The sequence below is a fragment of the Rhinoraja longicauda genome, chromosome 35, assembly GCF_053455715.1.
Source record: "Rhinoraja longicauda isolate Sanriku21f chromosome 35, sRhiLon1.1, whole genome shotgun sequence".
Lineage (NCBI taxonomy): Eukaryota > Metazoa > Chordata > Chondrichthyes > Rajiformes > Arhynchobatidae > Rhinoraja > Rhinoraja longicauda.
The window spans coordinates 15,052,666-15,124,372 of record NC_135987.1 but is presented as its reverse complement, the minus strand read 5'-3'; the positions used below and the strand labels follow the sequence as shown (position 1 = coordinate 15,124,372).

The 71,707-nt window shown below is 42.6% G+C and overlaps 3 protein-coding genes across 5 annotated transcripts in view; all 3 read left to right on the top strand.

Annotated features, from left to right (window-relative positions):
* LOC144609947 (protein transport protein Sec24B-like) overlaps window positions 1-9,976 on the top strand; it is a 50,971-nt gene extending 40,995 nt beyond the window's left edge. The window contains 6 exon segments of the mRNA XM_078428352.1: window positions 1-30; window positions 33-97; window positions 1,252-1,401; window positions 4,157-4,249; window positions 6,359-6,462; window positions 9,080-9,976. The exon segment at window positions 1-30 is cut by the window's left edge and continues 46 nt beyond it. Coding sequence (XP_078284478.1) covers window positions 1-30; window positions 33-97; window positions 1,252-1,401; window positions 4,157-4,249; window positions 6,359-6,462; window positions 9,080-9,188 — 551 coding nt within the window. The 3' untranslated portion in view covers window positions 9,189-9,976.
* A 7,764-nt stretch (window positions 9,977-17,740) lies between these two features.
* On the top strand, window positions 17,741-48,790 carry LOC144610110 (heterogeneous nuclear ribonucleoprotein D-like). 3 transcript variants are annotated; one of them, XM_078428669.1, is made up of 8 exons: window positions 17,741-18,104; window positions 33,756-33,924; window positions 40,523-40,681; window positions 41,025-41,156; window positions 41,752-41,836; window positions 43,505-43,672; window positions 46,243-46,348; window positions 48,421-48,790. In XM_078428669.1, the coding sequence occupies exons 1-7, from the start codon at window positions 17,779-17,781 to the stop codon at window positions 46,311-46,313; spliced, it is 1,110 nt and encodes a 369-aa protein (XP_078284795.1). In that variant the 5' UTR covers window positions 17,741-17,778; the 3' UTR covers window positions 46,314-46,348; window positions 48,421-48,790. The 3 variants fall into 3 exon arrangements, with proteins under 3 accessions (XP_078284795.1, XP_078284793.1, XP_078284796.1); XM_078428667.1 differs by having other exon boundaries at window positions 41,752-41,845; XM_078428670.1 differs by lacking the exon at window positions 46,243-46,348 and having other exon boundaries at window positions 41,752-41,845.
* A 2,356-nt stretch (window positions 48,791-51,146) lies between these two features.
* Window positions 51,147-63,316, top strand: bloc1s2 (biogenesis of lysosomal organelles complex-1, subunit 2). Its single transcript, XM_078428379.1, has 5 exons — window positions 51,147-51,328; window positions 54,837-54,953; window positions 56,043-56,162; window positions 58,826-58,930; window positions 59,677-63,316. The coding sequence occupies exons 1-5, from the start codon at window positions 51,214-51,216 to the stop codon at window positions 59,706-59,708; spliced, it is 489 nt and encodes a 162-aa protein (XP_078284505.1). The 5' UTR covers window positions 51,147-51,213; the 3' UTR covers window positions 59,709-63,316.
* Window positions 63,317-71,707: the final 8,391 nt, after the last annotated feature.

The following is a 71,707-nucleotide window of genomic DNA, read 5'->3' as shown; positions in this document are numbered from 1 at the left end:
TCAGGATGTCTCAGTTGATGGAACAGCCGCTGAGTTTGTGTTGCAGATGGTTTACCCAGATCTGTATCGCATCGATGATTACCTCAATGGCGAGACTGTGACAATGTGAGTGTTGTGGTTACACTGTAAATGGGCTCTTGCTTTAATCAATCATGGTTAGTCCACAGAGACAGAGAGGGAGAGAGAGACAGAGACAAAGAAAGAGAGAGAGAGAGATGGACAGAGGGAGGCAGACAGAGAGACAGACTAAGTGACTGAGAGACAGAGAGAGGGCGCGAGAGAGAGAGAGAGAGAGAGAGAGAGAGAGAGAGAGGACAGAGAGAGAGACAGAGACAGACAGCATAAGAGAGAGATCAAGAGAGAGAGAGCGAGAGAGAGAGAGACAGACAGAGAGAGACAGACTGGGAGAGCGGGAGTCTGGGAGAGAGAAGGACAGTCTGGAGAGAGAGAGAGTCTGAGAGAGAGAGAGAATCTGAGAGAGAGAAAGAGAGAGAGAGAGAGTCTGAGAGAGAGAGAGAATCTGAGAGAGAGAGAGAGAGAGAGAGAGAGAGAGAGAGAGAGAGAGAATCTGAGAGAGAGAGAGAGTCTGAGAGAGAGAGAGAATCTGAGAGAGAGAGAATCTGAGAGATAGAGAGTCTGAGAGAGAGAGAGAATCTGAGAGAGAGAGAGAGAGAGAGAATCTGAGAAGAGAGAGAGAGAGAGAATCTGAGAGAGAGATAGTCTGAGAGAGAGAGAGAATCTGAGAGAGAGAGAGAGAGAGAATCTGAGAGAGAGAGAGAGTCTGAGAGAGAGAGAGAGAGAGAGAGAGAGAGAGAGAGTCCTGAGAGAGAGAGAGAGAGAGAGATCTCTCTCTCTCTCTCTCTCTCTCAGACTCTCTCTCTCTCTCAGATTCTCTCTCTCTCTCTCTCTCTCTCTCTCTCTCTCAGACTCTCTCTCAGATTCTCTCTCTCTCTCTCTCTCTCAGATTCTCTCTCTCTCTCTCAGACTCTCTCTCTCTCAGATTCTCTCTCTCTCTCTCTCTCTCTCTCAGATTCATTCTCTCTCTCTCTCTCTCTCTCTCTCTCTCTCTCTCTCTCTCTCTCTCTCTCTCTCTCAGATTCTCTCTCTCTCTCTCTCTCTCTCTCTCTCTCTCTCTCTCTCTCTCTCTCTCTCTCTCTCTCTCTCAGATTCTCTCTCTCTCTCTCTCTCTCTCTCTCTCTCTCTCTATCTCTATCTCTATCTCTATCTCTATATATTGGTCATGGTAGTGAGATTAACAAACAGGGATCAAACAGTTGTTATGCTTTTTCTTTCTGCCACCAGGATTCTGTGGAAACCAGGACAGTAAAGAGGCCAGCCTTGGTACCGCTGTCTGCAGAAGGTCTTACACTGGCAGGGGCGTTCCTAATGGACTGTGGTAATGTGAGTGTAAATGCTACATGGAAAAAGTTCACGAGCATGGGGCGAGAACCTACATACGTGTAGCCTCTTTACCCGTCCCAGCCACCTCCCATGTCAATAGACAATAGGTGCAGGAGTAGGCCATTCGGCCCTTCTAGCCAGCACCGCCATTCAATGTGATCATGGCTGATCATTCTCAATCTGTACCCCGTTCCTGCCTTCTCCCCATACCCCCTGACTCCGCTATCCCTAAGAGCTCTATCTAGCTCTCTCTTGAATGCATTCAGAGAATTGGCCTCCACTGCCTTCTGAGGCAGAGAATACCACAGAGTGTCACGGCCACCTATGAAAGTCAATGTTTTTATGGAGCAAACAAGCATGTGAGAAGAGAACAGGCAACAAACACTCATCATAGGTTAACACACTAATTCCTGGGATCATTCTGGTAAACCTCCTCTGGACCCTCTCCAGAGCCAGCACACCCTTCCTCAGATATGGTGCCGAAAATTGCTCACAATATTCCAAATGCAGCCTGACCGGTGCCTGATAGAGCTTCTGGTGTCTGGTTTCTCTGCACCTGGGAGATGAATGGCGTTTGGGAACCAGGTGGTTTCAGGTGGATCGATGGTTGGGGAGTGAGTGACTGAGCTCTGGGGTCTCGGTGACTGAGGACTGGATCTGTGTGATCAATCGTTGGGGTTTGAGTGATCGGGGATGATTGGGTCAGGGACAGAGTGGCTGATGGTTAGGGTCTGGGTGACTGAGGATTGGATCTGGGTGTACAGCGAATGGAAGCCCTGAGAGGTGAACAATAGTTGGGACGGACTGACTGGGTACCAGTTGGGTTGGGTACTGAGTGAGCAAGGGTTGGGTCTGGGTGTCTGAGAGGTGATACCACAAGTGTTGTCCACATATACCCCTTTCAACCCCCTTGTTCAGAAGGCAGCGTTTGTCACCTACCTAAAGGAATACAGTAACTGAAATCATGATTGGCGTACTACACACAAAAAAAAGCAAACTTGCATTTTTATAGCTGTTTTTATAATCAGGAGTATATTGATTTTATGGGCTTCCCAGTACACAGGGCTTCCATTCGCTGTACAGCCACACCACCCAGTGTTCAGACTGGGAAGAGTTGAGTCAAGAAAGTTTAATATTCATATGCTCCAGTAATGGAACAATGACATTTTTATTTGCTGCAGCTTTATAGGCACATTAATGCAAAGACACAATGAATAAATATACAATAATAAACATTTATTTTTATTTATAATAATAATAAACATTTATTTTATATAGCGATTTTCCAAGTGCACAAATACGCTTTACAAAAACAGTCATGACATAAAAACAAACAGACGAACTGTCCTGACGGAGAAGCGGCGAACAAATAGCGCCAGCGTCCTCTCACGTCAGGGTCCAGCAGTAGACAATAAAAACACAAGACACACAATTACAATTTTAACACAAACAGCCATCACAGTGACTGCTCCAGGCACACCCTCACTGTGACGGAAGGCAAAGAAAAGTCTTATCTCAACAACAATACAATAAATTATCAATTAGAATTGGTAACCAGACTATAAAAGTGCAAGCTGAAGCACATTGTACAACCGATTAGAAAGTCCATAGTCGTTAGTTGCTGAATCAGCAAATGCGCTGTGGTTCAAGAACCTGATAGTTGATGGGAAGAAGCTGTTCTTGAACCTGGAGGTCACGGTTCTCAGGCTCCTGTATCTTCTGCCCGATAGTAGCAGCGAGATGAGATTGTGGTCAGTGGGGTGTAGGGTCTTTGATGATATTTGCTGCCTTCTTGAGACAGTGGCTCCTGAAAATCTCTTCCATAGTGGGGAGGTCAATACTCATACAATACAATACAATACAATACAATATATCTTTATTGTCATTGTACAGGGGTACAACGAGATTGGGAATGCGCCTCCCATACGATGCAATAATTTAATTAATTTAAACAACAACAACCCAACTAAACAAATTGTAACAGTTTTAAGACAGAATAAAGTGCAAGTAGGTCTGTGCCGGATCACTGTGCGATGTGACCATCCGGCTCAGCAGGACCGGTTCATAGCAGCTATGGCCCTGGGGATGAAGCTGTTCCTTAGTCTGGAGGTGCGGGCGTAGAAGGCGTTGTATCGTCTGTCCGATGGAAGGAGTTCGAACAGACTGTTGCAGGGGTGTGAAGAGTCTTTGTGGATGCTGGTGGCTTTTCTGAGGCATCGTGTGTTGTAGATGCCCTCCAAGGCTGGTAGCTGTGTTCCGATGGTCCTCTGAGCTCTATGGACTACCCGCTGAAGAGCTTTCCTCTCTGCCTCCGTGCAGCTGAGGTACCACACAGGGATGCCATGTGTTAGGATGCTCTCTATGGTGCAGCGGTAGAAGGTCGTCAGCAGCTGTTGGGGTAGACCAGACTTCTTCAGTGTTTTCAGGTAGAACAGTCGTTGCTGTGCCTTCTTGACCAGCGCAGCAGTGTTAGTGGACCATGTTAGGTCCTCCGAAATGTGAGTGCCCAGAAACTTGAAGCTGGACACTCTCTCCACACTGTCATGATGGACCGCTTTATGCATCCTCCTTCCAGTTATTGAACCAGGTCATGATGCATCCAGTCAGTATGCTCTCCACCATATACCTGCAGTCTGATGGAGTCCAGCAGTTTTAGATAAAAGGTCATATATTGTGTATTCTAAAATGATTGTATTTTGTTGACTACTGGGACCGTACAATAATTGTGTGACCAGGATTATGCTGTGTTCCCCAGGCTCTGTATCTCTGGGTCGGCAGACATTGCAACACTAATTTCCTCATTGATGTACTGGGCGTGACCGGTTATTCCTCGCTACCAGCCACTGTGGTAAGTCCTGTGTCTGTATCACCACTCCCTTCTGAACAGGTTATTAAATAGTTCAAGTCTCATTATATAAAAAGGATAATAAAAACACGGGAGGAACTGCAAGAATAATGAGAGGAATAGATCGAGTAGATGCACAGAATCTCTTGCCCAGAGTAGGGAAATCTGATGATCAGAGGACTTAGGCTCAAGGTGAAGGGGAAAAGATTTAATAGGAATCTGAGGGGTAACATTTTCACGCAAAGGGTGGTGGGTGTATGGAACGAGCTGCCAGAGGAGGTAGTTGAGGCTGGGACTATCCCAACATTTAAGAAACAGTTACACAGGCACATGGATAGGACGGGTTTGGAGGGATATGGACCAAGCACAGGCAGGAGGGACTAGTGTAGCTGGGACATGTTGTCCTGTGTGGGCGAGCTGGGCTGAAGGGCCTGTTTCCACACTGAATCACTCTATGACTCTAATAATCTACTAGTCTAGCAGGGTAGACAAAATCTTTCAGGAAAGACTGAACAGACAGGGCCCTTTTCTTCAATGTAGGAAAAACTGATGTAGACTGATGGAGGACTTTAAAATTGTGAAAGGATTTGTTCGGTCGATGTAGGTGGTTGTTTCCACTTGTAGGGGAAACTAAAACCAAGAGCCTAACTTATAAAAAGGATTAGGGATAGGGGTTTTGGGATAGATTGTTTTAACTCACTCCCACTGGGAGTGGTTGAACTGAACAGCGCCAATATATTTAAGAGGAAATCGAATAAGCACTCTTCTACATATTACTAGAAACATGAGATTCTGGAAACACTCAGCTGGTCTGACAGCATTGATGGAAAGAGAAACAGAGTTAATATTTCAGGACAAAGATCTGATTTCCTGCACTTGCTGTTCCTCACTTTAAATTTTTAAGTACCTGCACTTTTTGATTTTCTTCAGCCCTTTAAAAAAAATTCTTTAGATGTTTGTCAAAATCTTTCTCAATTGTTGGGATTAGAAACATAGAAAATAGGTGCAGGAGTAGGCCATCTGATCATCCAGCTCAGTATCCCGTACCTGCCTTCTCTCCATACCCCCTGATCCCTTTAACCACAAGGGCCACATCTAACTCCCTCTTAAATATAGCCAATGAACTGGCCTCAACTACCTTCTGTGGCAGAGAATTCCACAGATTCACCACTCTCTGTGTGAAAAAACACGTTCTCATCTCGGTCCTAAAAGACTTCCCCCTTATCCTTAAGCTGTGACCCCTTGTTCTGGACTTCCCCAACATCGGGAACAATCTTCCTGCATCTAGCCTGTCCAACCCCTTAAGAATTTTGTAAGTTTCTATAAGATCCCCCCTCAATCTTCTAAATTCCAGCGAGTACAAGTCTTGCCTTCAACAGCCACTTGTGGAAATATATGGGGACAATGGGGACCGGACGTGGGGGGGACCGTGCGTGGGGATACTGGGCATGGGGGATACTGGGCATGGGGGGGACCGGGCCTGGGGGGACCCGGCATGGGGGGACCGGGCCTGGGGGGACCGGGCCTGGGGGGACCGGGCCTGGGGGGGCCTGGGGGGACCGGGCCTGGGGGACGGTTCAAGAACAAAGGGGCACCCGGTGTGGGGGAGGGGGGGGCACTCCAGTTTTAGAATCCTCTGCCCAGGGAATAAGCCTGCAATAGTTTGTTTGTTTGTTCGTTCATTCCGGTTAAGGCGCCGTGCGCACGGCAGCCAGCCAACAGTCGCTTGTCTTTTTTCTATTTGAAGTTAATTTTAATTTCAAATTTCCGTGTACCTTGTAGTGTGTTATGGCTGTTGGAAGACCAATTCCCCTCCGGGGATGTAAAGTTGTATTGTATCGTATCGTACATATACCATTTGCTGCAGAAAATAAAATCTTCAGACTTCATCTCCTGATGTAGTTTTCCGACTCTGTAGTACAGTCAACTGATTGTCTATGTCTGGAACTCCTGAGGAGTTGCCCTTTGCTTATTGTGCTGCAGCTTTGATCGAGAGAGAAAAATCTGCCAATGCAACAGAATTGCTTCCAATGAAATTCCAAGCCCATGTGTCTGGGAAAACATGAGGAAACGCCAATAAATGTCAACGACAATACCTTTGCTGTGTTTCAGACTTTGCTGCCCATTTTGGAAAGTCCAGCTTCTAAACAACTCCATGAACTGCTGGAATCTTTAAGGAAGGAGAGACTTTACTACGCACCTTGCTTTATTATTAAGTGAGTACAAGGTTTCTCATCATCTATATACTAAAACTCTTGTTTGTTTGTTTGTTTGTGATCGAACTTCAGCCATAACGGTACAAGATAGCGCACCAATTTTAGGCCCACCTTACTCACCTTCATCGCTTTAATGGGAAAAATGGTAGTTTTATTGAAATTGGTGTTATATTTTTTGTTATTCACATTTTAAAGTTTAAATCTATCTTCTAGGGAGGGAGGGGGTGGAGGGAGGGGAGGGAGGGAGGATAAGGGGTGTTGAGGGGGATGGGGAAGGGGAGGAGGGTGGAGGGAGGGGGAGAGGGGGGAGGGGAAGGGGAGGGGGGGTGGAGGGAGGGGGGGGAGGGGAAGGGGAGGGAGGAGGGAAGGGGAGGGAAGGGGTAGGAGGGAGGGAAGAGGGATGGGGGGAGGAGAGGAGAGGAGAGGAGAGGAGAGGAGAGGGTGCTGCACCAATGCAGGAGAGGTTTGGGCCCAATGGGTCCACTTGGTCTAGTCTCATTTAAACTCTTTGGACTTTATTTCGCTTTTGCCGCTGACATTTAAGCTAATTGATGTACAGTATTGGTGAATTGGCCAGAGCACCAAACCAGGCTTCCAACAGGGAAATGTGCACACATGTCCTCAGATTTGGCTCATATTAAAGGGCCTTTTGCATGATCAGATGTCTTTAGATTTGAGAAGTGGAGCTGAGAGTGTGCAGCAGGTGCCATCACAGCCACCCCACCATTCCAAACCCACAAAGAGGCAAAGCAACCGGCTTAGTTTACTTTAGAGATACAGCGTGGAAACATGCCCTCTGGCCCACTGAGTCCTCGCAGATCAATGATCATCCTGTTTCCCACACACTGGGGACAATTTACAGAAGCCAATTAACCTACAAACCTGCACCTCTTTGGAATGTGGGAAGAAACCGGAGTTCCCGGAGAAAACCCACGCGGTCACGTGCAAACTCCACAGAGACTGCACCCGTACTCAGGATCGAACTCAGGTCTGTGGCGCTGTAAGGCAGCAACTCTACTGCTGCGCCACTGTGCCACCCCAATGACACATGCCTTGCAATCGTCCAAATGATAGAGCTACAAAATATGGCATCGGATGACATATGAAGCTAATTTACAGGAATTCATCCTGCACTTAGGAAAAGCCTTTATTTGTTGGCATTCCAGTTGAATCTCTCTATGGGGAGATTAGAGTAAGAAAATAACTGCAGATGCTGGTACAAATCGAAGGTATTTATTCACAAAATGCTGGAGTAACTCAGCAGGTCAGGCAGCATCTCAGGAGAGAAGGAATGGGCGACGTTTCGACCCGAAACGTCGCCCATTCCTTCTCTCCTGAGATGCTGCCTGACCTGCTGAGTTACTCCAGCATTTTGTGAATAAATATAGAATACCTTCTATGGGGAGATTCATTGATTGAGTCTTTGTCCTGCAGACCATGGATTTTGGTCTAATGATCATGCAGCTGAATGCTTCTGCTCAGAATACACTTTAAATGCTTCTACTAAAAGACATCTGGGAGCAATTCCTGGCAAAGTTCACTCACTGTGGGTGAGGGTGAGCAACCTGTAGTAACTGGAGAAGTGCAAGAGACAGAGGACAAATAGTGTCTCTTTACATTGTACGTTGAAAGACTGGGAAGCATGCTTTGTTCCCTTGAAGTGGAAATTGATGGGAAGTGTTTAAAACTATGAAGTTGTTCACAGAGTAAATTAGGACAAACTACTTCTAATGGTTCTAATGGTTGGAGTATAGTGAAGCAAAGGTGACAGATTTGTGATAATTGGTAAAAGAAACAAAGAGGAGATGAGAATTTTCTTTTACTTGGTAAACGGTTGTGCACTCCCCACTTGTGCTGAAAGCAGATTTAATTGTAAAGTGTAAGAATAAGTTTAAAGGAATGTGGGAAAAGAGCATGAGAATGGGCATCCCGAACTCTGTCACGGAGTCCAGCAGAAGCACAAATGAGGCGAATTTCAACAGACCATGCATTTTTATTCATAAAATGCTGGAGTAACTCAGCAGGTCAGGCAGCATCTCAGGAGAGAGGGAATGGGTGACGTTTCGGGTCGAGACCCTTCTTCAGACTGATGTCAGGGGGGCGGGACAAAGGAAGGATATAGGTGGAATAAGAAAATAACTGCAGATGCTGGTACAAATCGAAGGTTTTTATTCACAAAATGCTGGAGTAACTCAGCAGGTCAGGCAGCATCTCGGGAGAGAAGGAATGGGTGACGTTTCCGGTCGAGACCCTTCTTCAGACTGGAAATCTGGGCTGCGTCCACAAGGAGTGAGACTGAAGAAGGGTCTCAACCCAAAACGTCACCTATTCCTTTTCTGTGGATACAGGTGGAGACAGGAAGATAGTGGGAGATCTGGGAAGGGGGAGGGGAAGAGAGGGACAGAGGAACTATCTAAAGTTTGAGAAGTCGATGTTCATACCACTGGACTGCATTTTTATGGTGATTTTAACATCAAAATATCTGGTGCCTCATGCAAGTGATAATAATACTGTCGGCTTCACTCTGTGATGTTAGTGACCAGGCATTGGAGTGTTTGACAATTCAGGAATAGTGAAGCCATGCCATGGATTAATTCTGCTGGCCTTTGTTCGACAGGGATGACAGTACTTCACGGTCCATTTTCATCCAGCATCTGATCAATGACCGCACTGAATCAGCAATGTCCTACTATGAATTCCTGCTTCACCTGAAGGAGCAGGTATGAAAGCAATCTCCTCAATGGCTCCTGAGATGACTGGTTCGCCTCTGGCTGGCCACTGAAGGCACAAAGACTCCTAAACTCTAATTTATTTTAATTTTTTTGTTTGAAGCTCTTGGATTGTATTTTAATCATGGAGCCTTTGAAATGCAATAGAAAACACTTTTAAGTATATATGCAAGAATTTTTTTCGGGTCTGTGTATAAAACCTATTTAATCTTCAACTAAATGGAGAGCTAAGTGGATGAAATAAGGATGGCAGAAGATGTCAAGTATGAAACCCTCACTCTTACACGTGGAATATTTGCTGCTCATGGAGTCTATCAGGTTTCTTCGAAGTTCACTGTGGTTTACTGAAGAAATAGTTTGACTAAAACTCAGAGACTCTGCACTGGATTCTGTTATAAGCTTCGATAAAATAATCTCTGCTGTGAAGTAGACACAACTTGTGGAATCTGTTTGCTGTTTGTACTAAACTAGATGATTTGTTGCTTACTGTAAATGAGATTGTTTCACATGTCTGGCATAAAGAGTCTCCCAATCAATGTTCTATCGCACAAAATACAATAAACCTGTCGACACTATGATATCAATAACCATTTAAAACCAGATGTTCCACTATTTTGATAGGCCGAGACCCATTTAGTTAACAATGTGTAGGAAGGAACTGCAGATGCTGGTTTACACCGAAGATAGTCACAAAATGCTGGAGTAACTCAGCTGGACAGGCAGCATCTCTGGACAGAAGGAATTGGGTCATTGGAATAAAACAGGAAGCTAGGAGAAACAGTTCCCAAAGACATAACTACACATTTCTCAGTGTTAAAACGTGCAGCACCCTTAACAAAGCACTGATTAAACCTAACGTGCAATATTAGAGAAACATAATTAGTTAAAAAGGTCTGTTTTGAGGTCAAAAGATGAAAGATGTATCTCTAAAGTCTAAAGTTAAAGTCTAAAGAAAGGGGTTTACACAATGTAGGACTCAGTGAAGGAATTAAAAAGCAGAGGCATAAAACAGGTAGGCAATATCAACACAAATACGTTGATGGGTCCATTAACTTGCTTCTGAATTGCCCATAAATGAGGAAGTGCTCCAAACCAGTTGTAGCCGCCAGCTTCTCGTCTATCTCAATTAGCTCCCAAGCTGCCACTTGCATAGACCGGGTCAGCGATAAGCGTAATAACTCGAACAACTAATAACAGACATCCTCCCAGACGTTTAATAGTTAGTCTTCTTTATTTGAAGGTGCAATAAACATATTGGCATATCTCTTGTCATCGACTGGTTATTAATTGCTAGGTAAAATTCCATATCTTACCACAGTCTATGCGATCGTTACGAATTGCCAGATATAACTTCGACACAGTTTGTATTAATCTTCTAGTTAATAAAACTTACAGGCGATTACATCATGGCTGATAAATGTTTTGGCGGAGCTTCTAGCTGACCCTCTGTCAGCACCTCCCAGCTCACCCACTATGCCAGCACGTACCCAACTGTCCGTACTCTGGCTCCGCCCAGCCCCTACGTAAGCATTACATTAACTCTGTAGTGTCCAAACTACAGCAGAATACAAGGTAATAATATTAATAAGCAAAAATAACTAATAACTGTAAAATGGCTCCACCAGTTGTAGAGGTTGGACCATCCTGAGGTTTATGGAGAGCTCTTTATCTTGCGCATCTTAAAGGTGCCCATTTGGGACCAGTGGCCTGTTTAGTGTGGTGTTGTGTTACAAGAAGGCAGTACTAGCCTTGAGCACACTGGCTGGCTGGCTGTGAGAGAATGCTGCATTTTAGGAGATAAAGCCCTTCAAGCATGTCATTGAATTGGGATAGTCCCCGTCTGGCTGGGTGGATAAGAATAAATTCCATGGCATTGTTCAATGCAAAATGAAGAGTTATCCCTGCCCAGGTTGGAATTTAGAGATCATAAGTGACAGCTCTGAAATTGGGCCATTCAGCCCATCAAGACTACCCTGCCTGTTTATTCATAGGAAGGAACTGCAGATGCTGGTTGACACCGAAGATAGACATAAAATGCTGGAGTAACTCAGCGGGACAGGCAGAGTAGGCCGAAGAAGGGTCTCGACCCGAAATATCATCCATTCCTTCTCTCCAGAGATGATGCCCATCATGCTGAGTTAGTCCAGCATTTTGTGTCTATCCTTGGTATTAATTCCTCAGCTACCTAAACCAAATGTAGTAACTACATTGGTGTTCATGGGACATGGTTCGGTGACATATCAGATTAATGTCCCATCAGGAAAACCGACCCTAGGGTGACTGAGCCCCCTTGCATTTAAACGTTCCTGGGCCTGCACTTGATAAACCTCAAGCTACAATGCACAAGACCAGGAGCTGCGAAGCAGAATATTGCTTGGCTGGCACAAACACAATGGGCCAAATGGGTTCCATCAGCACCATATGCTTCTGAAAGGGATGGCATACTTGCTGTGGCTTTAGATCAAAAACCCAATTAAACTAATTTGCAATATTTAGACTTTAAAGATACAGCGTGGAAACAGGCCCCTCAGCTCACTGAATCCACGCCGACCAGCGATCACCCCGAACCCTAGCACGATCCTACACACTAGGGACAATTTACAATTTCTACCAAAGCTAATTAACCTACAAACCTGTGTGCCTTTGGAATGTGGGAGCACCCAGAGAAATCCCACGCAGTCACAGGGAGAAGGTACAAACTCCACACAGACAGTATCCATCGTCAGGATCGAACCTGGGTCTCTGATCCTGTAAGGCAGCAACTCTACTGCTGTGTTGAGTATTACTTCATTAAGATGATAATTCTCATGAGTTCTAAGGCGAGATCTTAACCCAAAACATCAATCATCCCTCTGCCTCTGTAGATGCTGTCTGACCTGCTGAATACTTCCAGCAATTTGTTTTTGATCTTCCTGCAGATACTGTGATGATGCTGAACTGCTGCCTGTGTATGGCACTGTAGTCTACATCTGCAGTATGATTCTCCTGCTGTCATTGTAGAATTGGACAACACAGAAATGTGCCCTTTTCAGCTCACCTTAAGCATACACACTGTGATGTCCATTCATGTTAATCCCCTTTGCCCACATTAGGCGTGTGTGTCCCAAAGCCTTTCCTATGAAAGTATAGGTCGATCCAGCCTGTATTCACTGCAATTTAGAAGGATGAGAGGGGATCTCATGGAAACATATAAAATTATTAAGGGATTGGACAGGCTAGATGCAGGAAAAATGTTCCCGATGTTGGGGGAGTCCAGAACCAAGGGTCACAGTTTAAGAATAAGGGGTAAGTCATTTAGGACTGAGATGGGGAAAAACTTTTTCACCCAGAGAGTTGTGAATCTGTGGAATTCTCTACCACAGAAGGCAGTGGAGGCCAAATCACTGAATGTTTTCAAGAGAGAGTTAGATATAGCTCTTAGGGCTAATTGAATCAAGGGATATGGGGAGAAAGCCGGAACGGGGTACTAATTTTGGATGATCATCCAGGGTCATATTGAATGGCGGTGCTGGCTCGAAGGGCCAAATGGCCTACTCCTGCACCTATTTTCTATGTTTCCTATGCTATACAATCAACGGGTCTCAGACAAAACGTTTGGAGAATGGTCTTATCTGAAACGTCACTTATCCATGTTCTACGGAGATGCTGCCTGACCCGCTGAGGTACTCCAGCACTTTGGTCATGAGAATCTGAGTCATCTCCATGCACTGAGGAACTTCTGTTCTACTTGTGTTTAACCAGGTGATGTTTTGTGGTTGGTGATGGCAGTTTCAATGCAGTGCCACTGAGTGGCTGAAAGTATATATTACATACAAGAAGAAGCAGGAGTACGCTTTCTTAAAAGGTAAAAAAACATAAAACATAAGGAAGTGACAAGTTTGGAAAGAGAAGTTAAGTCTGAGTTGTAGCAGTTAGCCATTTTGTTCTGAATACGCTTTGATATAAAAAATGCCTTTATCAGAATCACAAGGATTGGACTGTGGTTCAACATTCATGGTATTGCATCTTGATTTGTCTTCGGCCTTTATTTGCCCACACCGTATGTAAAATCATATCATATCATATCATATCATATATATACAGCCGGAAACAGGCCTTTTCGGCCCACCAAGTCCGTGCCGCCCAGCGATCCCCGTACATTAACACTATCCTACACCCACTAGGGACAATTTTTACATTTACCCAGCCAATTAACCTACATACCTGTACGTCTTTGGAGTGTGGGAGGAAACCGAAGATCTCGGAGAAAACCCACGCAGGTCACGGGGAGAACGTACAAACTCCTTACAGTGCAGCACCCGTAGTCAGGATCGAACCTGAGTCTCCGGCGCTGCATTCGCTGTAAAGCAGCAACTCTACCGCTGCGCTACCGTGCCGCGCATGAGAGGAATAGATTGGGTAGATGCACAGAGTCTCTTGCCCAGAGTAGGGGAATCTGATGATCAGAGGACAAGGTGAAAGATTTAATAGGAATCTGAGAGGTAACCTTTTCACACAAAGGTTGGTGGGTATATGGAATGAGCTGCCAGAGGAGATAGTTGAGGCAGGGACTATCCCAACATTTAAGAAACAGTTAGATAGGTACATGGATAGGACAGATTTGGAGGCATATGAACCAAACGCAGGCATGTGGGACTAGTGTAGCTGGGACATGTTGGCCGGTGTGGGCAAGTTGGGCCAAAGGGCCCGTTTCCACACTGTATCACTGTATGACTCTATGATCGTTCTCCTTGAATGCTTTTCCATCATTGTCCAGATGTAATGTCTTTGCTTAGTTTCGTTCACCTTCCTCCAGCCGTAGCCACCACCCAAAGGCTTCTCATCCTTTGTTGTTGGAGGCCAGATCTCTCAGCTTCGGTTTTGTAAACTCCTCCCCAGTTTGATTAATCGTGCTGTTTTGCTGGCACCCGGTGGGAGGTGAACTAGACTTTCACCAATTAAATATTGTGAAGACCAAGTCATGTCACAAATTCCAATGACTCTTTTTGCCACCAAGGCAATTGTCTGAAATTGAACTGGGATTTGCCATCAGTTTGTTGTCATATTTGACTGAGAGCCGTGATTCTCGGCCAATATCCTCCTCAACAGACTGCCTAGTTCCATCTCCTTCATGTCTCCCATCTCTGCACCATCAAATTGTTACGAGCGCTTTTGCTTCCTTTAACCTTGACATAGAAACATAGAAAATAGATGCAGGAGTAGGCCATTCGGCCCTTCGAGCCTGCACCGCCATTCAATATGATCATGGCTGATCATCCAGCTCAGTAACCTGTACCTGCCTTCTCTCCATACCCCCTGATCCCTTTAGCCATAAGGGCCACATCTAACTCCCTCTTAAATATAGCCAATGAACTGGCCTCAACTACCTTCTGTGGCAGAGAATTCCACAGACTCACCACTCTCTGTGTGAAGAAATGTTTTCTCATCTCGGTCCTAAAAGACTTCCCCCTTATCCTTAAGCTGTGACCCCTGGTTCTGGACTTCCCCAACATCGGGAACAATCTTCCCGCATCTAGCCTCTCTAACCCCTTAAGAATTTTATATGTTTCAATAAGATCCCCCCTCAGTCTTCTAAATTCCAGCGAGTATAAGCCTAGTCTATCCAGTCTTTCTTCATATGAAAGTCCTGCCATCCCAGGGATCAATCTGGTGAACCTTCTCTGTACTCCCTCTAAGGCTAGAATTCTTTCCTCAGATTAGGAGACCAAAACTGTACACAATACTCCAGATGTGGTCTCACCAAGGCCCTGTACAACTGCAGCAGAACCTCCCTGCTCCTATACTCAAATCCTCTTGCTATGAATGCTAACATACCATTCGCTTTCTTCACTGCCTGCTGCACCTGCACGCTTGCTTTCAATGACTGGTGCACCATGACACCCAGGTCACGTTACATCTCCCCTTTTCCTAATTGGCCACCATTCAGGTAATAATATTCCAAAATGCTCCTGCCCCCTCCTACTCTCCACAAACTAGATCTTCTCAGAACTCTTGTATGTATCATTTTTTGCACAAAATCTCTTTCACCCATCATCTTTGTGTTTTCTGACTGACCTAGTCCAGCAAATTAAATCTCATTCTTTTCAGATTTCTCAATAGCCTTGTCCCCTTCTATCTTCCTGTCTACAATTCTCTGAGATCTCTGCCCCTCCTTCAACCTCTTTCACAAATCTTTTTTTTTTACGACTCCACTGTTAGCAGCCATGTTTTCAGGTATCTGGACCCTAAGCTCTAAAATCTCATGCTCTAAATCTCTCCACCACCCTTTCTCATTTGAAAGGTTCCTTGAAATATACCTTTTCATTACGCTTTTGTTCACCTACTCAACAATCTTGTTATGAGACTTGGTGCTTGATAAAACAGTGTATCACCAGATTCAAGAACAGCTTCTTCCTGCTGTTGTCGTACTCTTGAATGAGCTTTCATATGGTTAAGACGTGGTCCTGATCTTACAATCTACCTCGCTGCAGCTCTGATTTTTTTAAATCTGCACTTTCTCTGTAGCTGTCACACTATTCTACACTCTGTATATTTTCACTTTTGCAAAACCTGTTGTACTTTGTATATGGTATGATCTACCTGAACAGAATGCACAACAAAGTTTTTCACTGTATGTCAGTACATGTGACAATAATAAACTAATACAATACATAAAAAAATAAATGCAAGTTGATTGTGTGTACTGGAAAATCTTTCTTAATACAAGCATTCAAATTGTTCAGGAATGCTTTTAACCTTTATGAAATTGACTTGTGATGCAATTTATGGTATCAAACAATAGAGAACAGTGAGTTTATTGAAATCTGCTGCAAGCACTTTTTCTCGTTCAATGCAATGCAGAAAGCTGCATATTAAAAAATATGGAACAAAAGCTTTTTTTCTGAATTGCATGTATATCTTGAAGAAGGAATTAGAGATGCTGGTTTGCACCGAAGATAGACACAAAATGCTGGAGTAACTCAGTGGGACAGGCGGCATCTCTAGAGAGAAGGAATGGGAGAGGTTTCGGGTCAAGACCCTTCTTCAGACTGAGTCATGGGAGAGGGAGACACGGAAATAAGGAAGGGTAAGGTGTGAAAACTAGACATCAAAGAGGATATGATCAAGGAAACTGTAGAATAGATTGTTAGCGAGGAGAAGGTGACAACAAAGCCTATAGAGTTAGACAGGGACAGGTCAGACTGGTCAGAGAACTGGGAAGGGGGAGGGATGGAGAGTGAGGAGAAACAAGGGTTACTTGAAATTAGAAAAGTCAGTATTCATCTGAAGAAGTGCATAGGAAGGAACTGCAGATGCTGGTCTATCATCATCGGTATAAACCACCATTGCAGTTCCTTCCTACACAAATCATAATAAAGGTTACCTCTCAATTCTTAGGTCACTAAGGTACACCTTCATCGTCTACATCTCTCGTTTCCCTTTCCCGTGACTTTCAGTCTGTTTGCTTTGTTGTTACCTTCTCCCAGCTAACAATGATCTATTCTACATTTTCCTTGATCTCCATTCCCTTGGTCCTATTTTCACACATTTCTCCCTCTCCCCTGACATCACACCTCCCTTTCCTGTATTCCCCCCACCTATTCCACCTGCCCATCACCCACACACTGTTCCCATCTGCCCATTCCAATTCCAATATTTGATTCCATCAGACTCCATCATTCTCGGCCCCTCTTTTCCAGGGACGGGCAACATCTCTGGAGAGAAGGAATGGGTGATGTTTTGGGCCGAGACACTTCTTCAGACTCAAGAAGAAGACTTCAAGTCTGAAGAAGGGTCTGGACCCGAAACGTTGCCCTCTCCACCTTCTCTCCAGAGATGCTGCCCGTCCCGCTGAGTCGTCTGTCCTGAGATGCTGCCCGTCCAGCTGAAGCTTCTGTCCAGAAATGCTGCCCATCCAGCTGAGTCTTCTGTCCAGAGATGCTGCCCGTCCAGCTGAGTCTTCTGTCCAGAGATGCTGCCCGTCCCGCTGAGTCTTCTGTCCAGAGATGCTGCCCGTCCAACTGAGTCTTCTGTCCAGAGATGCTGCCTGACCAGCTGAGTCTTCTCTCCAGAGATGCTGCCCGACCAGCTGAGATGCTCCAGCACTTTGTATCAACCTTCAGTGCATTGTTGCAGAATCAGCGCTGCTCCCACCCCCCGCCGCCGGCGATAGGCTCAGACCTGCCATTGTTTGGGTTCCTTCTCTCCACCCATTGGTGGGCCGCGCTGTCACACAGCGATGGAGCCAGGCTCCGCTGCTGATTGGTTAATATGCCCGTCCATCAGGCGATGTCCCGCCCTCTCGATGACGATTTGCCAGGCGTGGGAGGGTTGAATGGGAGCTTCCGCTGCTGATTGGTGACAACGCCCGTCAATCAGACATTCCTCAATTACTATAGGTCAGGCCCGGCAGCAGCGGGGGTGGAGCCTCACTTGCTGATTGGCCGTCATCCCCGTCCATCACACGGAGATCCCGCCTCCTCCATCACTATTGGCCAGACGCGGCAGCTGAGTGGGGCGGAACCGGTGATAATTGGTGACAGCGCCCTTCCATTAGTCGGTGGTCCCGCCCCCCCGCGCTCGCTCTCGTGCTCCAGCTCTTGTCAAGATGGCGGACTCGGCTCAGTTCACAGAAAACGGCAGCGCCGGGGCGGGTCCCGACGGCTTCGACGCCGCCTTTTACAGCTTTGGAGGCCCGGTAGACAACGAGGCTTTCGGCGACGCGACGGACTCCAAAGCCGATGGTGTGGCCAAAGGCTGCGGCGGCGGCGGCGTCGGTGTCGGTGTTGGCGGCGACCCGGGCCACGAGGCCTCGGGCCGGACGGTCGACGGGAGCCAGGAGGCGCCGCCGCTGTCGCAGCAGCTACAGACGCCGACCGCCAAGGAGATGGAAGGCTCGAAGATCAACGCCAGCAAGAACGAGGAGGACGAGGGGTGAGTGCGGGAGGGAGCTGCCTGAGGCTGGGCTTGTGTTTGGGGCGCAGGGGCCTAATCCTGGGCTGACCCTCAGGTGGCCCCCTTCTTTGTGGAGCTCATTGAAGGTCTGGCGAACCGACTCGTAATCAGATTAAATGTTCCCCACCTTATAATGCCTCAGCGGCTTAATTACAGGGGAGTCCAACCACCAGGGCCCCGATCAAGCAAAGCAACAAAGCCAGGTAGTCTAGTTTGAATTAACTATGTGAAATTAAATATTCATCCTGACCCGTCCCTGTTATTGAAAATGCCCTGAAGATAGGCACAAAAAGCAGCATCTCTGGAGAAAAGGAATAGGTCGAGGTCCTTCTTCAAAATGCCCTTATTACTCACGTTCCCCTCACACTGGCCCTTTCATTGATCTTTGTCCAAAATATTCATTTTGAAATAAAACGCTGGAAATACTCAGCAGCTCAAATAGCATCGGTGGAGAGGTAAACCACACTGACGATCAAATTCAAGAGTCCAGAGTGTTTTGTTGTCATGTGTCTCAGATAGAACAATGAGATTCAAGTTCATGATCTTTCACGACTTAGCAATATTGTTGATTCAATTGAAATAATGCTGTGTTGACAAATTGATCAAATAATCAAATAATTGATCAAATAATGAATATTTAGAACAAAATGTCTTGAACTTCAATGGCCTTGATTTTTTAAAAACTGGTCTGCACAATATATGGGAGAGAGGCTTTTATTGTTTTCAAAATATTTTGCAGCTAAAGAAAAGTATTTTTAGTGTAGGATGACATAGACACATAATAGCGATTTGTTTGTCCATGGGCATTGCAAAATGTGAAAATCAGCAACTGGATTTAAGATTGCTGACAGTACCAATATTGGAGGAGTTGCAGACAGTGAGGAAGGCTGTCAGAAGATACAGTGGGGAAAAAGATAAGCTGCAGAAATGGGTGGAAAAATAGCAGATGAGGTTTAACCTGAGCAAGTGTGAGGTGTTGCATTTTGAGAGTTTGAATGTAAGGAGGGAGTATACGGTTAATGGCAAGCCCATAACAACATTAATGTGCCGAGGGATCTTGGAATCGAAGTTCATAGCTCACTAAAGGTGGCAGTGCAAGTAGATAGAGTGGTAAAGAAGATATATGGTATGCTTGCCTTCATTGTTAGGGGCATTGAATGCAAGAGTCGGAAAGTCTTGATACAGTTTTTTAAGACTGGTTTGACCACATTTGGAAAGTTGTGTGCAGATCTGGTTGCCCCGTGACAGGAACGATGTGAAAGATTTGAAGAGGGTGCAGAGGTGGTTTACCAGGATGCTATCTGGATTAGTGGATTTCAGCTACAGAGAGAGATGAGAAAGATTTGGGATTGTTTTCTCTGGAAGGTCAGAGGTTGAGGGGAGACTTGATAGAAGTAAACAAAATTATGAGAGACATAGATAGGATAGACGGTCAGAACCTTTTTCCCATGGCAGAAATACCCAACAGGACATAGCTATACGGTGAGGGAAAAATATAATGGAGATGTGTGGGGCATGTTTTTTTTTTACACTGGGTGGTGGCGGCCTGGAATGCAGTGGTGAAGGAGGCAGATGTGATGGTGGTGTTTAAGAAACGTTTAGATAGGCACATGGATTTGCAGGGAATGGAGGGCTATGGATCACTTGCAGGCAGATGAGATCAGTTCAGCTAAACATGTTCAGCACAAACATTGGGTCAATGGGCCAATTCCTGCGCTGTACCGTTCTATGTTTTGTGATCATGTTTTTGATGCTGGATGGGGGATAATATCATCCAGTATTCTCTAGAACTCCTCCCTTTCTTTTGAATATTGTCCCTTGCTAATTACCTTGAAATGAAGCGGCTATTAAAAGTTGACTATATTCGGGTGGATATAGAATCAGACATGGTCTGTCCCAGGCAAGGTTGGCAGATTTCCTTTGCAGATGGACATCTAGTGGGTTTATGTTTACAGGCAATTATACTAGATTTTTGAAAATTCAGATTCATTCCGTTGCAGAGTTGCCTGTGTGGAATTTTAAGATAATATTTCAGGTTATTGGCCCTGAATTCCTTTGTTGCTAGTTAGTTGTTAATCGCCCTACTGTTGTATCAGTGATATTGTGGCATTGGTCATTCAAGTAGAACTGCAACCAATGCCTTGGTTTAACAACTTTTAAATTGTCTCCGACCACACGGTACTTACTCCCTCAGTACCGAACTTAAATGTCACCCTAGATATTTGTGTTCGGACTTCTGGAGGAGAACTTTGACATGCAAGTTTCTTTAGTGAAAATGTTATGAGTTGATCCAAGGCCTTCAACGTTGAACTTAAAAGAGAAAATGCTCAAACGCCCAGCATGTCAGCCAGTATCTCTTTTCACAGGTTCTACCTGACATGCTGACATTTCCAGCATTTTCTGTTTATAAATCTGATTTATAAATCAGCTTGCTCCAGTGCTCACCACAATATTCAACCTCTCCTTGGCCAAGTCCGTGGTCCCTGCATGTTTCAAAAGATCCATCATTGTACCGGTGCCAAAGAATGCCTCTCCAGCGTGTTTAAATGTCTACCGACCGGTGGCCCTCACCTCGGTTGTCATGAAATGCTTCGAGAGGCTAATCAAGAAGCACATCTGCGCCCTCCTTCCTCGCAACATGGACCCACTACAGTTCACATACCGTCCGGACAGGTCCACGGATGATGCGGTCTCCCAGGTTCTGCACACCGCTCTCTCTCATCTGGACAGCCAGGGGGGCTATGTGAGGATGCTGTTCATTGACTTTAGTTCAGCTTTTAACACAATAGTCCCCAGCAGACTGGTTGAGAAGCTGCAGGAACTGGGGCTTAGCACCCCTCTGTGTGCCTGGGTCCTGGACTTTCTCACCGCCAGGCCCCAAGTGGTCAGGATGGGGGAACACACATCTAGCTCCCTCACCCTGAACAAAGGATCCCCCCAGGGTTGCGTCCTTAGCCCCCTACTGTACTCCCTGTACACACATGACTGTGGGGCCAGGTTTAGCTCAAACTCCATCATCAAGTTTGCTGATGACACTGTGGTGGTGGGCCGGATCTCCGACAACGATGAGAAGGCCTACCTAGAGGAGGTGGCTGATTTGGCACTCTGGTGTCAGGACAATAGCCTCCTCTTGAATGTCACTAAAACTAAGGAGCTGATTGTGGACTTTAGAAGGGCTAAACATCCAAGGACGTACACGCCACTGGAGATAAATGGGTCTACTGTGGATAGGGTGAGCAGTTTTAAATACCTGGGAGTCCACATCACAGAGGATCTGACATGGGCAATGCACATTGCCGCACTGGTGGGTAAGGCAAAGCAGTGCCTTTACCACCTTAGACAGCTGAGGAAATTCAGAGTGTCTCGAGGATCCTTCATTGCTTCTACTCTGGGGCTGTAGAGAGCATCCTGTCCGGCAACATTACAGTCTGGTTTGGGAACAGCTCTGCCCAGGACAGGATGGCCCTGCAGAGAGTAGTGCGTTCAGCAGAACGCACCATGGGAACTACACTCGTCCCCCTGCAGGACCTATACATCAGGAGGTGCAGATCCAGAGCAAGTAAGATTATGAGGGACCCCTGCCACCCCAGTAACGGACTATTCCTGATGCTACGGTCAGGCAAACGCCTCCGCTGTCACGCTGTGAAAACGGAGAGGATGAGACGGAGTTTCTTCCCACAGGCCATCAGGACTGTCAACTTTTATAACTCCAGAGACTAAATTTTGTCTACACTGTAGTAACTTTATTAACTTTATTTATATGCTGTAACTGTAATTCTTTTTTGTGCACAATCCGCAGGCATTGCCACTTTCATTTCACTGCACATCGTGTATGTGTATGTGACAAATAAACTTGACTTGACTTGGTTTAGACAATAGACAATAGGTGCAGGAGGAGGCCAGTCGGCCCTTCGAGCCTGCACCGCCATTCAATGTGATCATGGCTGATCATTCTCAATCAGTACCCAGCATCTTCAGCTTTCCATTTATTCTGATTTTTCAACAAGCTAGGTTTCATAGGTTCTTTCTATTGTTAGACACATGTGAATCCAAAATACTGATTGTTCAGTATTTATTCTAGTAAATATTGCCACATTTTATGTTCCACATAAGTGTGCATGGGTGATGAAAATTTGCAATAATGTAGAAAATGTAAATATATATTTTAATTCCTTGGAATTTACACTGCAAATAGTATTGTCCTGCTGCTCTGGTCTGAGGTTGGCAGTGAGATGAATGTGATGTTGAACCCTGATCGAAACCTGATTAAATTCTCTAGTAGCAGGGATATTGAAGTGGCTTTCAACAAAGGTCCACATTTTCTTTGGAACCAGGGTCTCGACCCGAAACGTCACCCATTCCTTCTCTCCCGAGATGCTGCCTGACCTGCTGAGTTACTCCAGCATTTTGTGAATAAATTCTTTGGAACCATGTTGGATGGCTGTTTTTAAAATGTAATCCCTGTAAGTTTTGTTGTTTTTTTTGTATGGTTATCTTATTCTCTGCACTTTTACGTTTACTTCATTTGGTAACTTGCCTCAGTGATGTCCAACAGAAAACGTGTTGCACTTCTGATATCCCAGGAGCCATCTCTCGTCAAAGGCAGGCATTCATGGTGATGAAATTCATTATCTTCAGTGTGTCAACATAGCCTAAGGGAAAATGTGTGTTTCTAGATCTTGACCTAGCTCTGGAGCCATGGCAAACCTGTAGCAGACATCCGGAGCACTGTAAGAAGTAGCACAGCCCTATATTTGCAAAATTCTCCAAATCTGCTTGCAGAGGAAGCAAATAAGCATCTCCTAAAATCTTTGAGGGTTTCTTTAAAATGGATGCTTACTTTTTAATCTGTAGGAGTTTTCTTTATATGCCATATCATAAAAATCTCTGAACAGAACTCAGCACACTAGATTTACTTCTAATTACTGTGCGCCATAATTGGAACCAAAAAACATAAATGCACTGTTAAGCTTTGTACAAAGAATTTGTACAAATGCTTCTTGATTCCTTAAGTATTAAGCAATATCCAGGGCATTAATTCCATCATAATTATGATTGAATCCCAGTTTAGTCTTTGGATATTCGGGCACACCCAACCCATGTGATGATTTTGACTATTTGATTGCTCTAGCTGTTGCCTGCATGTTTTTTTGTAGCTATCTGGCATGTTAGAGGCTGCGTTAGTTCCTTTGGATGGAAATCATTTGGGGAGAGGTTTGCAGTTTAACCGAACATCTTAATTTTGAACTTTGTTTCTTATTTCCATACTCGATGCTAATTAAGTTTTACATCCAGTGCTTGCCATCTCATACCTTTAAGGCAGTACTCCAAATGTGTGCCTTATTTCAGTCTTTTAAGGAAATACTCTAATTTTGTGCCTTATTTCGGTCTTACTGCCTCAGCTCAGGATGCCTAATTTGTAGGTTGAAAAATGTTGCTACTCTGACCAATGGTCCTTGGGAACTTGCTTTTTGTCTTTGAAAACTTGTTTTTGCTTCTGTTTCACTAGGACAGTTTAAGTTGCTAGATTTGATTATTTTTTTAGGAGGATAGAAATATTTTTTTTGGTATCATTGTGCATTAATTGACCGATTGACGTGTGAATGATTTAAAGCCATAAGATTTGTAACAATCCTGGTTTCTTTGCCGCCAGTATGAATGGTCTTTTAAAGATGTAATCAAGGACACAATTGTTGGTTTTGCTTTGTTTTTCAGCAAACCATTCCAAAATGGGCTGCCACATAATCAGGATTGTTGATTATTTGGGATCAGTGATTGAGTCCCAGCCACTCAATCATTATCAGTCTGGCTGAGGAGATCAGTTACATTTCCGGCTTTGATATAAAGTTTGAGGGCCAGAGCAATAGTTTGGATTTGTGTCTTGGAATAAGGGCTGAACCATTTAAAAGTGAGAAATTGCTTCATGCGAAGTGGTAAATCTTAAGAATTTTCTACCCTGGAAGAATGTGGAGGCTTAATATTCATTAAACAATCTTGACTAAGGAAATTATCTAAACCTTGACTAAATGACTAAGGGAATCGAGGTAATGGTTGGGGAAGAACTGAAGAAGGGTCTTCAGTTCAGTCTGAAGTTAAGAAGTTCAGTCTGAAGAAGGGACTCGACCCGAAACGTCACCCATTCCTTCTCTCCCGAGATGCTGCCTGACCTGCTGAGTTACTCCAGCATTTTGTGAAAAATCGATTTGTACCAGCATCTGCAGTTATTTTCTTATACTAATGGTTGGGGAAATTGGTGGACAGCCATAATCTTGATGAATGACAGAACACGCTCAAAAGGCCAACTGACCCTACTCATCCTATTTTTTTTTTTTATAGCAGTAATATGCTGGGCAATCATAATTTTCCATTGCTGTTTCCACCTTTGTTACTAGGTCTCTATTAACAGGTAGTATAAGAAAATAACTGCAGATGCTGGTAGAAATCGAAGGTATTTATTCACAAAATGCTGGGGTAACTCAGCAGGTCAGGCAGCATCTCGGGAGAGAAGGAATGGGTGACGTTTCGGGTCGAGACCCTTCTTCAGTCTGAAGAAGGGTCTCGACCCGAAACGTCACCCATTCCTTCTCTCCCGAGATGCTGCCTGACCTGCTGAGTTACTCCAGCATTTTGTGAATAAATACTCTCTATTAACAGTACACATTTGCTTCCTAATTCAATGCCTTGTTAAACACCTCGTTAAACTGCCTTAATTATTCGCTGAAAACAGCCTAGTTTTTTATTTCAGTGGACATGCTACTATTACTAGCGTCTGTTGGAGTAGGAGAGAGGTTCCTTGCAGCCATTTTTAATTTTGTCTGGACTGCTTCTGTGGGAGCCATAAGTTATTTGATGAGTTCACATAGAACAGTACAGCCCAGTAATGGGGCCTTTGTCCACAATGTTTGTGCCAAACATGATGCCAAGTTAATCTGACTTCATTCACAAAATGCTGGAGTAACTCAGCAGGTCAGGCAGCATCTCGGGAGAGAAGGAATGGGTGACGTTTCGGGTCGAGACCCTTCTTCAGACTGATGTCGGGGGTGGGACAAAGGAAGGATATAGGTGGAGACAGGAAGATAGAGGGAGATCTGGGAAGGAGGAGGGGAAGGGAGGGACAGAGGAGCTATCTGAAGTTGGAGAAGTCGACGTTCATACCACCGGGCCGCAAACTGCCCAGGCGAAATATGAGGTGCTGCTCCTCCAATTTCCGGCGGGCCTCACTATGGCACTGGAGGAGGCCCATGACAGAGAGGTCAGACTGGGAATGGGAGGGGGAGTTGAAGTGCTGGGCCACCGGGAGATCAGTGGCGTTAATGCGGACCGAGCGCAGGTGTTCAGCGAAGCGATCGCCGAGCCTGCGCTTGGTTTCGCCGATATAGATGAGTTGACATCTAGAGCAGCGGATGCAATAGATGAGGTTGGAGGAGGTGCAGGTGAACCTCTGTCTCACCTGGAAAGAATGTTTGGGTCCTTTGATGGAGTTGAGGGGGGAGGTAAAGGGACAGGTGTTGCATCTCGTGCGGTTGCAAGGGAAAGTGCCCGGGGTTAGGGTGGTTTGGGTAGGAAGGGACGAGTGGACCAGGGAGTTGCGGAGGGAACGGTCTCTGCGGAATGCAGAGAGGGGAGGGGATGGGAAGATATGGCCAGTGGTGGGGTCCTGTTGTAGGTGACGGAAATGTTGGTGGATGATATGTTGGATCCGCTGGCTGGTGGGGTGGAAGGTGAGAACGAGGGGGATCCTGTCCTTGTTGCGAGTGGGGGGATGGGGAGCAAGAGCGGAGCTGCGGGATGTAGAAGAGACCCTAGTGAGAGCCTCATCTATAATGGAGGAGGGGAAGCCCCGTTTTCTGAAAAACGAGGACATCTCGGAAGCCCTAGTCTGAAACACCTCATCCCGGGCACAGATGCGGCGTAGACGGAGGAATTGGGAGTAGGGGATAGACTTTTTGCAGGGGACCGGGTGGGAAGAAGTGTAGTCCAGATAGCTGTGCGAGTCGGTGGGCTTGTAATAAATGTCCGTCACTAATTTTTCTCCTGTGATGGAGATGGTGAGGTCCAGAAACGGGAGGGAGATGTCAGAGATAGTCCAGGTATATTTAAGGGCAGGATGGAAATTGGAGGTGAAGTGTATAAAGTCAGTGAGTTCTGCATGGGTGCAAGAGGTAGCACCAATGCAGTCGTCGATGTAGCGGAGGTAGAGTTCGGGGATGGGGCCAGTGTACGTCTGGAACAGGGATTGTTCGACGTAAATTTTGTGAATAAATCGATTTGTACCAGCATCTGCAGTTATTTTCTTATATTAATCTGACTTCATCTGCCTTCACATGATCCATATTCCTCTATTCCCCAGACTTCCACAAGCATATCTAAAAGCTCTTAAATGCCACTGTCGTATCTTCCTCCACCACTATGTTAAAAAAAAACCCTTGACCTGCACATCTCCATTATACTTTCCTCCTCTCACCGTGTAGCTTTATTTCCACCCTGGGAAAAAGCTCTGAATTTCTACCCTATCTATGCCACGCATAAATTTTATATGCAAAATAAATTATAAGAGGCACAGAGAGGGTAGAAAGTCAGAACCTTTTCCCCCAGGGTGGAATTGTCCACATGGGTCATTTCTACATTTGGCTGCAGATAAAGAATGGACTATTTGAGCTTGTAGTAGAGTCTACCCTTGTTATAAATGAACCTCTTTGTAATGGATTTTGGTTATAGTGGAAAGAGCGACTGCTAGGTGGTGGCAAAGATAACGCCATTAGTTTATAAAGAATTATGTGTGTTACTTTCACTGTCTGTATGAACCTCTTTCCCAATACAGTGAAATCCATGATGGTGTACATGAGGTATAGCAGGAATTGACTTTATTATTGTGCTTTCAGTATCTCGTTCAGATACTGAATCAGTATCTGCAGTTCCTTGTGTTTCAGTTTTATTATTGTACGCATCCTTGCGGGGCACCAGTGTTGCGGATTATTGTAGAAGATGATTTGTCACCTATCATCACTGACTTGGTCAGGAAGTTGACGATCCAGTTTAGAGTGGAACTTTTATTGTTGGAATCCTCAACTAATGCTGGGAAAACCAAGCCTTTTATCTTTGAATTCAAATTACCTGCAATAGCTAATATGGAGCATTCCTACAGGTGACTTTGCGAATAAATCTTGCTTGGTATCTGAGATCTCTCCACGGACTTGCTTATAATAATTTGCTAGGAATTGCTGTGTTTTATCTTTTGTCACACTACAAAGTTTGGTACAAGTATGATGCTGCAATAATAGGTTGATGGATACAGGGATTTTCTTTACCTTCATCTTTGCTGCAGCTTTTACATTGGGTGGAAAAATGCAAAAACTCCAGGTCTGGAAACCTATCACTCTGCTGATCTGACTGGTTCATGACTCCATCTCATAGGTTTTGAAATAAAATAGGAATCTATATTTTACAGGAGTATAGGCAGTACCTACAGTGTCACTCCTGACATCAATAAACAACATTCTTCTTTGGAAGAAGGGTCTCAACCCATTCCCTCTCTCCTAGATGCTGCCTGACCTGCTGAGTTATTCCAGCATTTTGTGATACCTACAATAAACAACAAAATCTATTGCTGAGGATGTGTAGGAAAGGACTGCAGATGCCGGTTTAAATTGAAGGCAGACACAAAATGCTGGAGTAACTCAGGTAGCATTTCTGGAGAGAAGGAATGCACGATGTTTCGTTCTAGACCCTTTGGACTGATGATGCCAGAGTTAGAATGTAGTTGAAGACAGTAAGACTGGTGGGAGAACTGGGAAGGGGAGGGGATGGAGAGAGAGAGAGAGGGAAAGCAAGGGCTATTTGAAGTTAGAGAAGTTAATATTCATACTGCTGGGGTGTAAACTACCCAAGTGAAATATGAGGTGCTGGGCCTCACTGACAATGGCAGAGGCTCAGGAAAGAAAGGTCAGATTGGAAATGGGAGGGGGAGTTAAAGTGCTGAGCAACAGGGAGATAAGGTAGGTTAAGGCGGACTGAGCAAGGTGTTCAGGGAAACAATCGCCGAGCCTGTGCATGGTCTCGCTGATGTACAGAAGTGGACACCTGGAATAGCGGATACAGTAGATGAGGTTGGAGGAGGTGGCAGTGAACCTCTACCTCACCTGAAAAGTCTGTTGGGGTCCATGGATGGAGTCGAAGGGGGAGGTAAAGGGACAGGTGTTACAACCTCTGTAGTTGCAGGGGAAAGTACCTGGGGAGGGGGTGGTTTGGGTGGGATGGGACGAGTTGACCAGGGAATTGCAGAGGGAACGGTCTCTGCAGCAGAAAGAGGTGGAGATGGGAAGATGTGGCCGGTAGTGGGATCCCGTTGGAGGTGGCGAAAGTGTTGCTGTATGCAAAGGCTGATGGGGTGGAAGGTGAGAACAAGGGAGAATCTACTGCCTGTTGGGTGGCCTGAGTGATTTCAAGTAGTCTAAAACAAAACATTGTGCATAATTTTATAACTTTTGCTCTGCATTCCTTATTTGACTGAAGAGAAATTTGGTTTGTTTTACTGCACTGCTCTTCACTACTATTCTGCAGGGTTTTTTTTTTAGAATGATGTGTTGGCAGGATGCTTAGTGCCTCCTGCCCAATCCCTTGCTGACTTCAAAAAGCCCTTTGCATACTTAAGGTTATGTATTAAGGTTGACAGGTATGCCTGGAAATGCACAAGGATTGGTTCTGTAAGTTCTCAGTTAAGTTGTCTTTATACCAGGAAAGTGAAGTCAGCCCAGACAAAAGGAGAGATTCTGGCCTATCCTCTATATTTCCTAAAGATTGACTATAGGGCTATGTCTACTTCCTGAAGATTGACTATAGGGATGATTCCAATCTCAATTAAATTATGCTGATCACTAAAGTAGATGCAGATTTCAAGAGTTTGTTGCTCCAGAGACCTAAATCATGTAGAATTCATACACAAGTCACTTCACTTATTTGGTTCATTAATGCCATTCAAGGGAGGAAATCTACCATTCTGGCCTATATGAAGGGTCTCGACCCGAAACATCACCCATTCCTCCAGCATTTTGTGTCTACCTTGATCTATCCTATCCACAAGAGTGGATTACTCTTGTATGGCCTAGAAAGCCATTCAGCTCAAGACTATAAGAAATGGCAGTAAATGCTGGCTTTGTGGAAGACACCCAGAACTTGAAAGATACATTTAAAAAAAGACCGTTCAATCTTGGTGTAATAGGAGAAAGCTGTGCTTCTGTATGTGTAATTACAGGGAAAGAGGGTGGAAACTTTGTGTCAAGGTGACAACCTAGCCCTTACTGTTAGCAAGACAATAAAGTTGATTGTGGACTTAAGGAAGCAGGGGGGTGACTACAGTCAACAGAGCTGATATGGAGCTTCCATTACTGAGGCATCCATATCACCAGCAACCTAATTTGATCACTGCACCAGTGTGAAGGGAACAAGCAAGCACTGTTTTTAAGTTCGTGGGTGTCCAGAGAAGATTCAGCATATTCACAAGGATTGTCTCAAATGCACGATAGAAAGTATTTTTATGATATGGCAACTATTCTGTTCTTTATTGCCTGAACTAGCAGAGAATGAACTCAGCCCAGTCCATCACAGGCTAGTCATACAATACAATACAATATATCTTTATTGTCATTTTACCCAGGGGTACAACGAGATTGGGAATGCGCCTCCCATACGATGCAATAATTTAAGTAATTAACAGCAACCCAACGAAACGAAACAATTGTAACAGTTTTTAGACAGGGTAAAGTGCAAGTTGATCTATGCGTTGTGGCCATCCGGCTCAGCAGGACCGGTTCATAGCAGCTATGGCCCTGGGGATGAAGCTGTTGCTGAGTCTGGAGGTGCGGCCGTAGAAGGCCTTGTATCGTCTGCCCGATGGAAGGAGTCGAACAGATTGTTGCAGGGGTGTGAAGAGTCTTTGTGGATGCTGGTGGCTTTTCTGAGGCATCATGTGTTGTAGATGCCCTCCAAGTCTGGTAGCTGTGTTCCGATGGCCCTCTGAGCTCTATGGACTACCCGCTGTAGAGCTTTCCTTTCTGCCTCCGTGCAGCTGAGGTACCACACAGGGATGCCATGCGTTAGGATGCTCTCTATGGTGCAGCGGTAGAAGGTCGTCAGCAGCTGTTGGGGTAGACCAGACTTTTTCAGTGTTCTTAAGTAGTTCCATTCAGTCCTTTTTCGTGGTGCTTTGCATCTGGAAGGATGAAGATATCGCCAAAATGCTTGCCGTGGCCATTCTATTTTCTCGTTTCTTCCTTCTGGGAGATGACACTGGAGCTTGAATGTTTGAACATCCAGACTTAAGAACAGCTTCTTCTCCAATGTCAGAGAAATAGCTGTCTGTGCCAGTGCATGGCATCTTTGTCAGTTGTTGTTTCTGGCCATCCTTGCAGCGTTAAATATGTTTATTATTTAACAATGCCTCAATGAACATTTGAATAACTTTATAACAAAACTATTTTGAAAGCTATTTGGAACATTGCACAGCTTTGTATAAGTTGCATTCCATTTCCTTTTTGAACTTCACTATTCATCTTGTTTAATGAAATATTGATTTCTCTAACTTAAAGTAACCCTTCCATCCCCTCTCTCTCTGTCCCTCCCCCACCCTAGTCTTTGTACTAGTTTCACCTTCATTCTGCTGAGTTTCACTGCTTATCACCTTCTCCACAAATACTTGGGAGTCCGCATCGCAGAGGATCTGACGTGGGCAACGCACATTGCCGCACTGGTGGGTAAGGCTAAGCAGCGCCTTTACCACCTTAGACAACTGAGGAAATTCAGAGTGTCGCTGAGGATCCTTCATTGCTTCTACTCTGGGGCTGTAGAGAGCATCCTGTCCGGCAACATTACAGTCTGGTTTGGGAACAGCTCTGCCCAGGACAGGATGGCCCTGCAGAGAGTAGTGCGTTCAGCAGAACGCACCATGGGAACTACACTCGTCCCCCTGCAGGACCTATACATCAGGAGGTGCAGATCCAGAGCAAGCAAGATCATGAGGGACCCCTGCCACCCCAGTAACGGACTGTTCCAGATGCTACGGTCAGGCAAACGCCTCCGCTGTCACGCTGTGAAAACGGAGAGGATGAGACGGAGCTTCTTCCCACAGGCCATCAGGACTGTCAACTTTGATAACCCCAGAGACTAAATTTTTGTCGACACTTTTTGTGCTATGTTTAGTAACTTATTAACTTTATTTATATGCTGTAACTGTAATTCTTTTTGTGCACAACCCGCAGGCATTGCCACTTTCATTTCACTGCACATCGAGTATGTGTATGTGACAAATAAATTTGACTTGACTTGACTTGACAGCTAACAATGGACCATTGTGGGCTCCCATCTTTCCTTGATCATCATTGATAGCTTTGATTGGTCCTTTTGCATACCTTTCATTCATTTATTTATTCCATGTTACTTTTCCTATGTCTCATTTCCCACTCCCCTGATTCTCAGTCTGAAGCAATTGTCAATTGGGAAATGGTGTATCGGGACCCTTTTTAAACTTGAGTCATGGTATATTTTTTAGTCTTCTTGTGTACATTTAGTTATTTGGAAGTTTACAAATTATTTTTAAAAAATCTGTGAATAAATGCAGTACAAACCTGATCATGGTTGAAGATGGGATAAACTATACCACTATTGATAGTGCTGTGGGACATGCAGTTGACCATTTTTGGATGGTGTTGACATGATAACGATTTAGAAATGAGTTGGAGAAGAAGCAGAGTGACATAATTATTTAATATGCAGCTGGGCACAGGGCCAGGACAGATTGGTCTGGGCAAGTTGATAAGAGCAGATTTTTGTGTGGTGAAGTTTGACAATTGATAATTCGTGCAATGGTGTTTGCAAGGTTGTACTGGAGCATTCTTAGCTCCTTTACTAAACCTCCAGCAAAAGATGGGTTTTCTTTCATGGTATACTTGTTCCAATTATGTTGTAATGTTGGCTTGCATCAATCCTATAAACTAAACAGTATTATTGGCATCTATGAAGGAAAATATTACCATTGAAAATTGGATGGGCATTGCATTGCATAAACATATCGTCAGAGTCGCTGTTGATTATCATTTTGGGCTAGGACATTGTTTAAATTGCCATGATGTCTGTTGCAAGCCAATGCATTGAATTTTTGTCAGTTGAGGTTTCTGGCTAACTTTGCACCATTAAATATGTTTGTTATTTTCTCATGTATGCTACAGGGAACATTTAAATAACTTATAACAAAACTATTTTGAAAGCTATTTGGGACCTTGCAGATTTGCATAAGTTGCATTCCATTTCCCTTTTTGAGCTACACTATTCGTCTTGTTTAATGAAATTGATATTAGCTTCATTCAAACCAAAACTCTTCCCATCTCTTCTGTGTCCAGATCAGGTAATACAATTTAATACAAGACAAAGGCTGAACTCTAATTTTAAGGAATTATTTTCAATTGAAAGCATTTACATTTGTGGTGCTTTATTGGCATATTCAAGCCAAGAAGCCTTTTCAGTTTCATGACCCAATAACCCCACCAGTTGCTGGTCAAATGGTGGTTTCCAGGGCTTTGTACTCTATTAAACCTGCTGTCTCAACCAAAATGGCATCTTGTAGGCCAATAATGCTGGATCCATTTCAATTTGATTATTTACTAATTGATGCTGTTTTGTAGATCTGGAAGTAGTGATCTCTTTAGTGTGTGAATTATCTCTTACCCAACTAAAATTGCAATCAAAAGATATTTCTGACTGTTTTCACTTGCTAGTAATTTTGGCTTTCATTGGCCATCTTGAAACCATTTTTTAAATTCATATTTTGCTTTAATCATAATGTGTTTGGTGATCCAAGTACCTTTAATTGGAACCAGTGTGATGAGTGAACTGGGTACACAGAGTCTGTCTTCCTTGGCCTTAAGAGCAAGGTACACTATGAAAGCACAATTAGAACTGAGTAAAATCCAGGACAATGAGAGGAAGATATTTCACAATGCTGTTCACAGACGTTGGGTAGAGTGTGCATGTATTATTTGGAATTGCTGGCATGACATAAGGATTTGCGTTCTTTTAAGTACATAAGTCTTTGGAATCTCTTTTTCAGCTCTTGCACGATTATGGTATGTTTTATTTTAATATGATGAAGAAATAATGTTAGGCTAACAACTACTGCTGTTGCTCATAATCACAACATACAAAGTTTCTACCATCCCAACCTCTACTTAAAAAAAAGAATTAGATCATGTAGTTTTCATTTGTCTACTTGGCCTGAATGTGCATGGGATTTGTCAAAGGTTATGGGTAGTTTGAGGGTTGGTGTCTAATGCAAAGTCCTTGGAGTTAGCATCCCTGATTTTTTTTTCTTTCTTTCTTGCCAAACGTATACCATTGGAGTATGACATTTAAATTTCTAGGTAATGTAACATGGATAATGCTAACTAATTCCCAGAGCTTTGGATGAAGAAACAAAATATTCACCTCTTTGCCATGATTGAGTTTGCACTAAAATGCCAGTAGAGGAGGTGACCAGTATTGGTAGTGCTGACCCCACCGCATCTGAACTAAGTTAACATTCTTGTACTAGCGCTGTTCTCAAAACTGATTTGCACTTCCTTTTTTTATATTGTCACTGTGCAGGAAGATGTTTGTTGGTGGACTCAGCTGGGAAACAAGCAAGAAAGATTTAAGGGACTACTTTTCTAAATATGGAGAAATTGTAGACTGCGTAATCAAAATGGATCCTGTGACTGGGCGTTCGCGAGGATTTGGGTTTATCCTCTTCAAGGATCCTGAAAGTGTAGAAAAGGTAGGATTTGGTATTCACCTGGTTTTAACCTGACTTCATTCAGGTTAAATGAGGAAACCTAACTTCTTAAAACAATTCAACTCTGATACTGCGTAAGGTTGAACAGCAGGGTATTTTGGTTTCCATTTTACTTGTGCTCCTTTCTTTAGATCTACCGATACGAACTCCATTCTTCTATCAGGATGACAAATGGGTGATCTGTTCCTGGGTGTTTCCCCAATCATTTGAGCATATCATTTTAATTTGCACCATCTGTTTACCACATCTTCCTGTAGGGTGAACTGCAAATTTTACAAGTATAAAATGAATTTACATTCGTATATTGCCATTATATGACTGAACATCCAAAGTATTTGTGTGTTTATTTTGTTTGGACAAATGTAGCTTCTGTATTGGTGTACGCAGAGTATAATGAATAACAAGATTAATGATTTTGACGTTTATTGTTCTTGAGAGAAGTAACTGCATGACGTAGAGAACTTGCTTCTGATGGCAATTACACCATTTTCTTATTCTACCTAAAGTCAGTTAAAAATGTATTATCTGGCAAATGACTCCTTCAACATGCTGCACTTTTTCAGTGGTCCAGTCATGTGCTCACGTCCCAGTAGAATCTGAATCCACAACCGTTTGACCACCAAAGTCAAACCATTGCATTTCCAAACACACATTCTGCTTCATTTATTAGAATACTGAATATTTGAGGGAGATATGGGCACATGTTCATGTCACAATCACCCAGGGGATTCCTCAGATCCCACTTGGTTTTTCTCATTAACCTCCGTCAGTTTGTTCAGCGATTGTTAAAAGCGCTCTCTTTTTATAATTCTCCTTGCATTCATTAAGCTTTGGCTAATTACCCAGAGACCACATTAAAAACTGAATAGAAACTGCAATTGTGTTTCTGTGCCCCTAGCAGAATTTGTTTTTGGAAATGCAATGGTTATAGATCACAGGTGTGGTAATTGAATATTGTAATTGTGAATAAATGTTAAAAATATTTCGTACTACTCTCTCCATAGCATGTGTTCTTTTTAAAGGGGGGAAACAAGTACCCTGAAGTTGTGACACAAAGAAAATTTAGGTGGTTCAGCTTGAAAATGCCATTTTTGGAAATTGAAAGGTTCTAGTCCCAGGGGCTCAGTAGATAGGATTTGGGTAGAAATAATACGGTAAAATATGCTCTTGCTTGACCAGACCTGACTAGTTTTTGCATGTCAAATTTGGGGAAACAAATAATCCAGGTTGCATTGGGTTGAGGTTTGTGTGGAATTTGTGTTGCAACATAGTGTGTTTAAATGTCATTATCCAACACTTAAAGTTTAAACATTTGCCGAATGGGAAGAGTGTATCCTGAAGTAGCTATTGTAATATGTTTAAAAGTACATAATTTTTTTAAAAAAAATCTTAAAATGGCGGGTTGACTTGGTATTCCACAATCTTGGGATGATTTCTATTAATCTTTGCATGTCAATTTTTTGTTTGTTTCTCTTTGGCTAATTTCTACTTTAGGCTTGCTTATAATCTAATTTCTCTCTATGGACAATGTTGATTTCCTTCATTGTGAATTCTTCAGTTGGGTTATCTCAACCATCTCTGCTTGAGAGTATAAAGATGTATATGTTATCTCTATCTGTAGTGCCCTTAGTCCTGATGCAATTCTGATTAATACACACTATATTTGTTTTAAACATAGAGACATAGAAAATGGGTGCAGGCCATTCAGCCCTTTGAGCCAGCACCACCATTCAATGTGATCATGGCAGATCATTCAAAATCAGTACTCAGTTCCTGCTTTCTCCCCATATCCCTTGATTCCACTAGCCCTATATCCAATTGTCTCTTAAACATCCAGTGAATTGGCCTCCACTGCCTTCTGTGGCAGAAAATTCCATAGATTCACAACTCTGGATGAAAATGTTTTTCTTCGTTTCAGTCCTAAAGGGCCTATCCCTTATTCTTACACTGTGATACTTGGTTCTGGACTCCCCCAACATGGGAACATTTTTTCCTGCATCTAGCCTGTCCAATCCCTTAAGAATTTTATGTTTCTATAAGATCCCCTCTCATCCGTCTAAATTCCAGTGAATACAAGCCCAGTTGACCCATTCTTTCATTATGCACCAGTCCCGCCATCATGGGAATTAATCTGGTGAACCTACACTGCACTCCCTCAATAGCAATAATGTCCTTCCTCAAATTAGGAGACAAAAACTGCACTCAATAATCCAGGTGTGGTCTTACCAGGGTCCTGTACAACTGCAGCGGGAACTACTGGCTCCTATACTCAAATCCTCTCGCTGTGAAAGCCAATATGCCATTTGCTTTCTTCACTGCCTGCTGTACGTGCATGCTTACTTTCAGTGACTGATGTACAAGGACACCCAGGTCTCATTGCACCTCAATGTGCTGGTATTACATATTTAATAATTGACTCGAGCATCTTCCCCACTACCGATGTCGGGCTAACTGGTCTATAATTCCCTGTTTTCTCTCTCCCTCCTTTCTTAAAAAGTGGGGTTACGTTAGCTACCCTCCAGTCCACAGGAAGTGATCCTCCGAACTTTGGACAATGATCACCGATGCGTCCACGATTTCTAGGGCCACCTCCTTGAGTACTCTGGGATGCAGACCATCAGGCCCTGGGGATTTATCTGCCTTCAGTCCCAAAAGTTTACCTAACACCATTTTCTGACTAATGTGGATTCCCTTCAGTTCCTCCCTCCCACTAGATCCTTGGTCCTGTAGTATTTCTGGGAGATTGTTTGTGTTTTCCTTAGTGAAGACAGAACCAAAGTACTTGTTTAACTGGTCTGCCATTTCCTTGTTTCCCATTATAAATTCACCTGTTTCTGACTGTAAGGGACCTACATTTGTCTTCACTAATCTTTTCCTCTTATATCTATAAAAGCTTTCACAGTCAGTTTTTATATTACCCACAAGCTTTCTTTCATGCTCTGTTTCCCCCCTTCTTAATTAACCCCTTTGTTCTCCTCTTGAATTCTAAATTTCTCCCAGTCCTCTGGTTTGCTGCTTCCTCTGGCCAATTTATATGCCTCTTCCTTGGATTTAACACTATCCCTAATTTCTCTCATTAGCCACGGTTGAGCTGTCTTTCCTGTTTTATTTTTATGCCAGACAGGGATGAACAATTGTAATTCATCCATGCAATCTTTAAATCTTTGCCATTGCATATCCACCGTCAACCTTTTAAGTATAATTTGCCAGTCTATCCTAGCCAATTCCCTTCTCATACCATCAAAGTTACCTTTCTTTAAGTTCAGGACTCTTGTCTCTGAATTAACTGTGTCACTCTCCATCTTAATGCAGAATTCTACCATATTATGGTCGCTGTTGTCCAAGGGGCTCTGCATAACAAGATTGCGAACATTACACAATACCCAGTCTAGGATGGTATGCCCTCTAGTTGGTTCTTCTTCATATTGGCTTAGAAAACCATCCCCTATACACTCCAGGAAATCCTCTGTCTTACCCAATTTGGTTAGTCCAATCTATATGTAGATTAAAGTCACCCATGATAACTGCTTTACTGTTGCTACACGCATCCCTAATTTCCTGTTGGATGCTCTCGCCAACTTCACTGCTGCTGTTTGGTGGTCTGTACACATCTCCGACTAGCGTTTTCTGCCCGTGGCTATTTCGCAGTTCTATCCATATAGATTCTACAGCATCCAAGCTAATGTTACGCCTTACCATTGCTTAATCTCTTTAACCAGCAATGCCACCCCACCTCCTCTTCCTTTCTGTCTATTCTTCTTGAATATTGAATTCCCCTGCACGTTGAGCTCCCAGCCTTGGTCACCCTGGAGCCATGTCTCCGTAATCCCAACTATATCATATCCATTAACAACTAACTGCGCATTTAATTCATCCACCTTGTTACGAATGCTCCTCGCATTAAGGCACAAAGCTTTCAGGTTTATTTTAACATTCCTAGCCCTTCCACTTCTACTTTTCTCCCTTCTACCTTTTGCTTCTGCCCTCATTTTACAGCCCTCTGTCTCTCTGCATTGGTTCCCATCCCCCTGCCATATTAGTTTAAACTCTTCCCAACAACACTAGCAAACACCCCCCCCGTGGACATCGGTTCCAGTTCAGCCGAGGTGTATTGGTCCCACCTCTCCCACAACCGGTTCCAATGCCCCAGGAATATGAATCCCTCCCCCTTGCACTCTCATGCCACATATTGATCTGAAATATCCTGTAATTTCTACTCTTACCAGCACGTGGCACTGGTAGTAATCCAGAGATTATTACCTTTGAGATCATACTTTTAAATTTACCTCCTAACTCCCTAAATTCGCTTTGTAGGACCTCATCCCGTTTTCTACCTATGCCGTTGGTACCTACATGCACCACTAAAACTGGCTGTTCGCCCTCCCCCTCCAGAATGCCTTGCAGCAGCTCTGAGACATCCTTGACATTTGTACCAGGGAGGCAACATACCATCTTGGAGTCTTTTGCGACTGCAGAAACGACTTTTGATTCCCGTTACAATGGAATTCCCTATCACTACAGCTCTCCCACTCTTTATCCTGCCCACCTGTGCTATATCACTGTTACACCATTCCTTTTGATGTTGTCACACATTGAAGCCAGTGTAAATAGTGAGGTGATAACTGGGTGATGCATTGAGCAGGGGGAATGTTACCAGGATTTTGCATATAAGCATGCTGGTATTGCAATTACTGCTTGAATTGATGCTGCTGCACAACATGTGCTGATCTAGATTGCATTTGTGTCGCCTGTTAGGGCTGGGAAAAATTGACATTGTAACTCCGTCTTAGGGTCTTATTACAACAAGTGTCACAATTTTATTTGGGAGGACAATGGAAGCGGTCTGGGATCAGGAGCTCCTCAGTGGAGCAATATATCAGTGATATGCAGAGGAAAATAATATTTTTAAAATGGCAGAAATCTGGAAGTGCTGTCTGAGAGCTATACATTTTAAGTGGTCTTGGCAGCTGAAATTATCAATGCTTTACTTGAATTGTGGAGGAGACCAGGAAGGTAAAGGAACTATTGCAATGCAGTTTTGTTCTGCAGACCTTTTCATCAGCCAACTTAAAGTATTTGCGTTTTGAAGTTTCTTCAATATACCATCAATATTTTGACATGTTGACAAACTGCAATAGCCAGTATTTGAAATGGATTCTGTTTGAACATGGCTGTTTCCCTGTGGTAGGGGTGTAAAACATGAAGAAAAATCAGTTGAATACAGTGAAGGAAGGCTTTGCTGAAACAACAGATTATAACCCAAGTATATGCTTTCATTTTGATAGCTAAATATTACACATTTTATCGCAAATATTTGGATGTGTTATGATGTGTGCAGATCACAGCAAGGTGTTAAATATATTGTTGAGGTCAAAATGGTTGAGGGGCTTCATGAAGTGCTCTTTCAGGTGACCCATTATTGCCATTGAATCATATGTGTGTTTAAACAAGGAAACATTCACTTATTCCAAGGTGTTGGACACCATAGTGCATTTTGCTTTGGGTTGTGAATTGTGCATTGAAACTATACTAGGATAGGTGTACTTCCTGTTAATTGGGAGGGTAGTAGTTCATTGTGGGAAAAAAAAGTTTTGGCTAAATGCTTATGTGCACCTAGTCTGCTTTCTGCATTTTATCCACTGCTGGGTAAATAGGATGACTTCAGAAGTAGCTGTTAAATTGTTTTCTACCATTTAATTTGGGTGTTTAGTGATATAACAGTTTAGAATTTGGTCTCTTTCACATTCGTCTTGTGAAGAGGTTCCTTTCGCATTTTAGACCTGGGTATATGCAACTTACAAGTTTTCTTGCATTTTATATTAAGTAACATGTGGAATAAACTACGTGCTAACAGAGGATGTAGTGTTTTATGAAAAATATATTGTGTTAACAAATTAGTTCTTTTGAAGATCTAACCAGAAGGATAGGTAAAGGGTAACCCAAGAATGTATCTGGATAAAATATTGGTTCTTTATCTACTCCATCCTCTGCAATAAAGGTCAATATTCCATTGTCATAATCATTTGCTGTACCTGCATAATTTTCTGTATGTATGATAAGTTGCCACAAGATACGGACTTTAGGATTGAATATTGCTGGAAGATTGGTTAACAAATAGAGTGGCAAATGGGTCATTCAAGTTGGCAAACTGTAAATCATTAATATTGGATGTGGAGTCAATGTTTCCTACAACTGTTCAGAATCAGGAGCTATGGTCTCCAAATGGGACATGAGAAATGTATTTACAGAGAGGGAAGTGAATCTTTGAAATTCTCTATTTGAGTGGGCTTCGAGGGCCCCCCGTTCATGATCGGCCATGATCTCTTGGAGGCCTGTTCCAACTGTGTCATGTATTTAAGCTTGTTGTTGGAACAGAGTAAGAGATTCGGGAGAGGGAGGATAAATCCTGAATTAAGCTATTATCACTTTTTCAGAAAGTACTTAACCAGGGATTTTAGAACCTACAGAATTTACATGCATATTAATTTAATTTTGCTTGTTTAAATAAAATAACTTGCACATGATAATTACATTAATGCAACAAAAGCATTATAAATCAGTATTTTGTTTTAATGTTCAGGTATTAAATAAAGAACACAAACTTGATGGAAGAGTTATTGACCCCAAGAGAGCGCAGGCGATGAAGGGCAAAGAACAAATCAAGAAAATCTTTGTGGGTGGGTTAGATCCTGACTGTCCGGAAGAAAAAGTGAGAGAATACTTCGGAACCTATGGAGAGGTAAGATCATGGTTTATCCTCAGCAAAACGGTACATAAATATGTTTTGAAATAAGTGTATCATCATTCACAAATTAACCCAGGATGGAAACCTGTATCTACCTAATTACTTTCAGGCCAATAATTTGTTTTATCATGGAGTGGCTGTATTTTCCATTTTCCAGCTGATCACTGTTGCCAGGTCTTTGGTATTCCTGGGGGTTTGGTAAGAAAGAGAAAATCATTTCCAAAGGTTTGCCTTGGACCAACATGCCCAATGATGTAAAGGCTGTCTGAAAGAACTGTTAAGTGAACAGTAAAGTTGATTTCCCCAATTTAGAAAAAAATGTTTTGTTGTTTCATAGATTGAATCAATTGAACTTCCCATGGATACCAAGACCAACAAAAGAAGAGGGTTCTGCTTCATCACATTCAAAGAAGATAATCCAGTAAAGACGATAATGGAGAAGAAGTTTCACGATGTGGGAACGAGCAAGGTATGATAATTTTCTAATGGTAATTAAGAGTCCTGGTTTTCACAGCACAAAATGGTCCTTTGGCCCACCATGTCAATGTAGACCATTAGTAAATTTACACTAATCTCATTTTCTGTGAATTGGTTAATTAATATGTGTATACTATATTAGTACCTTGTCAATTACAAGAATAAATAAATATCGCATCCATTTTTATAAGCACTCACAATTGCTCTAAGCTTTCATATAATGCACAAAATGCTGGAGTAACTCAGCAGGTCAGGCAGCATCTCAGGAGAGAAGGAATGGGTGACGTTTTGGGTCGAGACCCTTCTTCAGACTGATGTCAGGGGGGCGGGGCAAAGGAAGGATGTAGGTGGAGACAGGAAGACAGTGGGAGATCTGGGAAGGGGGAGGGGAAGAGAGGGACAGAGGAACTATCTAAAGTTGGAGAAGTCAATAATGGAGAAGACCTGGTGAGTTACTCCAGCATTTTGTGAATAAATACCTTTGATTTGTACCAGCATCTGCAGTTATTTTCTTACACTTTCATATAATGCATGTTGTTTCTGGAACACAAGCACAACTTTTAATTGCTACTATGTTTGTTTTAAAGGTGGAAATCAAATTGGCTCAGCCTAAGGAAGTGTACCAGCAACAGCAGTGGGGAGGCAGAGGTGGATTCACAGGAAGAGGAAGAGGTAGAGGAGGTATAATGTATGGAGAACAGTGATCTTTACAGCAGGGAACAATTATTACATGCTGTAAATGTACAACCCTTGCCAACCCATATATTCTTTTAGTAACACGTTTTATGGTGGCTGCAGGCCATTGAGGTTTTTCCATAGATGGGAAGAGCAGTGCAGCCAAAAACAGAAGGGAGTCACTGTAATTTCCTTGACATTTAACACTTAACAATTTTGGAGCACACGAGATCTGGACACCAGTCATCGAATCATGCGATGTGGAAACAGGTCCTTCGGCCCATCTTGCCCACAGTGACCAACTAGTCCCGCCCTCCTGCATTTGGCCCATATCCCTCGAAACCTATCCTATCCATGTACCTGTCTAAATGTTTCTTAAACGTTGCCCTCAACTACCTCTTCTGACAAGTTCGTTCCATACACCCTTTGTTTAAAACCAAAGGTCACCCCTCAGGTTTACGGTGGTTGGAAACGATTTAATAAGAACCCACGTCTTCTGGTTCTCAATTTCCTTACTCTGGGCGAGAGACATTGTGTGTTTACCTGATCTATTCCTCATGATTTTGTATACCTCTAATATCACCCCTCATCCTCTGCACTGCAAAGAATAGGGTCCTAGCCTGCTCTCCCTCTCCCTGCAGCTCAGGCCCTCGAGTCCTGGCAACAAACTGAAATCTTCTAAACCCTTTCCAGCTCGACATCTTCTGAGCAACACATCTTGGCAGCAAACGGTTAAGCTGCTTCCTCAATAGCAGCTTTTACAGGCAACCTCTTCAAACTGAGCTATGGGCAGTTCTTTGCTGTGGGAACATCAGCAGAGTAGGTTTCCAGCAAAGTGGTGTGTTGTGACAGGAAGGGTGGCAGTTTGTGCCTAGTGCAGTAATTCTGGGTGGGTGCGGGGGTGGGATGTCTAATTCAACACAGATTCCCAGCGCAGCTTCGGTCTCTTGTGTCCTTTTTTTAAAACTCTTAATTCAATTAATCCTCTTGTTCCTGCAAACATCCTAAGTGCTATGCAAGGTACCAGTCTATTATGATATGGAAATACAATGTTATTTTATCCCGTTGGCACGACTGCCACTATTGTAGACAATATATGATGCAATGTTCACATTTCAAAGGCTTGCATTTAAATTGCAAATCATTCCTTCAGAATGATTGTGCATGCAGTTAATGGGATGTGTAGTCATTCATACTGTCTTAATTTTTTTAAAGGATTCCTTAAGCAGCTGTTGGATGATTTAAATCGTTCATCTGATTTGGTTGAATGTGGATTGGCCAGGTGATCGGGGAATTTGCAATAATCTTGCAGCCATCCAAATTTTCAGTCTTTCGCTTGCAAGCTGTGGCCATGTTTCTGTCGGTCTGGACAGTAGAGCTCTACATAATATTGTGCTGGAATTAAAATTTTCTGAGGATCTGGATTATAGGATCAAATTCAGTCTTCTGCCGTGAAATGTACCAGCAACTCTGTCAATCTTATGCTTTCATTGCTTTGTCTATTTGCTTTGGTAGCTTTCTGTTATTCATCCATCTAATTCACAACTACTGTTGCGAATGAGGTGTGTGGATTGCTGCCATAAAGATGAAACATGGTCTGTACTACTACTGATACCTTTTCGTCCACTTTGAATTGCTAATAGTCGTTTGTTTTTCCCTTTCTAGGACAAAGTCAGACCTGGGGCCAAAGCTACAACAGTAACTATTGGAACCCAAGTTATGGAAATTATAACTATGGCTATAACCAGAATTATGGTGGATATAGTGGCTATGACTACCCAGCATACAACTATGGCTATTATGGTTATGGACAGGGATATGGTGATTATAACAGTAAGTTTCAGTGACCAGGAGTCAATTCTCAATAGTTTACTTGACAAAATCCAGTAAGTAGTCCCACATTCTGTCAGTCTTCTGGGTTGTTGATCTTGGTTAATCTGATGTAGAGAAATATTTGCAAAAGGAGTAGCAAAATGGAGAGTGGCGTGCTTTGTCTCTCTAGCAGTAGTTTGTTAGTCATTAATAGTGAGTCACACCTACTCAGTATTTGTCTCGCTTGGAGAAACCTAGAGAGAATGTAGTTTTACCCCAAACTGTTGCCTGGATGATTGCTTACTAGGGAGACAATTGGATTTTGCAGACTCTGGTGTTAGATCATCTGCACTTGGACAGTGGTAGGTATAAAATAAAGACTAGTATATCTTTTTTTTTGGATAATCCTAAAGCACGGCATCCAATGAAATGCTTTTTTTTGCAGTATAGTTAGTGCAATTTGTGTTCAGCAGTACCCGCATATAGCAATGCATTAAATAACTTGATCATCCCTTTTAGATGTGTTCAGAGGAATTATTTGGCTGGGCCACTGGGAAACTCTCTCAGCTTATGTCATTATATATCCACCTGAGGGCAGTTACGGCCACCAGTTAATATCTTATCCAAATGACCCAGCCTCTGACGGTAGCATAATTTCTTTTTACTCACAAAATGCTGGAGTAACTCAGCAGGTCAGGCAGCATCTCAGGAGAGAAGGAATGGGTGACGTTTCGGGTCGAGACCCTTCTTCAGACGAGATGCTGCCTGACCTGCTGAGTTACTCCAGCATTTTGTGAATAAATCGATTTGTACCAGCATCTGCAGTTATTTTCTTATAGCATAATTTCTTTATTGTGTTGGGAGTTCCATCTTAAATGTTGTGCTCAATCCCTTAGGCTTGACCGCGCACCTTTGATTCTGAGGTGAAATTAACCACCTGAGCCACGACCGATGCCTTCAAGTGGGACTGATCTCTGCATTTCCTTGGACAGAAAGAATTTATTGTTTAGGGTTGGAAACAAAAGTCTGAAGAAGGGCCACGACCCGAAACATCACCTCATTTCTTTTCTCCTGAGATGCTGCCTGACCCGCTTAGTTACTCTAGCATTTTGTGTCTACCTTATTGTTTAGGGTGTTCACCCTACGTTGGCAGTCTACCAGATCCTTTGATGGACATATACTTGCAGACAGCTGAGAATAAGATTAGGATTTGGTACATACATTAGAACAATGATAACTTTGGCAAGGCCTGAGTATTCGTCAAGCAACAAGAGAATTAAATGCCCTATTCTGTGCCATTAAAAGACCCAGTATGCTTTATTAAAATAGCATCTACTGTCCGGGAAAGTTTGTAATATTCCATAAATAGCTCCTATTTTGTTATAGTGCCTTTTCGTACCAAAAGGTTGTTTCAGAAAATCCTACTGTCCCAGATTGATCTGTGGTGAAATGCAGAGATCTTGTTAATAATTATGTTCCCATAAAAAAGGATGCTAAATTTCCAGCTATAAAGGGACAAATGAACACCTTTAGATTGATTAGATATCCCTCCAAATTTGATTGATGAATAGAACATATGATACCCATGCAAGGGTAAATTTGGACATTTCATTAACAGTTTGATTACTATTTAAATAGGATTTATCTCCAGCCTAAGAACAATGTTTGTACGATGCCTTGATAGAGCATGACCCGGTGCTATCTTTGTTCTCCTAAAAACAACCAGTGGATGTTGGTTGGATGAATATTTTAACGTGAAATTTGATTTGAATGAAAGTACCTGCTGCTGTTGGCACTACTCTGCTGTTTAAAGTATATTTGTATATTTATATTTGATTTCAACTTCCACGAAGAACTCGTACAGGCTAGAATGTATGCCAATTTAATCTGAAGGGAATTTGGCTTTGATCCATACTTCTGTGTGATCAGAAGAAGCTGATACTTCCATGCTGTGAAGTATATATGAAACCTCTGACATTGTAAAACTGCTACTGTATTTGATAAAGGAACAAAAACTGGATGCAAGTCTGTCTGTTTTTAAATTAGCTGCTTGGAAAGTTGCAACTTGCAGTGTGCATATTAATTAAAACTCTGTCAAAGAACTGACTTGTAATAGCAATATTTTAGCTAGCTCTCCTAAAACACTCCTCAACCAACTACTTCCGAAATGAAGTTACTTTGCGTAGATAAACTCATCCACTTTATGCACAGCATGCCATCAACAACATAAAATGAATGGTCGTGGTTTGTTTTTGTGCCAGTTGTGGAGTATCGTGAGGTGCTGGTTTCTTGGAATAGTACGAGAGAATCTTCTAGATTATACGCTGCCTCTGCTTAACATCTCATTTCAAGCATGGCACCTCTATCACTGCATAATTCAGCGCTGTACTGTAACAATCAACCTGGATTTTGCATTCCAATCTGATTAGGAGCTTGGAACCCACTGGTTCCTTACTGGAGATGAGGTTGCTACCAGCTGAGCCAAACTGACACTTCTGGCAAAGGTTTTGGCTGAACAACAGTTTAGTTCAAAAGGTAGTCAACAGCTGAAGAGTTGACAAATCCTTTTCTTCAACTAATTTTATTTTCAGGTCAACCAGGCACCTATGGTAAAGCTCCTAGGAGAGGAGGAAGTGGCCAAACTCAGTATAGGCCTTATTAGATGACTTGACTGTTCCGAAGCTCTCCAGGAACAAGGTAAAGCTATGTTTCTTGGGTACTTGAGGCCACATTGCACATATAGAATTAAAAAGCTGGTTCAATATTTTTTGAAATTGCCCTTATATTAAGCCTTTGCCGGTACCCTAAAATCATAAACTCCACAGTTCATCTGAAACCTTCACTGTCCACTAACTTGTGCATACATCACCGCGTCTGTAATGTAATTTTTTTTATGGCTATCAGTTGATGGTAAGCTACCTACATTTTGCAATATAAAATTCAACTTCGGAGTCTTAAACTGTTGCTGTGATGCCATGCCAAATGTGCTTGATTGTTATCCATGATCAATGAATTAGACACATAGGTTTAAAATTGTTGGGTGCATTAGAAGTGAGAAGCGGGTAGCATTAGTTCTGAGGTCACTACCTGAAAAAATAGAAGTACGGGTTTATAGGGTTATGTAAAGAACTGGAGATTAAATGGTTCTTTCACATTGCACAGGTATAATAAGACCAATGGGATTCATTCTGTGCCATAGATGTCTGATCTCTTGAGTGGAATAACAAGAAGAACCTTTTATGATAGATGTAAAAAGTCATCTTATTGAGGTTACATAGTACAATTAAACCTTGGATTTCATAGACCCAAATCCTCCTTTCTTAGTCATTGAATTATAGATGGATTTTTAAATGTATAGTATTAAAATGATACACGAGACTAATTTCAGAGTTTTTGTAGGACAACGTGTAGTTTATAAATTGGTTCGTGGATCTGGCTGTTTGCAAGAGCGGGTTGTGGAGTAATGAGAGGACAACATGCCATGCTCCAATTCATTGTAATTTTAAGGCTACCACTGATCATCTAATGGTTTCATATACTGCTCTATATTGAATTGCTCAGTATTAGTAGGGCAGAAATGCCAATTCAAATCATCATGTAAGTACTTATTTTGGGGGTGGAAGCATTTCACTGGACAACCTAGAAGTAAAACTAGTGTTCTGAAATGGGCAGTGCTTATCGGATTGTAAGATTATTTAATGTCATCAATTGCTTTGGTGTGTAGTATTAACTTGACAATTTGTCACCAGATTGAACTAGCTCTTTAATTTCTGTGCTTAATATAATCTAGATTCATGAATTGCCTATTTTTATGCTGCAGATATGTAATTATTCTAAGTATTAAATATGGGTATAACTTTTTTTACTCTTACTCCCATTTAGCTTTTTGAATTTTTGCATAACTAGTTACAGCAGTAAATTGTGTAAGGATAACCTAGAGATATTTGAACACTTAATGAGTAAAAGATCTCAGGTAATGTACCATAATGGGTTTTAAGAACATCAGAGCAACAGCTCTACCAGTCTAATTCTGACTTGTACCGTTATGTTTGTACCTGCCAGTGGGAACTTCATTGCAGGCCATGTCACCATGACCACACGATTCGTACAAGCCTGCACATTGTGGACAGAATTCGAGATGCCCTGTGGTATGGTCTCTTCCAACCTTCTGTCTCACCATAAAGATTAAAGACAGTTTAAAAAAAACCCTCTAATTATACACTTTCATTCACGCAGACATTGTTTTTCCTTTTTTTAGATAAAATTATTTAGTCATATTTTCTTTACAGGCTCAAGTTAAGTGGTAATATAGCCATGACCTCCTGTTTCTTCAATGGATAAAGCCGTTCTTACAAAAGTGCTTTCTTTTAGTAGTGTGTAATTTGGTAATGTACTACCAATTGCTAAATAATGCTTGCTTTTTTCTTTCTATAGCTCAGTAGTGATGCGTGACTGATGTCTGTAATGTTAATGGACTTGTATATTTTTACAGCATCTGCAGTGTGTGATTATAGTTAATATATTGTAAATGCAGTTGGCATAACAACTGAAGGCTGGGCCCAAGAGCATGGAGGACTTGGGTAATTCCTTTGAAGATAACTACCAATCAAACAAAAATATAGTTTTGCTCATCAAACTAATTCTTCTAATCCAATATTGATAAAACAGTAAACATGACTCGGCCAGCCCAGTACTTCACATGGTTACTGTCTGCTTCTACAAAGCGGAGGTAAAGGCTTAACATTGTGGTTGTCCCTTCTGTTTTTCAGGCGGCGGCAGATATAATATCAAGAGGGAATAGACATCTTTTGAAATCCTTCCAGTGAAGAAATCGGTCACAGATTTTTTTTGCATTATGGGCAGTGTTGAATTTGGACTTTTTACTTTTCCTTTGTATTTTTTCTTTTTAAATGCAAGTAATACTTGACTGTGACATTTTTTTGTAAAGGGGACAAAAGTTCTTGTGTAAAGTTTTTAAACTAATATAATGTACCACCATTTAGTTATACTGCTGGTGAGCACATCGTGGATCAGTGTGGCAGATGTAAGGGGAAAATGTGTTTTTTGTTGTATGAGCTCTGTGAAATATTTCCATTTGTAACTCCTCCTGCGTGATTAAATAAAACGTTTGTACATGTTCTTGGCATCTCTACTGCAGTCCTTTATATTTAGATATATATATGCATATTTAAAAAATCAAAGCTTTGCCAACTTTGTGGAAGTGATCAAAGTTAATAACACTTAAGTTTTTCTACAGCATTGCTGTTGGATTGTATTGTAAGAAACTTTTAACTGATTTTTTTTCTTGGAATCTCTTGAAGACCTCACTTGATCTAATTGAAATGGCATTAAATGCAGGAATGGTAATTTCATAAATTATTGGGGTGAAATTTGATGGGGGTGCAGAGATAGTGAATTCAGATTGTCAATAGAAGCAAAATTAGTGGTTGGCAACCGGGAGATCGTGCAAGTCTAGGCGGTCTGAGCAGAGGTGTTCAGTGAAACGATCGCAGTCTGTGCCCTGTCTCGCCAATATATAGGAGTCCATACCTGGAACAGCGGATACAATAGATGAAGTTGGAGGAGGTGCAGTGAATCTCTACTTCACCCTCACCGTCACCCCAATTCCTCTCCAGAGATGCTGACCGACTCGCTGCTACTTCAGTACTTTGTGTTGTCTATCTTCGGTGTAAACCATATCTGCAGTTCCTTCCTATGCATTACTCTTAAGAACTTTGTCTTTTCTGTGATATGTTAGCTGCATTTCTGGGGCAATGGGAAGTGCAGATGGAGTCAGTGGGGTAAAATGCAGTGCATATGGAATTGCAGATGTTGGTTCCAGCATCTGCTCCACTGCAAAATCTCCTCAAGGTCTGCCTACTTTGCAGTTCTCTTCTCTGATGCAAGTTATCTAACATCCTCTCTTGCTCCCTCCCTCCCTCGTGACCTGTAACGTCACGTTTTCTCTCTCTGCAGAGATGCTGCCTGTCCTGCTGAGTTACTCCAGCATTTTGTGCCTATTTTCTGAAATGCAGATGGAGTCAGTTAGGGTTGCCAACTATCCCGTATTAGCTGGGATATCCTGTATTTTGGGCTAAAGGGACCACCCTTGTCCCGTATTAGGCCCGGGGGGTGCTGCAGGCCCTGACGCTGTAGGTCCCGACACTCTAGATTTCTGACATTTTAGCTTTGGGCAGTGTAGGTCTGGAGGCCCGTGCGCCGCCTAACGGAGGTTGCGTAGCAACCCACCGCCTGGCCCGGGTGGTCGCCATTGGTGGAGCAGGAGCACGTGGCCGCTGGCTGGGTGAGGTCACCTTGTCCTGTATTTGGGAGTGAGATAGTTGGCACCGCTAGAGTCAATGGTGGTGAATCTGAAATTCTTTGCCATAGAAGACTGTGTTGGTTAAGTCAATGGATATTTTTAAGGCAGAGATAGATTCTTGATTACAGGTGTCTGGTTATGTGAGAAGGCAGGAAAATGGGGTTAGGAGGGAAGAGATAGATCAGCCATGATTGAATGGCAGAGTAGACGATGGGCTTAATGGTCTAATTCTGCACCTATCACTTATGGATAGGAGAGGTTTGGAGGGATATGGACCAAATGCTGGCTGGTGGGACCAGTGTAGCTGGGACATAGCGTAGGAAAGAAAACTGCAAATGCTGGTGTAAATGAAACCTGCACGAGATAGCCCAGCTGTTGGCAGTTGTGCAGTAGAAAACAAACACAAACAGAAATCGAAGGTCGACACAAAATGCTGGAGTACCTCAGTGGGTCAGGCACCATCTCTGGAGAGAAGGAATGGGTGACGTTTCGGGTCGAGACCCTTCTTCAAGTCAAGTCAATTTTTATTTGTACAGCACATTTAAAAACAACCCAGTGCTGTACATCAATTCAGGTACTAAGAACGAACATACAATGGCACACAAACATAGCAGCACATACATAAACAGTTCACAGCGCCCCCTCAGAGGGCCTCAAACGCTAGGGAGTAGAAATAGGTTTTGAGCCTGGACTTAAAGGAGTCGATGGAGGGGACAGTTCTGATGGGGAGAGGGATGCTGTTCTCCAGTCTAGGAGCTTCAACCGCAAAAGCGCGTGGTCACCCCTGAGCTTAAGCCTAGACCGCGGGATAGTGAGTAGCCCCAAGTCGGCCAACCTGAGGGACCTGGAGATAGAGTGGTGGGTTAGAAGATTTTTGATATGGGGGGGGTGGCCATAAGGACTTTTAGGGCTTTGTATGTGAATAGGAGGAGCTTGAAGTTGATTCTGTACTGTACTGGGAGCCAGTGTTCAGCCTGGGACATGTTGGCTGGTGTGGGTAAGTTGGGCTGAAGGGCCGTGTTTCCACACTGTCCCTCTGTGACAGTGTGGCATGAGCTGCAGCCTCTGCCACAGCGTTTTGCCAGGGCTATCCCCGCACTGGGACAGCAGCCACGTGGCCGCAGCACATGTCACAGGGCAGTCGCAGTCTCCCCCAAAGGGGGGGCGGGGCCACCCGCACCGCGTCACGTGGAGCCCTCGCCGGTCAGGTGACCCCCGGCATCACGTGAGCAGCAGCAAGATGGCGGAGGTGGAGCCGCGACCGCTGAGCGGCGATGGCGGCGCAGGCCCGGCCGACAACAGTCACGGGGATGGAGGGGAGCAGGAGGTGGCGGGGGGCGGAGGCAAGAGGACCGGTAAGCAGTCGTGGCCGGGGTGTGGTACCCTCCCCGCCCGCTCCATGCCCGGCCTCTCCGCCCGGCCTGTGGCTGTGCCCGGCCCGGGTCTTGTCCCCTCCATGCAGCCTCGGGCTGCACCGCTCTCTCCTCCCGTGCATGGACAAGGCAAGGGGGGCTGACCCTCCCCGCCAACTCCATGCCCGGGGTTGGTCCCCTCTCCGCCCGGCCTGTGGCTGTGCCCGGCCCGGGTCTTGTCCCCTCCATGCAGCCTCGGGCTGCACCACTCTCTCCTTCCGTGCATGGACAAGGCAAGGGGGGGGGGGCTAACTCCATGCCCGGGGTTGGTCCCCTCTCCGCCCGGCCTGTGGCTGTGCCCGGCCTCTCCGCTCGGCCTGTGGCTGTGCCCGGCCCGGGTCTTGTCTCCTCCATGCAGCCTCGGGCTGCACCGCTCTCTCCTCCCGTGCATGGACAAGGAAAGGGGGGCTGACCCTCCCCGCCAACTCCATGCCCGGGGGAGGAGAGAGCAATGTGTAGCGGTGCACGGAGCTAAGAGGTAAATGCCCGGTACCGCTTCTCACCGCTTGGTCTGTAGTCCCATTACCTGCAACACCACACGCACTTTAAAAAAAAACCCATTGCTGCTTTTGTTTACCAGTGATTTCCACCGCTAAAGAGGTAAAATAACTAAATCCAATCCTTCTACCAGGTAATGTTGAGCTGTTAATTATATGCAATGCCATTGTAGCCGGTGGGAAGCATTTTGTTCACTGGACCGTCTCTCTTCCGAATTCAGACTTGCACAACTTCCATTTGTTCAACATCCAAGCAAATACTGTTCCTTGTGTTAACATTTTCAAGTCCCATTATAAAGATCCATGCAGAAATTTGGACTGAAATTACATGGCATAATCTTGTGGAATATAGAAACAGAAAATAGGTGCAGGAGTAGGCCATTCGGCCCTTCGAGCCTGCACTGCCATTCAATATGATCATGGCTGATCATCCAGCTCAGTAACCTGTACCTGCCTTCTCTCCATACCCCCTGATCCCTTTAGCCACAAGGGCCACATCTAACTCCCTCTTAAATATAGCCAATGAACTGGCCTCAACTACCTTCTGTGGCAGAGAATTCCACAGACTCACCACTCTGTGTGTGAAGAAATGTTTTCTCATCTCGGTCCTAAAAGACTTCCCCCTTATCCTTAAGCCGTGACCCCTGGTTCTGGACTCCCCCAACATCGGGAACAATCTTCCCGCATCTAGCCTCTCCAACCCCTTAAGAATTTTATATGTTTCTATAAGATCCCCCTCAGTCTTCTAAATTCCAGCGAGTACAAGCCTAGTCTATCCAGTCTTTCTTCATATGAAAGTCCCGCCATCCCAGGGATCAATCTGGTGAACCTTCTCTGTACTCCCTCTAAGGCAAGAACGTCTTTCCTCAGATTAGGAGACCAAAACTGCACACAATACTCCAGCTGCGGTCTCACCAATGCCCTGTACAACTGCAGTAGAACCTCCCTGCTCCTAAACTCAAATCCTCTTGCTATGAATGCCAACATACCATTCGCTTTCTTCACTGCCTGCTGCACCTGCACACTTGCTTTTAGTGACTGGTGCACCATGACACCCAGGTCACGTTGCATCTCCCCTTCTCCTAATCGGTCACCATTCGGGTAATACTCTGCTTTCCTGTTCTTGCTGCCAAAGTGGATAACCTCACATTTATCCACATTATATTGCATCAGCCATGCATTTGCCCACTTGCCTAATCTATCCAAGTCACTCTGCAGCCTCCTAGTATCCTCCTCACAGCTAACACTGCCACCCAGCTTCGTGTCATCCGCAAACTTAGAGATGTTGCATTCAATTCCCTCGTCCAAATATGAAGCAACTTGCTGTTTAATGTGGCCATACACTCTACCTATTTAAAACCCCAAGGGAATTCACCTTGCTGCTCGGTCATTATTTGTTCCACGATTAACATTATGAAAATAAACATCTGGTTATATTTACATTGTTGTGTGTGGGGCAGCACAGCTGGAAGAGCTTCTGCCTCACAGTGCCAGAGACCAGGTTCAATCCAGACCTTGGGTGCTGTCTCCATGAAGTTTGCATGTTCTCCCTAAGACTGGGTGGGTATCCTCCAGGTGCTCCTGTTTCCTCCCACAAACCAAAGCCAGGCAGGTATGCAGGTTAATTAGTCTCTATAAATTGTCCATAGTGTACAGGCGGTGGATGAAAAAAATGGGATAACACAGACATGCTGTAAATTACAAATTGATGGTCTGCATGGACACTGACCCGAAGGGCCTGTTTTTACGTGCTGTTCACCAAAACTAAAACAATCTCTATTAACTTCAGGGACTACAAAGTATTTTGTTGTTCGTAATATAGTTTTGATGAACAGAGGCCAGGAAAATTGGTTTGACAGGGTAGCCCAAAATATGTTTGTTTACTGGTAAAATGTTTCAAAGTTTACGCGGCTTTCTGTGAACTGGTTCATGCTAATGAAACTTTCTATGCACTTACATAAAAACAGAAAATTCTGAAAATATTCAGCAGCTCATCCCCTTCCCTGCTCATCCCATCCCCGGTAGCCTCTCAAGCTTCTTTTCTGTGCTTCTGCTTTCCATTTCACATAAAGGATCTTCAGCCTGAAACATATCTCTGTTTCACTTCCTACAATTGCAGTCTGACACAGTGAATATTGCAAGTACTTTCTGTTTTTATTTTAGATTTCCAGCATCTGCCACTTTAAAAAATATTTAGTCAACATCTTCTGATGCTGGTTGCACTGTAGTACATGGTCAAATCCCTGGGAACTTTCTTGCAGTGGCGCAACGCACCATACATTGGGATGTTTTGAATGTGTGTTTGCCAGTTTCACACCAATCTTTCCAAGTCAGAATTTATCTATGAAATTAAAATCCATTTACTTATGTTAAATAATAAAATACTAAATGCACATTAAACCTTTTGAATACCACCACAGTTTTATATAAAACTAGACCAAGTGGCCCCAAATCTCTCCTGCATTGGTGCAGCACCCTCTCCTTCCCCTCTTCTCCTTCCCCCTCCCCCTCCCCACATCCCCTCTCCATCCCCCTCAACCCCCCTTATCCATCTTCCTCCCCCCCCACCTCCCTCCTCCCTCTCTAGGAGATAGATTTAAACTTTAAAATGTGAATAACTAAAAATATAACACCGATTTCAATAAAACTACTTGCATTTTCACTAAAGTGACAATGGTGAGTAAGGTGGGCCTAAAATTGTCGCACTATCGTGTACCGTTTTGGCTGAAGTTCAGTCACAAACAAGATAACAAACGAGAGTTTTAGTATATAGATACCAATGTTGAGGACAACACATTTGTTTCCCCAACAACTACGTTTCCAAAGATGTCTTATGAATGGAAATGTTCTAATTTGGATTTTAAAAAAGTTGTGGATCTATCCTTTTCTTATCACCTCCACTTTTTGAGTCAATGGGTTTACTCGTAATACTAGTTATATATTTTCTCTGACAGATGATTTTGGAGTGGAGACAGCAGAGGAAGCTACAGAACCTTCAGAACCAGACATAAATGAACTCTGTAAGGAGATGTTTACAAAAATGTCCGTCTATCTGCAAGGAGAGCTTACAGGTCAGTTGGTGGTTGGTTTTGCAGTGATTAAAATTCACAGCTGACCTCTGCAACTTGAACAGCATATATCATGTTTCACACCACTGTATTATCCTTTGCACATTTCCAGGATAAGCTTTTTAGAAACTGGATTTTTTTGTCTTGTTTCAGTTGTGTTTTAATTAGAAACATTCTGCATAATTCACTGAATTGCAAAAGTAAATATTTTTGAAATGATTTTGACATTAATCTGCAGTTATAATATCAGGGTGACATCGTACATCTTTTAGATGCTTCTGCTGGGCAATAATGTACTGACTTGTCCTGCAGTTCAAAAAAAGGGATGTAGCAGATCCACTTTACATTCTGAACTTTAGACTCCTAATTGTTCAACTTGCTTGACGTAAACTGAGCTAATATTTTCTGAGAAAACTAGAGCAGTAAAATTGCATTTCCATTTGCCTTTCTTATAGAAAAGAGGTAATGTCATTTTAGTATAAAAGCAAGATGAATTAACTGAAACACAGGAATCAGTTGAGGGAACCAAAGAAATGAGTAACGGGTTTGGGAAGGGCTGGGTGAAGAATTAAAACAATTGAAAGATGTGACCATTACACAGTAGTACATGATTGTGAAGATTGAGAATGAGGGCAGCAGAGTGAAGGCAGTGAAAGGTGAAGACTAAATGATTAATTTGCATTCTTTTTGTGGGCATGGGTGGTGGGAGAGAGAGTGTGTGTTCAAGGATGTTGACTGAGGGATAATGGAAGAACAAAATAAGCACATTAACATGTAAAAGGGTAAAATTATGACTGGATGCATTTCTTAACAGAAAATACCAGGTTCTTGAAGACAGCCTGCTGGGTTCCTTTAAACAAAAATTGAATGTTGCAGTAAAAGAATGTGATGCTTGTTAATATGAAAAAATAGTTAATGTAGGTTGATGAACTGTGTTTATAATCAATCTGACAACTTCAATTTGAAGGTAAACATTGTATCACTTTTTTGTTGAGCATGAAAAGTTACACCTATTGGTGTCTAACCGACTATTGCAAATTGCTGAAATAACTGATCATTGAGTTATTGATGTATGCCAAACTGTTTACTTAGCTACCTGTGAAGATTACAAACTATTGGAGAACATGAACAAAGTGACTGGCCTTAAGTACTTGGAGATGAAGGAGATTGCTGTTAATATTAATCGCAACCTCAAAGATCTAAATCAGAAATGTGAGTAGTTGGTATTTCAAGTTTCTGGCATGTAAAAGGACTCATCGTTCGTTGTTTAATTGGTAACCACTTTAGCTACTTTTCAGACTCCCTATAGAGATTTGTTTCAGTGAATCTTACAGTTACTTATTTTAAGTTCTTCGAGATTAGCAACTGTTTGATGTTTCTTGATTAATAAACAGTCAAGTTAATTATGAACTGGATTTTTTTCCCACTTCAAAAGCTGTGTGGTGAATGTTGTATTCATCCAGACGGTTGAAGCCGGAGCTGAAACCAATTTGTATGGATGGTGTGCACAAAGTCCTCAGCATTCTCAAGATGAATGGGGATCTGCAGAGCTGAGCCCAATACATTCATTAATCTGTGCTTTATTGAATATTGTAGCATAGAAATTTAGTTCTTCCAATGTTCAACTTCACATTGAGGTGGTTGCTTTAGAAAAAGGACATTTCTGACTTACAAAGAAATTGGACAGTTCTTAAGAATGGGACTCTTATTTAACCCAGTGACCACCTGTATTAGTGTACAGGTAAATCTCCATTGGAAGTGGGAAAATACAGCCTTATGACACAATTGTATACAAACGATCTAAGGAGGACGATCTTGGGTATATCAGAGTAAAATTGGGTTCCATCATCCAAAATTTCATAATGGTAGCTAATTGTAACACAGAGGGCATGAGTTTTGAGGTGTGAATGTGGTGCATTGTTGCCAAAGCTCCTGCTCCTGTGGCCATTTCTCAGTGAGATTGCCAAGTACGAATGAAGCCTCCAACACAGGGAAGTTGGTTCCAACCCCAAACTTCACCTATCCATGTTCTCCAGTGATGCTGCCTGACCCTCTGAGTTATTCCAGCATTCTATGCCGATCTACGAGGAAGTTGGTGTTTAGATTTGAAATTCTATATTGTAAAGTAGGTAATTTGTTAAAGCATGCTGTGTAACAAGGAGAGAATTCTCTAATATTTCTCTAATATTTTATATCCCACAAATTGAAACTGCTGGTTACGTTTGCATTGTGATCATGTCATACTTATTATACTTGAACCATCATGCTTTCAACATTTTGGCAGCAGTTGCTTCAAACAAAATATGGATGGATTCTATCTAACTTAAAGATTTAAGACCGCAGTAATTTGAGGAAGGACATTCTTGCTATTGAGGGAGTGTAGCGTAGGTTTACTAGGTTAATTCCCGGAATGGCGGGACTGTCATATGTTGAAAGACTGGAGCGACTAGGCTTGTGTACACTGGAATTTAGAAGGATGAGAGGGGATCTTATCGAAATGTATAAAATTATTAAGGGGTTGGACACGTTAGAGGCAGGAAACATGTTCCCAATGTTGGGGGAGTCCAGAACCAGGGGCCACAGTTTAAAAATAAGGGGTAGGCCATTTAGAACGGAGATGAGGAAAAACTTTTTCAGTCAGAGAGTTGTGAATCTGGAATTCTCTGCCTCAGAAGGCAGTGGAGGCCAATTCTCTGAATGCATTCGAGAGAGAGCTAGATAGAGCTCTTAAGGATAGCGGAGTCAGGGGGTATGGGGAGAAGGCAGGAACGGGGTACTGATTGAGAATGATCAGCCACGATCACATTGAATGGCGGTGCTGGCTCGAAGGGCCGAATGGCCTACTCCTGCACTTATTGTCTATTGTCTATAAGAAGAAGGGGTAGGCCATTTAGGACAGAGATGAGGAAAAACTTCTTCACCCGGAGAATTGTGAATCTGTGGAATTATCTGCCATAGAAGGCAGTGGAGGCCAATTCACTGGATGTTTTCAAGAGAGTTAGATTTAGCTCTGAATGCTAAAGGAATCAAGGAATATGGGGGGAAGCAGGAACGGGGAACTGATTTTAGATGATTAGCTATGTTCATATTGAATGGTGTGTAAAGGAGAAAAGGGGATTTAAGGGTTAAGGTGTATGTGACCAAATGCTACATGAAGATGAACTGTCACTAAATTAAAGCAGGCAAGTCTACCTCTGTGTTGATGCCGGCTTGAGATTGCAGAAGGGGTGTTGTAATCTTACAAAGGACAGGAAACGGATACAAAGGAAGAGCACCGAGTTGACTTGAGCATCTTAACAATTACCACAAGGTTGAGCCCCAGGAAGATGTGTTTATGTTAATTATGTTAATAGACTGAGCCTCGTTACAATCACTCTAAAGTTGAGCACCAGGAAGATGTGTTTATGTTAATATACTGAATTAATAACCTCGGACAATGGCCAGTGATAGTGGGTGATGATTCATTGAACTCCTATCCTCTTGCAAGACCACCTGTGTGGGTTGTCTGGTTCTGTTATCACTTCTAAAAACCCATTGTATTTGGTGCATAAAAAGGTTGCTGAAACACTCTGTAAGGGAGTGGGGTCTTCGAGTTGCAGCTCTCCCACTCCCGCTGGCGTAATAAAGACTCTAATGTTTTACCACTTTATGGTATTGTCTGTCTATTAGAATCGAACTTTAACAGGTGGTGCTAGCTTGAAGGGCCGAATGGCCTACTCCTGCACCTATTTTTTCTATCTATGCTTTACTGGTGTAGAATCAGTTGATTGCAGAGCATTTCAGTTTATTTCACAATAACATTTGTTTATGTTGGTTTTGTTAGGGGAGATGTGAGTAATAAGATGTGTATGGACCTTATCTCCCTTATCTCCTAGATGCTAGTCTACAACCGTACCTTGACCAGATCGGTCAGATTGAAGAACAAGTAGCGGCACTGGAACAAGCAGCATACAGATTGGATGCATACTCCAAGAAACTAGGTGGGAACTTGTGCTTTTAGTTTGTAACAATCTGCCAATCTTTGCAGTTCAGTGAACATCTACTTTTTGAGAATAGCGTAGAATTTTGAATTTGTGTATTAGTGTTCAATATAGCTAGCCAGAAACGTGTAAACATATAATAAAAGCAGAGCTAACAAAGTGAGTAATTAGAGTGAGAGAAAGTAGGCCTGGGGAATTAATAATGGTAAACAGGGAAATGACAGATGCATTAAATGGGTACTTTACATTAGTCTTCACTACACAGCATCCTAAAAGTAGTTATAAATTGGGAATTGAAAGAGAGTGTGGAGCGATGAAAGGTATAATCATTAGGGAAATGTTACTGAACAGATTATCGGAGTTGTGGGCTGACAAGTTTCCAGGTCCTGATGGATTTCGTTTTAGTCTCGAGAATCAGCTAGTGAGGTGGTAGATGTGTTTTAATTTTCCTAAGTTTCCGATATTCATAAAACGTTCCATTAGATTGAAAAATAGGAAGTACAACTCCTTTATTCAAAATGGGACCAAGACAAAGTGGAAACTATAGATCGGAATTGAAAGATTTAATGTTTTCATGTGTTGGATGTCAATAGTTTATTTGTCCATGAAACTGATTTATCATGTGTGACTGAACTTCTGCGAGCATGCATGTTTCAACAAACCCATTATAGACAAAAATTAACATCTTTGTTACAGCCCTTTCTAAGTTGTAACTCAAAATTCCCATGCATTGTTCTCTTTTATAGAAGCCAAATTTAAGAAATTAGAGAAGCGATGACCTCCACTACACTGAAGATGTCATGAATGATGTACGTCCATCCGTGGGTAGATGATGTTCAAGCAATTGACAAAGAACTAGACAACTGATGAGACTGTGATGGAGCGAGTATTTATTATTCTGCACTGAAATATCCACAGCGAAGAGTGGTTGAATTAGAGCATTCTTTTACCTGCACACATGGGCAAGAGTCTCAGCTACAAGTAACCTATTTGGACTAGATACGTTGCAATTACTAACTATTTTGTAATAATAGGAAATATTTGCTGTACAAGTAGCTTGAAAGCTTAACTTTCTGTTGTGTTTGAATTTGAGTTTGAATGGGTTGTTCCTTCTCTGTCTGATTCTGTTCTGTGACCATTGGAGTAAAGCCTTTCGATCAATCCTATGAGTACTAAGGTGGAGTGCGAAAAGGCTCTCGAGGCTTCAGCTCTCCCTGCACCTCCAACGTCTGGCCTTCCATGGACAGAACCTCAGTCTTGTGAAGTAATTGCTTCGAAACGGTCTTGCTAAATTATGAAAACTTTTACCTGGTATATTGAATCTTAATTAATTGTTTCTAATAGTTCCTAAATTCTCATTGTTGATGCTGATGGCTAGTGTCAATTTTTTGTCATCAATTTGGTGTAGAAAAGAGATATTTTATATGAAAGCGATTGAAACGTAATCTGGAACAAATTATCTGTATCCTGCTGTAAGTATTGAACTGGTGTAGTTCTCCAGAATCTGTTGACGATACTGGTGGGTTAGTTCAACCATTGTACAATCTGGTTCAGTGCTGCACCTAACTTGGATTATTTATAATTTGTATGAATGGCAACTTGTTATGGCATATTGAAAATAAGAGTGAATGAAATGCAGATTTTTTTTAACCTTGAACAATGCAAAGTAAATACTTTACTGCCCCCCCTCCACCAACTCAGTTTAGTTTTCTAAATCTTCAATTACCATGACATATTCTGGCACTGGTTTATATGAAAGTGTAATGTTGTGGGCTGCCTCTTCCTCCCTGCCTGTCCAAATGACTGGCATCGTTTTCTTCCTTGTTCAGGTACAAGTGGCGGTTCCGATCATTATTTAATAACTCATACCTGGATGACAGGTATTGTAGGATGTTTCTGGATGTTCACATTTCTTGAGCTATGCTGCTAATTTAATGCATAAAAGTTGCCTCGTCCTTCATAGGTTCTGTGAGCAGATCCAGGCCATTCGGCCCATCAAGACTACTCTGCCATTTAATCACGACTGATCTATCTTTTCTAAACCCCATTCTTCTGGCTTCGCCCCATAATCCCTGACACCTTTACTAATCATTGATTAGTCCTCTCTGATCTTTGGTCAAACTCTCCTCCCTGGATCTCTTTTGGACAAAATATGTGTAACATTGATCTCTGTTGAGAAATCTGGCAGTTCTTCAGTGTTATCCTACAGAGGTGCTCTAAATGTTTGTAGACGTTTATTAATATGTTAGGTTGTTGTGAATTTAGTAGTGAAATATATCTCAAGTGTGTGAAGAAGGGTTCCGACCCGAAACGTCACCTATCCATGTTCTCCAGAGACGCTACCTGACTCGCTGAATTACTCTAGCACTTTGTGTTTTTTTGGCGAATTAACTTTTGGATGTCTAGGAGAACAGGGTTCCATAGTTCATAAGTGTGGCTGATTGCTATTTATAACAGAAGGCTATTAACTATAATGTCCAGTCCTGGTGTTGGTACTTAATATAAGCCTTGCCCCACCCTCCTTCATCTCATCCCATCCTATCCCCATATTCATTTCTCTTGTGTTTATTTAGCCTTCCCTATAAATGCACATATACTAATCACCCCAAACCAGACCACCACAGCGTTTCCCACATTGCTTTCTCTCAATAAAGATTTCTACTTCAAGTCTCTATTGGACTTGCCTCTTTGAGACCTCCCTACATTGATATGCCCTACCTTTAAGTTCCATTAGATCTCATGGATAGAAAGAGAGCAAAGCCCCACTCTGTTCAATATGTTCTTACAGCTATAATGTGCATCATGTTAGTTAATCTCCTTTGTACATTTTCCAATGGTCCATTGCTGGCTGCTTCATCATTTACACAGCTTCCCCTTTGTGATAATGTACAGCTGAATAATATGGTACAGTAAAAGTTTAAAGTACCTTTTAAGCATTTGTATGAGTTGCAAAATGTTTTGCTTACATCTTTAAGATGGCGCAACAGAGAATGGACTTGAACCTGGTATTTTTGACCAATCTTTTACAAAAGTATGAAACAATGCAAATCTGCATTTCTTGGCTGTGAATACACTAGGTATATTTAAAAGTTGCTTGCATTGTGCAGATTCGTCTGATCTTGATACACAAGTGAAGCTTGAGAGTAACAAATTATACCTGTTTTTTTTAATAATCTGATGACCATTTAATTTATAGTTGATCTGTATTGAAAAATGTGCATTTGGAAGTGAGTTTTAAGGGTATTGCAATATCATGGAAGTCTGTGGTGTAATGTTCTGAATTGATACTAACATTTGGGTCATTGCTTTTGTATCCAAATGCATCATATCTGTAAAATGATTGACATAAATGTTCCTTATCCTTTGAGTAAAGCACATGGAGGATAAAAAGTAAGTAGTGTGAGTGCGTGTATTCTCCAGTAAAATCTCTTGCTGTTCTTTAAAACTACCCTCTCCAACTAACCTGCCAGATTGTGGTTAAATTAAATTATATCTTCATATACGTACATTTCTCCTGTAGCAGCAATTTTTGTTTTGAAGCCATTTATTTATTAATGTATGAATAAAAACAAAATAACAGTTAGATCAAGATGCAAGGAACTGCAGGTGCCGGTTTACAAAAAATACGGAACATCAAATTCTCTGATTTTAAGTAGTGAACCTACATACACCTCCGCTCCCCTTTTCTTACCTCTCTTTCGTGTACCCCACCTGGGTCCACACCCATTTCTCCCTTCCACCTCTATTCCTTCCTCTGGCTTCACAATTCAAACCTCTTCTATCCTTATCTTACACTTTATTTTTCCATCTGTGGTCTTTGTCCAACCGTGTGCCAATCAAAAGTCCCTCTCATCTGTATCTACCTGTCACTCGCCAGGCTTTGGCCCACCCCCACCTCTTTTCCACCTTTCGCCCTTTCCTCGCGCAGGAAGTCTGAAAAAGGGTCCCGACCCGAAACGTCACCCATCCATGTTTCCAGAGATGCTGCCTGACCTGCTGAGTTACTCCAGCACCTTGTGCCTTTAATAATAAGATCAATTCTTTGCAACCATTTGGTCCAATGTATGCAGTTTGAGAAATTGTTGCGCATGTACAATGTTGTTGATGCATCCGGACCATAAACACAATAAATTTGAAGGATTCTGCTATTGGGGAAAGGTAAAGTTTAGATTGTTTCAGTGTAGTCCTGAAATTGCAATAAAACAAATACAAATGACCTGTCTAATACCATTAATCTTAATCCACTGAAATGAATGCACACAGTGAAGGGGGGATGCAGCAATCTCAGGGGAATTAGCAGAAGGAGCATCTGAACATTTTGTAATTGCAGCAAAAGTATTCAGTTCTGATTTTATTGCAAAATAAATGTCTTTGATTTGCATTTAATGGTTGATGTTTTCATGCTTGGACCAGGTTGGCAGTCATGTTCAAGTAAGCCAGTCCTGAAGCTGCTGCAACCAATGGGCATCTTGAATGTTTCAGCAACCCTTCTTCATTCTGCCCTGTGCATGGTTAGTTTGGTAGAACCTTCATATCATATCATATCATATATCTACAGCCGGAAACAGGCCTTTTCGGCCCTCCAAGTCCGTGCCGCCCAGTGATCCCCGTACATTAACACTATCCTACACCCACTAGGGACAATTTTTACATTTACCCAGCCAATTAACCTACATACCTGTACGTCTTTGGAGTGTGGGAGGAAACCGAAGATCTCGGAGAAAACCCACGCAGGCAACCTTCTTGAAGTTCAGTTTTGGATATCGGGGCCCATGTCTCTCTTGCCTCCACCAAACCCTTAATAATTGTGTCTAGAATTTTGTGCTACCTTCCACCCAATGGCATTTTCCCATCACATAGCCTTAAACAATGTCTGTGGAATTCCAATTCCTGGAATGACTTGCTGCTTGGCCAGCATTACTCTCAGTGGATGAGACGATGTGGATATTTAACATAACTCAGTTTTGTTTTGACTTTTAGTTAAGCATCCATGCCATCAACTGGTGGTTCTTTTACCTCATAAAGTTCTGAATACAATTTTCTTCATGAGAAAACTGATTGACTTCTCTTTGTACTCTGATACATCAATATATATGGCTTTTGCTTAAAGACCATTAAAATCAAAATGTTCCCTTTTTAAAATGTTGCCATGCGGCCTATCAGCTGCAGAATTAAGGATTACGAACACTGAACCTTTGATAGCTTGTGCCTGCCTCATAGTTGTTCCCTTTCTATGTTGGAAAACTTTTGGATGCATCCACCACCTAACTAAATTAGTTAAGCAGTGCCATGATTCCACCTAAAGTTCTCAACCTTGTTTTCAAATCCTTCCATGGCCTTCTGTCTTCCTGTCACTAATTTATTTTACCTTGATTTCCATGATCTCACAATTGACTTGTCAAGACTGAACTCAATTTCTTCCTTAGCCAAATAGATTTGGTTGCAATGTGCTTCTCAGATTCCAACTGTAGGCGTTTGGCCAAATGCCCTACTGCCATCGAGCTGGTCCTGACCTGGAACAACACCTATCCGTGTACTCTAGGGATGCCGCTTGACCTACTGAATTACTCCAGCACTGTGTTTTTTATTTGTGTAAACCATTCCTTCTCTCCCGAGATGCTGCCTGACCTGCTGAGTTACTCCAGCATTTTGTGAATAAATCGATTTGTACCAGCATCTGCAGTTATTGTCTTATACAGCATCTGTAGTTCCTTGCTTCTACATTTGACTGCTCCACTGCAAAATCTTTTCAAGGTATGCCTATGTTGAAGAAGTTTTCTTTCTGACAGTGGTCCCCCTCTGTCTCTCACTGGTCCCGCCCAGTGAATCCTGCTACTCTCGTGATCTGTAACATCAGTCCAAAGAAGGTTCCCAACCTGAAACATCATCTATCCATGTTCTCCAGGGATGCTGCCTGAGCCGTTAAGTTACTCTAGCACTTTGTATATTTTCTCTGTCCTACTTTTGTAACTGATATAATCACTCTGAAGTGTTTGCTGATGACACTATATGAATACTGGTTGAATGTTGGTTTGTGCTGTGATTTGATGTTTCGTGTGCTGATATTTTTAAAGGAGGTGGTCTATATGTTTGCACTGGTATAGTTTTGTTGTTTAAGTGACAGATATATCTCAATGTATAAAGTAATTGAAAACATTTGTGCAGTATTGTTCATTCTCACAGTGTAAGTATGTAGTTGTGGAAAAAAAGTTGTTTTTTGTATATGAAGCAATTTCCTAATCAAGCTCCTATTTCTAACCTTTCTATCATAGTCATCTGTTGGAAATAATTATTATTCTGAGACATAGGCTGGTTCCTGATTGTTATGTTATCCAGACGAGTTTCTGAAACTATTAGCTTCATTTTGATTGATCCAGTATTATAGTTACATTTAAGATGTTCTTAAGTGATTGTAGAAATTGTGTTGCTAGCATGCATTTAGCATGGAAGGCCAAACAGAAATAGGCTGCAGTCAAGAACAATCTATAAAGAAAATATTCATTTGTTTATTTTGTGAAATGGAATAGCTGAGTTTAGCTACTTGATATTGTGCTTTGCTCACTCTAAATAGAACCACTAGATGGAGTCCCTGTTATTTGCTTAGAAGAGTGCATTTTAGGTGAGCATAAGATAAGAGCATAAGAAAGGGCGGCACGGTGGCGCAGCGGTAGAGTTGCTGCCTTATAGCGAATGCAGCGCCGGAGACTCAGGGTCGATCCTGACTACGGGCGTTGTCTGTACGGAGTTTGTACGTTCTCCCCGTGACCTGCGTGGGTTTTCTCCGAGATCTTCGGTTTCCTCCCACACTCCAAAGACGTACAGGTATGTATGTTAATTGGCTGGGTAAAATGTAAAAATTGTCCCTAGTGTGTGTAGGACAGTGTTAATGTGCGGGGATCGCTGGGCGGCACGGACTCGGTGGGCCAAAGGGCCTGTTACCTCGCTGTATCTCTAAATCTAAAAAATAAATCTAAAAGTTTTGAGTGTATTCCAAGGCCTCGTCCATTGCGATTTGAAAGGTAGACTAGACAAAGTGGACTCGTTGGGCCCAAACCCTGTCCTCCCCCCCCCCCCCCCCTTTCTCCTCAACCTCCTCTCTCCCTTCTCCCCCACTCCTTCCCTCCCTCTCCCCTCTTTTTAAACTTAAAAATGTGAATAACTTTAAAAATATAACACCGATTTCAATAAAACTATCACTAAAGTGACAAAGGTGAATGAGGTGCATTATCACTAAAGTGACAAAGGTGAGTGAGGTGGGCCTAAAATTATCGCGCTTTCGTGTACTGTTTTGGCTGAAGTTCAGTCACAAACAAGATAACAAACAAGAGTTTTAGTATAGAGATGAGAAATAGTGACTTTTGCCTGTGTTGTCCTTCTATTTCTAATGTACAGTATCATATTTAGACAGTTCCATAGTCTTGCCGAATTGCTTGGTATTTGCACAATACACATTTTCAGTTCTTTCTCAGCCCATTCTCATAAAATGGATCTGAATTTTTCGATGATTTGTTTTTCAATTCAATTTAGATGGCTTTGGAAGCTTGGCATGTCCCCTACAACCCTCACCAATTTCTACAGATGTGCCGTAGAAAGCATTTTATCGGGATGCATCACAGCATAGTTTGGGACAGCTCCATCCGAGACTGCAAGAAATTGCAGAGAGGAATGGACCATCGCGCAAACCAACCTCCCTTTCATTGACTCCATCTACTCCTCATGCTGCCTCGGCAAGGCCACCACCAAGGTCCAGTCTCACCCCGACCATTCCCTCTTCTCTCCCCTCCCATTGAGCAAGAGGTATAGAAGTTTGAAAATGCACATCTCCAGATTCAGGGACAGTTACAGGCTCTTATCAGGCAACTGAACCATCCCATCAGCTGCTAGAGAGCGGTCCTGATCTCCCATCCACCTCATTGAAGACCTTCGAACTATCTTTATTTGGACTTTATCTTGTACTAAACATTTATCCCTTTATCCTGCATCTCTACATGGTGGACGGCTTGATTGGGATCATGTATAGTTTTTGTCCAACTGAACAGCACGCAACAAAAAAAGCTTTTCATTGTACCTTGGTACAAATGACACTAATAATAATAATAAACTAATATTACTATTAGAATATTTTCTGCAGACAAGGTGTAATGGCAGTTTCTATACCATCTCGAAATCCCACTTCGATAGCCATTACTTCTCGGGGATGAAATGTAGTTATAGCTTATGCACACGTCACACCCTGATATGACAAAACGAATCTTCCAAACTTCTTTTCTTCATTAATTGGTTTTATTAAAGTAGCACAAAACATAGAGTAATTCATCAGTTTCCGTACTTTATCAACTGTTTCTTCTTCAAACAATATCTAGAATTCTTGCAGTTATTACCGTATGGTTCTTACAAATATAGATGATACAAGCGTATGGTACGAGCGCGTGTGTGGTAAAGAACTGTATGCTCACCATCCTCCGAGTTTAAACTGACCCACAACCTCTGTCGACACACTAGCCTCCTCCCATCTAGACACTCCCAATTACGCATTAAGTCACACCCACAAGCAGACAAAAAAGACATAAACTAGAACTATTAAAACATAGCCATAACACAATGACAATAACTGAATTAAGCATAAATGGCTCCTACACATGAATGCTACTTGAGTGTTGCAAGTTAAACCTGATATTTACAATTAGCAGAGTCAAACGACAAACATTTGGAATTGTCCACATAGGCATTACGTCAAACTATCTCAAGGCTAAACACTCCAGCCTTTGCATTTCTTGTGCGGACATTTGGTTGAAAATTATAAACTTTATTGTAATTTTTACTGAAGTAATTTGCTAAATTGTTGGAATTAGTTATTGGGTTCAACAAGAATTTTTCGGGAAAGAATAACGAACAAATGTGTTTTTTGGAGGAAAATCGCCATGACATAGGTCTCTATAAACATCTTTAAAAGTCACAACATCTTTAGATTTATGGTGTACAATATCATATCATCATATCATATATATACAGCGCGGAAACAGGCCTTTTCGGCCCACCAAGTCCACGCCGCCCAGCGATCCCCGTACACATTAACACTATCCTACACCCACTAGGGACAATTTTTACATTTGCCCAGCCAATTAACCTACATACCTGTACGTCTTTGGAGTGTGGGAGGAAACCGAAGATCTCGGAGAAAACCCACGCAGGTCACGGGGAGAACGTACAAACTCCGTACAGTGCAGCACCCGTAGTCAGGATCGAACCTGAGTCTTCGGCGCTGCATTCGCTGTAAAGCAGCAACTCTACCGCTGTGCTACCGTGCCGCCCTCTAGGTCAATGTTTATTTGCTAAGGTGTGATATTGTGCACTATTGCACGTAACAATTGATGAGTATGCAAGTGTTTGGGTTCGATGTTTTTATTGGTAAAGACAGGGAAGAATGTGAAAAGGAGACACAAGGAACTGCAGATGCTGAAGAGGATCCTGTCCCGAACATCGTCTGTCCTTTCCTACCATGGATGCTACCTGATCCTCAGAGTTCCTCCAGCACGGAATGTTAAGATAATGTGAGAAACCCATCTTCTGTTAGGTAATAGAGTCATAGAGTGATACAGTGTGGAAACCTCGGCCCAACTTTCCCCCACCGGCCCATATGTCCAAGCCATACTAGTCCCACCTGCCCGCATATGGTCCATATCCCTCCAAACCTGTCCTTTCCATGTACCTGTCTAACTGTTTCTTAAATGTTGGGATAGTCCCTTGCCTCAACTACCTCCTCTAGCAGCTCGTTCCATACACCCACCACCCTTTGTGTGAAAATGGTAATTGTTGTGGAATATCGGTCACCGAACAGAGGGTTAACATAGAGTTTTGATTCAATGCAGATTAAATACTGAAGAATGGTACTTTAAATATGCAGTGACACACTGCTACCGGATTGCAGTGTCATTTGACAGCTGCCCATTATCTTATAGAGGTGCTTGAACCTACCATCTTTTAACGTGAGTGCTAATCATTGAACTATTGCAGCCAACACTGGCAGAGATGTAATGCTCAGGCTCTATAAGGCGCTGGTCAGGCCGCATTTGGAGTACTGTGAGCAAATTTGGGCCCCATATGTGAGGAAGGATGTGCTGGCTCTGGAGAGGGTCTAGAGGAGGTTTACAAGAATGATTCCAGGAATGAGTGGGCTAGCATATGATGAGCGTTTGAGAGCACTGGGCCTGTACACGCTGGAGTTTAGAAGGTTGAGGGGGGGAACTCATTGAAACTTACAGAATAATGAAAGGCATAGATAGAGTGGTTGTGGAAAGGATATTTCCACTGATGCGAGAGTCTAGGACCAGAGGTCATAGTCTCAGAATTAAAGGGCGCTCTTTTAGAAAGGAGGTGAGGAGGAACTTCTTTAGTCAGAGGGTAGTTAATCTGTGGAACTCATTGCCACAGAGGGCTGTGGAGGCCGTCAGTGGATATTTCTAAGGCAGAGATGGACAAATTCTTGTTAGAACAGGTGTCAAGGGTTATGGGGAGAAGGCAGGAAAAGGATTCGGTGGCAGAGATCAGCCATGATTGAATGGCGGAGTGGACTCGATGGGCCAAATGGAATAATTCTATCTTATAACTTGTTCTATAACTTCTTATAACAAGTTCTATTCTTATAACTTGTAAACGTAATGATATAAGAATGGTGAACATTAGAGTCTAGCGAGCCACCCACAAAACAATGTTTAGTATGGATTCAATGATGTTTGAATATTTCCTCCCCCTCTCTGAGCAGTAATATTTTGGTTGAATCCTTTGTGATGTCACTATTACATCAGTTGGTAAGATATTTAGAATTATAGCAAATATAAATAAATATCATGGCATCAAGACTTTATTGACTCCTTCATTGCTAAGAAAAGATTCCAGATTTTCTGGTATGGCAATTCCCCATGGATTATTTGATAAGATTTGGGCTTTAATAACTACGGATTATATCAAAAAATGCTTATCCAAGCAGCTGATTGGCTATTTAATCATTTAATTGCATGGCAAACTATATGTCAAGGTAGTCACAAAATGCTCGAGTAACTCAGCGGGTCAGGCAACATCTCGAGAGAGAGAAGGAATGGGTGACGTTTTGGGTAGAGACCCTTCAGACTGAAGAAGGGTCTCGACCCGAAACGTCACCCATTCCTTCTCACCCGAGATGCTGCCTAACCCGCTGAGTTACTCTAGCATTTTGTGTCTACCATCAAATTTTAACCAGTATCTGCAGTTTTTTTTCCTAAACTATCTGTCAACATATTAAAGTGCATGGGTTTTATGCAGGGCTGCCCAATCCGGTAGCTGTAATCCTGGAGGTTTCATCGCCCCGGCTGTTTCATCTTACTCTCTTGCTCAATATGTCCATACTAACCCCCTCTGCCTTTCCAAGCTATCTGGAACACGGATAGACTCCGATACCCAATTTGCTCTTGGTCAAACAACTTTTGGTATTTTTAAACCTTTTTAAAGTTAATATGATCTTCAGCTTTTGTTTACAATTGCCCTGTGGATTAATTTTCATTTTCTGGTGACTCCTGAACAAAGTGCCGCATTGTCCTCCAGAGATGCTGTCTGACCCGCTGAGTTACTCCAGCTTTTTGTGTCTTACCTGCCACATTGACAACCTTGTTATAATGTCGAATGTTACAATTGCACTGTCCATTATTCTCGCGTTACTGCTTCCCACCTTAAATTGAGCAATGAATGAAGGAATGATACTTTATTGTCACATGTACTTAGGTACAGTGAAATGCGTTGTTTTCCATACAATCTAGGCAAGTACATAAGTGCCATCATGTTTTGGCGGTGACAAATTTGTGAGAGTTTTGTGTAACATTTTCTGGACTTTAAATCCACCATTTAAAATATAATACCAATCTTCTTATTTTTTCTGGTGCCCATTCTGGTATAAGTGACTGTCATTGAAGTTATGCAGGTAATGATATAATCCTTTACTCCACTATGTATTTTTCTGGATAAATTACCCTTGAGGGAGCATTGCTGTTGCTTATGTTTCCTTCAGTCTGACCTTGATGTATAATAGACTATTTGCCATAAGTAATCCATCCCACCTCATCTCCATCTCATCGGACAATACTGTGCAATTACTCTGTGTTAAAAAAAAAATCCATTCTGTTTTCCCCGTTGACTTTTTAAAAGGAGCCATCGTTCTTTTCCGTCTGCTTCTGTCCTTTTTTCTTTAGACCTGCCTAAATTGTAAATGAGTAAGTGTTGCATTGCCTTCTGATTTTGAAGTAAAGACTGAAAGGTTTTTTACAATACAATACAATGCAATACAATATATCTTTATTGTCATTGTACAGGGGTACAACGAGATTGGGAATGCGCCTCCCATACAATGCAATAATTTAATTAATTTAAACAACAACAACCCAACGAAACAAATTGTAACAGTTTTAAGACAGAATAAAGTGCAAGTAGATCTGTGCCGGATCACTGTGCGATGTGACCATCCGGCTCAGCAGGACCGGTTCATAGCAGCTATGGTCCTGGGGATGAAGCTGTTCCTGAGTCTGGAGGTGCGGGTGTAGAAGGCCTTGTATCGTCTGGCCGATGAAGTGCTTTGAAAGGCTGGTCCTCTCACTGGAGTTGATGCATCTTTGCATTATCATTGTTTTTTAAGGAAACTATAATCTTGAGCGGTTCATGAAAAAGCAACGGAAAATTCAGTTTATGGAATATCAGTTTTCTGCTCTAAACTTCAAGATGCAAACAACTGCAGATGCTGGTTTACAAAAAAAG

What these genes read in the sequence shown, in the direction of transcription:
- bloc1s2 (XM_078428379.1), top strand. Translation starts at nt 51,214, where the DNA reads ATGGCGGAGGTGGAGCCGCGACCGCTGAGCGGCGATGGCGGCGCAGGC. An exon ending in CAAAGATCTAAATCAGAAAT is followed by an intron (nt 56,163 to 58,825) that starts GTGAGTAGTTGG and finishes CTTATCTCCTAG; the next exon opens with ATGCTAGTCTACAACCGTAC. An exon ending in TGCATACTCCAAGAAACTAG is followed by an intron (nt 58,931 to 59,676) that starts GTGGGAACTTGT and finishes TCTCTTTTATAG; the next exon opens with AAGCCAAATTTAAGAAATTA.
- LOC144610110 (XM_078428667.1), top strand. Translation starts at nt 17,779, where the DNA reads ATGGCGGACTCGGCTCAGTTCACAGAAAACGGCAGCGCCGGGGCGGGT. An exon ending in ACGATGTGGGAACGAGCAAG is followed by an intron (nt 41,157 to 41,751) that starts GTATGATAATTT and finishes TTTGTTTTAAAG; the next exon opens with GTGGAAATCAAATTGGCTCA. An exon ending in GGGATATGGTGATTATAACA is followed by an intron (nt 43,673 to 46,242) that starts GTAAGTTTCAGT and finishes TTTTATTTTCAG; the next exon opens with GTCAACCAGGCACCTATGGT.